Raw genomic sequence first — 60,948 nt, forward strand, 5'->3', positions numbered from 1 at the left:
AATTAAAAGGACTTTCCTATGAGATAGATCGCACACACAAAAGAGTGGATAAAACATATGTGTAGAGTATAAACTATACTAATAACATGTGTAATGTTTAAACTATGCTAATAATATGAATGCTCAAGAATTTATCATCCAGCTTAAGAGACAGATCATTATCAATCCCTTGGAATTTCTCTTTTTGACAAGTTCCACAAAACAACATTGGCCCAGTGACAGGGCAAGAATAAAGATGCAGATGTAGAGAATGGACTTGAGGACACGGGGTGGGGGGCGAAGGGGAAGCTGGGATGAAGTGAGAGTGTAGTATTGACATATATATGCTGCCAAATGGGAAATCGATAGCTAGTGGGAAGCTGCTGTATAACACAAGGAGATCAACTGATGATGGGTGATGACTTAGAGAGGTGGGATAGGGAGGGTGGGAAGGAGTCACGGGAGGGAGGGGATATGGGGATATATGTGTAAATACAGCTGACTCACTTTGTTATACAGCAGAAACTGGCACAACAGTGTAAAGCAATTATACACCAATAAAGAGCTTAAAAAAAACTGGAATTTTTGTTGAAATTTCATTGATTCGATATCTATTTATCTTTTTATTATTAAATAAAATAGAGATAGAGAAAACCTCACTAGTGTATAGCCTAATGAATACTTATAATGTAAAGAAACAGAACTTTGCCAGCCTTTCTAAAATTTCCTCCTTGTTCCCTATCCTGAAAAAAGTCAACCACTGTCTTAAATTTTATAATAACCACTCTCATGAGATCTTTATACTTGATCCAAGTATAGCCTTGTCAATCTTTTCAGTGTTTATATACTGTAAAATTAACTTTTTGGCTGTATAGTTCATTGAGTTTTAACACATGCATAAATTTATGTAACCACCACCACAAATAGGGCACAGAACAGTTCCATTGGCCTCCAAATTCCTTCATGCTATGCCTTTGTAGTCAAATCTTCCTCCACCCCTAACCTCTATCAACCACTGATCTCTATCTCTAGATTTTTGCCTTTTCTAGCAATATAAATGGAACGATATGTCACGTAACCCTGAGACTGGCTTCTCTTACTTAGCATAATGCATTTGAGATTCGTCTATGCAATTGCTATCTTTTTATTGCTAAGCAGTATTCCCTGAATGGGCCACCACATTTTTGTTAAGCCATTCATCCACTGAAGGACATTTGGGTTGTTTCCTGGTTTGAGCGATTATGAAGAATGCTTCCAGCACCATTAATGTACAGGTTTTTGTATGAACTTAGGTTTTCATTTATCTAGGTTAAATACTTAAGAGTGGGATTGTTGGATCAAACTGTAAGGGTGTGTTTTACTTTGTAAGAAACTGTCAAACTCTTTCCTAGAATGACTACACCATTTCACATTCCCACCAGTGATGCAGGCAAGTTCTAGTTGCCTTGTTTCCTTGTCATCACTTGGAATTGCAAGTTTTATGTTTTTATTCTTGTCTTAGCCATTCTAACAGACATGCAGTAGCATAGCATTGTTGTTTTAATTTGCATTTCCTTAATGAGTGATGATATTGAGTATCTTTTATGCACTTATTTGACATCCCCATATACTACTTAGAGGAGTGTCTACTCAGGTCCTGATCCCATTTTTAAATTGAGTTATTTATTGAGTTTTGAGAGTTCTTTATATACTCCAGATACAAGTCCCTTGATGCATAGGAGAATTGCAGATGGTTTGTTTATGTTTGTCTGTGGCTTGTTTTCATTCTCTTAATGAGAATGAAAGCAAATGTTTTAATTTTTAAATTCTGATGATGTGCACTTTATCATTTTTTCTTTTAAGGATCATGGTTTTGGTGTCATATCAAAGAACTCTGCCTGGGACTTTCCTGGTGGTGCAGTGGTTAAGAATCCACCTGCAGGGGAAATGGGTTCAAGCCCTGGTCCAGGAAGATCCCACATACCAAGGAGCAACTAAGCCCATGTGCCACAACTACTGAGCCTGGGTGCTGCAACTACTGAAGCTCACGTGCCTAGAGCCTGTGCTCTGCAATAACAGAAGCCACTGCACTGAGAAGCCCGTGCCCCGCAATGAAGAGTAGCCCCCATTCACCACAACTAGAGAAAGCCTGTGGGCAGCAATGAAGACCCAGCACAGCCAAAAACCAAAAAACAAACAAGCAAAAAAAAAAAAACAAAACCAAAGAACTCCGCCTAACCTAAATAAGATTATAAAGATTTTTCTCCTATATTCTTCTAAAAGGTTTATAATTTTAAAAAGTTAGACTTAAGTATAAACTTGGTGTGAGGTATATAGATGTCCAATTGTTCCAGGACCATTTGTTGAAAAGACTGTCTTTTCTTCTTTGAATTACCTTTGTTCTTTTGTCAAAAAATAAATTCACCATATTTGTGTTGGTCTATTTCTAAATTTGTTTTCTGCGTGTATCTCCTTATGCAAAAATCACACACCCTTGATAACTGTAAGTCATAAAAATCCAGTAATGTGAGTTCAATAACTATTCTTTTATGAAATTGTTTTGTTTATTGTAATTCCTTTGATGTCCATGCAAATTTTACAATCAGTTTGTCTATTTCTACAAAAAAATTCTGTTGAGATTTTCTTATTAAAATCACATTGAATCTACACTAATTTGGGAGACACTGACATCTTAACTATAGAGTATTGACTCTTTCTAAACATTAGCAAAGCATGTCCATTTATTTGCATCTTTGATTTGTTTAAATGATATTTTGTGCTTTTTAGCATATAGACTCTACAAGTCTTTTGCCATATTTATATCTAAATATTTAATTTTGGAGCTATTATAAATGGTACTTTTTAAAAAATTATAGTTTCCAATTGTTTACTGCTAATATCTAGGAAAAAGATTATTTTTTTGTATGATGACCTTGTATCCTGCAAACTTGCTAAATTGATATATTAGTTCTAGGAACTTGTTTTGTAAACTCCTTGGTATTTCTACACAGATAATTATATTGTCTCTGAAAGGAGATAGTTTTATTTCTTCCACTCCCATATGTATGCCTATTATTTATTTTTCTTGCCTAATTGCACAAGCTATGGCTTCCAGTATGATGTGGAATAGAAGTGATAAAAATTGATATCCTTGTCTTGCTCCTAATCTCAAGGGGGAAGCATTCAGTCCTTTTCCATTAAGTCTGATGTTAGCTGCAGGTTTTTGATGTCCTTTATCAAGATGAGGAAGTTCCTAGAGTTTGCTGAGTGTTTTTATCATGAAGGTGTTTTGTATTTTGTCAAATGCTTTTTTTTTTTTTCTTCTATTGAGATAACCATCTGTTTTTTGTTCTTTACTCTGCTAATATGGTGGAATACATTGATTCTCAAATGTTGAACAAAGCTTACATCCTGAGATAAAACCCATGTAGATGTGATATATATTTTGGAACCAGAAATCCCTTGTACATTAGCCATAGTCCTTAGAAACCTGAAGTAAAGTAGAGTCTTCATGAGTACAATGCATTGCCTTGTTACCCCTATAGGACCGGTCTTATTTTTATATAGTTGGATGTTGGGATCGTTTGTCTATACGAAGTGCTGAACATTTTGTCTGCCCCATTAAATCTCTCTCACTAGACTGATCCAAGGTCTGAAATCTCCCCCATGACCTTGCCAAGGATAGCTCAGGTAGCAAACACACGGCAGGGCTTTGAATCTTTCTCGTTCTGATGACGAAATCCTCAGCATTCCATCTACTTGCTTTCACATAGTTTAAGGCACACATCAGAATTGTGGTATCTTGATGGGACATGTTCTCCCAGCCTATCTTGGAGAAGAACCATATATTTGTTCTGAGCATTTTGCCTGCAGGTCCCCATTGCCAGTCTTAATAGTCAGTCCTATTGATGCTTGACTTCACAACCACATGTGCTCTATTAACTGGAGCTATATTAAACCTGTAGGAATCAATCCCACAGATGCCAGCAAGCTCTGGCCTGTGTTACCTCTTTTGCCCTTAGTCCTATCCTGCTGCTTTGCTCCAACACAAAGAGCATTTTTGAATGGTTTCCCTGCCAGGCTGGCTGGGCTGCAAGTTGCTACCCACATTCCATAGTCAGGCTGCATTGTGTGGCATTATGCTCCAGTGTTTACTTAGAACAAGGGTGGGGACATTTTTATGTAGAAGGTCACTGACCATGAGAGAAAGTTTTTCAGAGGCTGCAAAAGTAAAAAGCAGATAAAGATCAAATATAAGGCTCAACCACTTTGTGTATTTAAAATTGTTAACCAGAAAACAATTTAGAAGAAAAATAATAAAAATTATTGTTTCATATCTTGGCTCTTTTTAAAGGGGAGATTGGGAGACAAATAGAAGGAAGAAGGAAAATAGTGTTGGAAATTTTTTAAATAAATACTGATGGATGGAGTGAGATGCAAAGATTTGAAGGAAACAACTGAATACATATATACATACACATATATGGATTTTATACACACACACACATATTATATACATATATTTTCAATTTAATACTGTGATGGTCGATTTTTTCTATTTATGTGCTGTTTGTAAGAAACACATTCAAAACATAAGGATCCAGAAAGGTTGAAATTTAAGGATAGAACAAGGTACTCTGTAGAAATACCAATTGTATTGTTTTCTATGGTGTATAACGGATTACCACACACTGTACTGCTTAAAGAATTTCAAGGTTTTCTTTGGGTCAGGAATCCAGACACAGCTTAGCTGAGTCCACTACAAGGCTGCAATCAAGCTGTTGGTCAAGGCTGATTTCTCATCCGGAGACTTGAGCTGGGGAGGACCTCCTTCCAAACTCCCTCAGATTGTTAGAAGAATTTATTTCTTTGCAACTGTAGGATTCGTGGCAACCTGCTTCTTCAAAGCTAGCAAAAGGGACTTCCCTGGTGGCACAGAGGTTAAGAATCCACCTGCCAATCGATCCGTGGTCCGGGAAGATCCCACATGCTGCAGAGCAATAAAGCTTGTGCACCACAACTACTGAGAATGCACTCTGGAGCCTGAGAGCCACAACTACTGAAGCCCCCATGCCTAGAGCCCATGCTCCAAAACAAGAGAAGTCACTGCACAGAGAAGCCTGTGCACCGCAACAAAGAGTAGCCCATGCTCACCACAGCTAGAGAAAGCCCATGCAGAGCAATGAAGACCCAATGCAGCCAAAATAATAATAATAATAATGATAATAAATAAGTAAAAAATTTTTTTTAAAAAAGCAAATAGTGTGATATGTACAGCATAATACCATTTTTAAAAAAAAAGCTAGCAGGAGAGAAAGAGACAGGGAGAAAGAGGGATGGAGAGGCTAGAGCAGCCAGCTAGGAAGATGGAATCTTGTACAAGGTACCATAACCACATGAGTGACATCACATGTGATGGTTAATTTTTGTGTGTTGCGTTGGTTAAGGAATGCCCGAATAGCTGGTAAAACATTATTTCTGGGTGTGTCTCCAGAAGAGATCAGCATTTGAATCAGTAGACTGAAAAAAGAAGGGGAACACTACCAATGCAGGTGGGCATCATCCAATTGATTGAGGGCCTGACTAGAGCAAAAAATGGGAAAGGGTGCATTCATTCTCTCTGAGTCTCTCTGAGACATCCAACTTCTCCTGCTCTCAGACACTGGTTCTCTTGATTCCCAGGTGTTTGGACTTATATCAGGACTTGTACCATAGTCCCCCTGATTCCCAGTCCTTCAGACTCAGACTGAATTACAGCATCGCCTTTGCTGGTCCTCCAGCTAGCAGACAGCAGATCGTGGCACTCCTTGGCCTCTTTAACCATGTGAGCCAATTTCTACAATAAATCTCCTCTTATATACGAGGGTGAGTCAAAAATTATCCGCACTTGGGCTGTAGAATTTATTTTAATTAACTTTTGGAAAAGACAAATACATCATTTTTTGACACAATCCCCTTGCTTGTCAATACACTTTGTCCATCTGTCAACAGGCTTCCTTCCTTATTCCCTCATTAAAAAATATTTTAGGCTGAGCTCCAAGCCATGAATGCACGGCTGTCTTCACTTCTTTATTAGAAGTGAATCTTCGTCCTCGTAGGGCTGCCTTCAGGGGACCAAACTGATGAAAGTCCGAGGGATCAAGATCAGGACTATAGGGAGGATGCTTTAACCCCTCAAAAGGAGGTTTTTAACAGAGTGTCGACAGTGTGGCCAGAAGTATGTGGACATGCACACCCTCCGACCACAAAAAATGAATCACTGCACACTGCTCTTCTTTCATGCAACTCACAAGTGGGGCATCCATTTTTGCTTGCACCGCAGTTACAAGCGAACTGATTTAACACATTCACACCTGCACAGCACTGACTGGGGAGACAGTAGCTTTGAATGGAAAGTGCTGATAAGACAGTGTAGGCAACAGAAGTTTGAATATAAATGGAGTGCGGATAATTTTTGACTCACTGTGTGTGTGTGTGTGTGTGTGTGTGTGTGTGTGTGTGTGTGTGTGTATTTATATACCCTATTGGCTCTGTTTCTCTGGAGAACTCAAACACAAATATTCAATTGTATATATTCAATACATATATTCAAATATATATTCAATTGACTACATATTCATACTTGTGTGGCTATAATCTCTCAGATGTCTTGTCCTCTCATATTGCGATCCTATCACATTTGAATGGAAAACAAATGAAGAGAAACTAAAATCATCCGGGTCCCCATTAAAGAAGCTGTCAACGGTCACTTGTATGATTCCACTGTGCTTGGGTAACCATGGGATAAGGGAAAACACAGGCTCTTGTTATCTGTTTTGGGCAGAGGATTAAATTGAAACTGAAGAATCAATTTAGCTCCAAGTCCAAAATTTCCCCAATCTGGTCCAAACTCATTTCCTCCCTTAATTCCGTGTGTAGACACCTGGCCTCAGTGTCACCTGAGCAATGACTATCTTGCACTAGTTTGTTCCTTCACTTATTTGTCTTCTGAACCGTCACCATGACTCTTCCACAGTTCATATCAGTTACTGAAAGAAATTAATATGCCACACAGGCTTCCTTCGACAGCAAAGAACATATTACGGTCACATTTGAGTACCAGGAAGCCACTAATTCAGACACAAGATGTCTAAACAGCCATTAAAGATGGACCTTGAAGTGCTTCTCTTTGAGAAGAAACCGTAACAGAAAAATATAGGTTTTAAAGTGTATTCAGGTAAGACTCAATACATATCATTATTTTCTCATATGTGAACCTGTTCATTTTATATTCATTTCTGAATCGTTCATGTCACCTTGATTTGCAATAATTTCTTGAGATTTTAGCAGATATACCACTTTACAGAACTTATATTTGCCATAAGGGTAAGGGTATTTAACTGTATTAAAACTGTGACAATATTTTACATGTATCAAGCAGCTTTCGAACAAGAAGAAAAGCACTCCAACCACCTGGACTGCAGCCCTATTCCCTGCATCTGGAGCAGAATATCATCTGGTCATTTGCCTTTGAGTGGTGGATTATTTTGAGGTTTAAATTCGTGTAGTGTTTGTGCGGCTATAATCTCTCAGATGTCTTGCCCTCTCATATTGTGATCCTGTCACATTTAAATGGAAAATAAATCAAGGGAAACTAAAATTGTCCGGGTCCCCATTACTAGGACATCTATTAGTGCCTCGTCTGGATGTTATATGGAGTGATGCAAATATCCTCTCTGTTTAGGAGGTCTTTGTTTAGCACTGGCCATTTGGATGTTGACTAACACAAAAATGGCCTTTATGCCACAAGAACAAACTTAAAATAGTTTCTTAAACTGGCGCATAGGAATTTTCCACCTGAAACCATATTCCCATGGAGAAAGTCTCCCTTGGTTACAGTTTTATTGGTTGGTTTGTTTATATCCGCCCTGTCCCAAAAAGAATTTCAGACAGCTAGTAACTGCTGTCAGTCTGATATGTTGTCCCATGTATTATTAATAAAAATCCTTCCAGTGCCCACTCTGGTGACTTGGGATGGGGATAAAGCAAACATTTTGGAGTTTTCTTAGGGCACCATTAAGATATCACCGAAACCTCATTCTGACCCTAGCTGTCACTTCTAATACTTTAACCGATGATATGAATTTTTACATATAGATGCTATTGTTTTCGTTTAAAAGGCTAAAAAAAATTTTATGTTCACAAGCAATACAAAGCAAAGTGATAAAGCCTGATCATAATCTGAAAATGGGAAAGTATTGATGGAGGCATTCTAGGTAATTCCATCTTCTGGGCAGAGTCACCCTAGGGGAACCTCGGGAAGCTGAGAAATAAGAAAGACTTATTTACCCAATTAATCAAGACCAGGAAGTGATGACTTAAGTTATATACACTTTTGTGATAATAGCAGCAGTTTCCATTGATCAAATACATTAGTTCATACCAGGCACTGTAATAGGCAGGGGCTTTACAAACATGTGTGCTTTACCACGATCCTACTATTATCACCAACCTACAGAAGAGGAAATGGGGGCGACGGAAGGTTTGGATGCTGCCCAAAGTGACTCAGCAATAGCAGGCTTCAAAGCCACATTGGTCTGGCTCCTGGCCTTACCTTTCAGCACGGTGACTCTGACTCCCATGTGATGCTACGCTCACACACACGTGGTATCATGAAATCCTTGTCTGCTCTCGAGATGGCTGAAAGAAGCTTGGTAGATTTCACGTGCACCCAAATCAGAGCTAATTTTGGCCTTTCTTTGGGACAAGCCCAGGGTGACTGTAAGCCTCTGCACAACCATGGTTCTAATTTGGGTTATCAAGTGTTTCGAGCCTCTTGGGCAAAGAGACTAGATCACAGACGCTGTCGTGCAGGACAGAGATGGCAATCATTTCCTTTGCAGTCGTCATTCGTTAGCAGAATTAGCAGGATTAGGATGGAAGAGACCAACGCGTGGAGGATTTGGTAGGGAAGAGATTTCAGGAACAGCAGGAATGAGTGCTCTGCCACGGTGCACCCCTTTGGCTCACCGATATTTTTATGTACTCATAGTGAGCACTTCTCCCATCTCCATAAAGATGATCCCAAAGTCCACTCAGTTATGGCAACAAGCTCAAAGGTCCATTTCTGAAGCAAAGTGAAACCTTAGTTCTGCCTGTCCTGATGCAACGAAGGGAGATATGTCGGGGCAGCCATGAAATTCCCTTGGAAAGTAAAACTGCAGGGAAAAGATGAGAGAAGAGTTGTAGTAAACTTATGCAATTTTAGCAGAGTGAAGAGAGAAAAGAGAGGGGATGGAGAGTGGATGGAAGAAGAGACCTGGAGCAGAATGTGCTGAAGAGGAGTCTTCAGGCACCACAGACCCTCATTGGGAAGAACTCTACATTCACAGACAAAATTGGAAAATAAGGGACATTGTTGTTCTGGAAAAAGTGTTTTGATATATTAACCTAGGAATAGTAACTCCCTATTCTATACTTTAGGTTCTTAGACTTCTTCCTATGCAAATGAGAATCTCCTTAGCATTAAAGGATAAACCAGCATGGAAGGAAAAAACAGCACGGAAGGATAAATCATAGCAACTGCTGGTTCCGTCCAAACTTCTCCCTTATTGGCAGGACCCTTACTTTTGTTTGGGTGTCCACCCCTCCTCCTTGTGACCCATGAGTAAATCTCTACGAGCCTCAGACAGCCTTGGTGGTCCATTCCCCCTCACCAATGATTAAGGCGTGTGTGTCACTCAGTTCTGGCTAAATGAGACATGGGATAAAACTGCTAGGAGGGGCCTCTGGAAAAATGTTTCCTTAAATAGGAAGAAAAAGTCCCTCTTCTGTTCCATTTTGTAGTAGTACCTGGATGTAATGCCTTGAACAGAAGCAATGATCTTTTGACCCAGAAGAGGCCAGCCAAAGTCAAGGCTGATGCTCTGAGGAAGACAGAGCAGAAAGGCAGAAAGAATGACATAATCTAACCACTGAGTTAACTGGGCCTTAGATCATCCCTATCCAAGAACTCCTTGTTATGTGAACTACTGTATCTCATTAATGTTTAAGCCATTTGCGTTGGCATTCAGTTGGTAGGTGGCATCTTATGTGGTTTAATCCAGAAGGGTCACCCATCACCTTGCTGCACTTCACTGATTAGAGGCTGGTTACTAGACCAGCTCACACTCGAGAAGAGAAGATAACACAAAAGCAAGTGTAGTGGAAGGTGGCGACTTGAGGCGGGAGCATCTTAAGCGTTTCCCTGGCCACAGAGAGGCCATTCCATGTCTGGAAGGAGACTGGTAACTTTCTATCCATATGCCCTGCAATGTAAAACACCCTCCCAATGGAAAAACATGATGGAAAATTCTGGCTGGATTTATAACAGCCTCCTAATTTGCTTTTTTCCCCCCTATCTTCTCAGTCACTGCAGGGAATTGGTACACCTCTCTTGTACCCCTGAAAGCAAGCCCCTTGCTGGGATGACAATGGCGCTGGCTCTTAGTCTCCTATCTCCCAAATTTGTCCATAATCTGATTACTACTATATTATTAGACTCCGTTATCATATTACCCTTTTTAGCATATAGATAGAATTTTGGGTTTTCTTAAATGCTTAAAATAATTTTTACCCCTTTAAACATTCTTTAAATGCTTTTTCAATGAATGTTACTCATTACCGGTGAGATTTATTCACCTCTGGCTCTTTTCAAAGGGCATAGCGTTAAGGAGATAACAGGTTTTGACAAGTTATTAAAGAAGGGTTAAGTCCACAGATTTCATTGTCATTCCTGGCACAGTGTTTGAGGGAATATTTTCTTTTTATTTTGTTACATGGGCTTTAACACATAATCCCCCACCTGCCACCATCACCCATCACCATACTATGTGAGAGTTTCAGTGACAATACACAGCTTGTGAGTTGCCTGAAAGAGATCAGAGAGTATCTTAGAAACAAAGTAGAATTTGTCTCTCTCTGATCACCATAACCAGAAATGGAAAAGAACACCAGACCAAAAATAGTAGCATCATTTACTCTGACAGAATAGGAAACTAGCAGCTTCTGCTTGTGAATTTTAGGATTTCAAGCAAGCAACACCTCCGTGACTCCTTCTACTCATCTGTCAAACAGCAAGCATGATATAGATGCAAATGTATTTCCCTAAACAGAGTCCAGAATTAGCACAATGTTGAGCCCAGTTTGTACAGCTCTGAATTTTACCAAAAGAAAGCCCCAAATTAGCTGAGTAGTTCACCAGCCAAATGGCAGGCAGGGGTTGCCACGAGTTTTAATAAAATTCTATTTATAGCCACCATCCGGAGCCACAATCACAATTGTCTGTTAAATAAAAGAAATGCAGGATTATTGTAAGCATTGCTTAGAACACAGCTTAACAGAACATTCTAACACAGAAATGAACAATCTTGAAGAATAATCTTTAGATGTATGTGGGAAGGTAGAAACATCACATGCGTTGGAGTCCAAAAACATGGTTGCTAATCTCTACTTGGCTTCTGTGGGACTCCCACAGTCACTATAGCCTCAGTCATTAGTTCTCAAAGGGGAGCAAGCAAGGCACTTACTCAGGAAGTTGAGGGAGAGTCTGGAGCAACTTCTTGTAATCACAATATCCTGTTGAAAATACTCTGATTTACACAGACAGAGAACCGACTGGTGGTTGCCAAGGAGGAGGGGGTTGGGGAAGGGGTAGAGTGGGAGGTTGGGATTAGCAGATGTATGCTTTTATACATAAAGCGGATAAACACCAAGGTCCTACTGTATAGCACAGAGAACTATATTCAATATCCTATGTCAAACCATAATGGAAAAGAATATTTTAAAAAGGATGTATATACACATATAACTGAATCACTTTGCTGTACAGCAGAAATTAACACAATATTGTAAATCAACTATACTTCAATTAAAAAAATTTTTAGAGTGAAGTAAGTCAGAAAGAGAAAATCAAATTTCTTTTATTAACACATATATGCGGAATCTAGAAAAAATGGTACAGATCAACCAGTTTGCAAGACAGAAATAGAGACATAGATGTAGAGAACAAACATATGGACACCGGGGGGGAAAGCGGGGAAGCGGGGGGGGGGGGGATTGGGGTGGGATGAACTGGGAGATTGGGATTACCATATATACATTACTAATAAGAAAAAAATATCAAATTGTACAATTTAAATATATGCAGTTTATTGTATGTCAATAAAAGTTCTTAAAATAAAAAATAAAAAAATTTTAAATGCTCTGATTTACTATAAAAACCTATCTGAACTTTGTGTTCTAATCCATTTTCTATGTGTTCTTGGTTTTAAATAAAAATGTTTTAAGTCAGTTATTGTCATGGAAATTTACCTTCCCAAAGTTGCGCCACATATTGCTCTGTATCTTGGGGAAGAGGGGAGGGGGTATGTACTCCCTGATTTTGAAAGTTTCGGCCAAAGTGATTATACAAATGAGAGAATTGATATCACTATAAACTCATGATTCCCAGCCTCAAGTGGACACCTGACAGGCCCAACTCTACAGTGACTAATTCATTATGTCCCTACTCTCAAAGCTCTGTTCCCCTTCTTTAACCATCCTCCTCCAATTCTCCTGTCAGGCTTCATCTTCATAATCACTCAGAATCATTTGACACAGTAGATTACTCCTTCCTCCTTGAAAGACCCTCTTTTCTTGGCTCCCATGATACCACATTCTGCTAGTTCTGCTTAAACGCATCTGGCATCTCCTTCCGACTCACTTTTGCATGAATCCGTTTCCTGCCTGACTTCTGAATATTGGGGTCCTCCTGGGATCCCCTTTCAGACCTCTTCTTTTTCAGCCCTGTTTTGCTAGGCAATCTCATCTACCCTTGGGGTTTGTGCAGATGATTCCCCCAAATTGAATCTCTAGGCTACAACTTCCGTCTGAGCTCCAACCTCATATCCCCTTTGGATGGCTTCCTGACCTCCCAAATTATCATGTCTAAAACTGAACACTTGATCTCTGTCCCTCTTTCTGTCTCCCCCAACTCAGTAAATGTCACCCATCCACCCTGTCATGTGCCCAATATTTGGGGGGGGGGGCGATCTTCCTTGGTACCTCATTCTTCCTTAACACTAACATCCAAGACAACAACAGGTCTAGTCTCACTCAAACTACAGAGGGAATCTGTTTACTTCTCTCCATCTTCACTACTAGGCATTCATTGTTTATCACCTGGGAACCATAACAGCCTCCTAATAATTCACCCTGCTTTAACTCTTGTTCCCTTTCAATTCTTTCTCCAAATAGAAACCAGGCTGATCTTACAAAAATATAATTGGATTTATGTCAATCCTCTGTACAAAACCCTTCAACACATTATTGCACTTAGGATGAAATCCCAAACACTTGACATGGCCTAGAGGGCACTCTGCACTAGATGGAACCAGCCTCTCTCTCTCTCTAGTCCAGTACACCTTGATGTCAGCCTGGAATACTCTTCTCCAGGTTTGTTTGTTTGTTTGTTTGTCTGTCTCTCCCCTCATGCCTCAGGTTAAGTGTCTAAGCCTCATTCACATCCCATTATATGATCTCATGCTAACTTGTACTTTCCTTTATATCACTGAATACAGTTTGTGATTAGATGTTTGTCTGATCATTAACTCATTATCTGTATCCCCACCAGACCCTGAGTTCCTGAGGGCAGCGGTCATGTTTGTATTATTGATGCTGTTGTTGTTATTATTATTCCCTTCAGTACACCTTGGTGCCTTAACTCACTAAGCCTGTGTTAAATACTAAGAGCAGAGATTTCCCTGGTGGCGCAGTGGTTGGGAGTCCGCCTGCCAATGCAGAGGACACTGGTTTGATCCCACATGCCACAGAGCAACTAAGCCCGTTCTCCACAACTACTGAGCCTGTAAGCCACAACTACTGAAGCCCGTGCACCTAGAGCCCACGCTCCGCAACAAGAGAAGCCACCGCAATGAGAATTCCACACACCACAAGGAAGAGCAGCCTCCACTCACCACAACCAGAGAAAACTTGCGCACAGCAACGAAGACCCAATGCAGCGAAAAAAAAATTTTTTTTTAATTTTAAAAAGTTTTAAAAATGAATAAATACTGAGAGCACACGAAGGAGATGACTGATACCCATTCCTCATTAAGAAGGCTGCACAGTCTTGTGGAGTTCCTAGTAAATGGGACACAGGACCTCTGGGCTCTGATCCTTTTTCTAGGAGGATGATGCTGGGCCATCCACTTTTCATGTCTCTGGGCCTCATTTTCCTTATCTAGAAGCTTCCCTGCTCCTGTCTATGCCCACCCCCTATCCCATGATTCCCACCATAATCCCTTTTAAGGCTAAGATTTCTTTCTGTGGGGGAAGGCAGCAGAGGGGAATAAAAGCTTTCCCCACAGAGCCTGTCCAACTATACTGCCCAGCTGCATAGGCTGATTATTATTGTTAAAGTAGAAATGTAATTAGTGTATTCGTTCTTAATTGCATCGTTGACTATGAGTAGCACAAAATCCATTCACCTAAGATTATCTTTGGAGATGATTTGGTTACAATCAAGGCAAGCTTATTACTATTCCAGCATCGCTGTGGTTTTATTGCCCCCTGGTGGCGACGTTAATTACTTAGCCGTGCACGTGTGAAGACGCTGCTGTTTAAACAGGGGTCCGCAGATTTTCCCCTGGAGACCGTGGTATTCACGTCTCTCTGAGTAAAACTTGAAACAAAAGGCGTGAAAGCATTTTCTTGATGAAAACTTCTGTGTCGACTCCACCTGTATTTTTTCCTTAAGGGCTCTTGCTCCCTCCCTTTCATTTCCCTCCCCGCAGGAGATGTTTCTGTTTCCTCTGCGACTCTGCCCAGGGAGGCAACCACCAGAGCGTTTAGCCATTTGGTCTCAGAGAACAACTGGTTGGCCATCCCCATTCTAGAGAACAATATTCAATTCAATAGGACCTAGCTTTCCCTTAGATGGGACTTAGATGTTCAGGCGGCAAATGTTTTCAAATAGGTAAAATAATAGAAGCACTACCAACCAACAATCAGACATATGAAGTCATGGGTAATAATTGCATTCTAGGGAGGTGTCACCTGTACACACGTTTTCATGTTTCCAAATGTATTTTCACTCTTCAAATCAGAAACTTACCCATGAGGCACAATTCAGCTGCTCAGAATTGTACATCCTTGTTTTAGCCTTTGAGATGAGGTAGGGAAAATGTGCCTATGGGGAATGACGTTTCTACTGATAGAAAATGCTTTAACAGAGTTGAAATAATATACATGTTAGTCTTCGCTATATCTTCTTCCCAACAGATGGAGCATTTCCCAAAAGCTAGAGATGGCTGCGTTTATCGTTAATGGAAGCAATTCAACACGAAGCGACTGACCGTTCAAAAAGGAAAACTAGCAGTGGAAACGCAGCGGCATTCCCATTCTTCCTCTGTAGCACTGGACTTAAAATCAGACAGCTCTGGGTTTGAATCTCGACTCCTTCCTTACTAATTGTGTTACTTTACGCAAGTGACTTAAGATGTCTAAGCCTCAGGACTTCTTCATCATCTGCAGGATGGGTATAATACCTACCTCATACACTTGTTGTGAAGCTTGAATGTGATATTATATGTAAAATACTATGCAAAACGCCAGGCACATATTAGGCATCCAAGAAACAGTAGCTGTTGTCCTTACCGTAATTATTCTTAAGCTTATTCAGAAGGTTATGCATGATCTTGGGGGAAAAAATAACATAAAGCCAATCATAGCTAATTGTTTGAATTCAGGAGCAATATTTAATCTCTTTTAAGAAGAGAATCTCTTTTAGGAGAGATTATGAATAACCAATAATTGACAAATAATACTCATTTCCTACGCTCATTTCTTCCTGTCTCCATGCGGCAGGCAGAAATCTAAGATGGCCCCAAATACCCCAGGACCCTAGTGTATACCCGCTGTATAATCCTGTCTCCTTGAATGTGGATGAGCCCTGTGATTATGATTGGGGGTCACAATCATGGTTAGATTATATTTTATGGCAAAGATGAAGTCACTTGCAGATATATTTAAGGTTCCACATTAGTTGGTTTTGAGTTAATCAAAAAGAGATTATCCTGGGTGGGCCTGACCAAATCGGATGAGCCATTTTTTTGAAAAGTGATTGGTTTTCATTTATTTTTTAAATTTATTTTTTATTGAAGTGTCACTGAATGACAATGTTGCATTCATTACTGCTGTACAGCAAAGTGACTCTGTTATACATATATATACACATTCTTTTTCATGTTCTTTTCCATTATGGTTTATCCCAGGATATTGAATATAATTCCCTGTGCTATACAGCAGGACCTTGCTGTTTATCCATCCTATATATACCAGTTTGCACAGGCTAATCCCAAACTCCCAATCCATCCCTCTCCCACACCCCTCCCCCTTGACAACCAGATGAGCCCTTTAAAGGAGGGTCTACAGGTCAAACAAAAAGAAGCAGCAGAGAGTCTCTCCTTTCGGTCTTGAAGAAGCAAGCCTCAATGAGTTCCACCGCTGCAGAAAAATGAATTCTGCCAATAACTACATGAGCTTAGAAAAAGATCCTGCGTCTCAGCTGAGACCCCAGCCAAACCTTTACTGCAGCGTGTGAGATCCTGAACAGAAGACCCCAGCTAAGTCATGCCTGGGCTTCTGACCCATGGAAACTGTGAGATAATAAATGTGTGTTATTTTAAGCCCCTAAATTTGTGATTTGTTACACAGCTATAGAAAACGAATGCACTCCCCAATTACTATTACAAGTAATGACTATTACTTATTACTCTCCCCCAGATCCTACCATGATACTCACTGAAAGAGACTGATGGAGCCGTTAGGGACAAACCCTGTCAGGGGAGAAGCATGCTCTCCGCTGCAGTGCTTCTGGAGCGCATCACTGTCTGGGTACCATCTCGGGTTCCCCATCACTGCTAACACTGCCTGTTTGTAAAAATCCATGGAGGATTTTTGTCATGAAATACAGTATGATCCTCTGCCGAGTGCTAGAGAAACTCTGCTGAGGGAAGAAGAAACAGCAGGTTTCACGCAGGTGACGTGGACTTGGGATCATTGGGTGTAACCATATGCAGGGTTGATAAAGGAGCCCCTTTCTGACCCTCAGGCACCTTATACAATGCGTATAATAATACACGACCTCTCCAAGAACAAGAAGGAAAGAAGGAGATGGTACTACTTCCCTTGGGGTTCCACCCAGTTCTACGAGCAATGATGCTGACATTAGCTTCCTCACTGACCTGGACCCTACATTCTCCTAACTCCTGGTCAGCCACACTGGCCTCCATGCTCTTCCTTGCACGGTCTAAGGGTGCTCTGAAGCAGGGCATTCTTGTTCACTGTTCTTTTTGCTTAGAACATGCCGCCTCCCTTCATCCACAAGGGTCATTTCCTCTCTACCTCTCCTGACCCCCTAATCTAAAACTGCACCTCCCCCCCACCCCACCGCCAGTTACTTTCTATCTTTTTCTGAGCTTTATTTTCCTACACAGGACTTTTCAGCTCCCCGGGTATCTGTCTACTCTTTTGTTTATTCCGTTTCCACTCTAAACTATAAGCTCTGAGAAGGCAGGGACTTTGTTTTTGTCTCTCCTGTACCCTCAGCACCTGGGACAGTGCCTGGCACACAGTAGGAGCTCAGTAAAATATTTGCTGAGTGAATAAACAAGCAAACATGTAGAACAAATGGCAGGCTACGTAAGTGTGTGTGGACGACAAGAAAATTGGCTTGGTTAGGTGGAAGTTATAAATGATGCTTGGCTATAAATTAAAATTCAATACATCAGACAATTGGAGATTTCATAGAAGCCTATAGGGATGGGGGCAGCTGCAGTGCCTGAGGAGCAATCTAGGCAGGTGATGAGGGATTCATGAGAAAAATGAGGCAGGTTGGGTCTGAGGCACTTCCCCAAGAATTGACAAGAAGAGCCTCTGGAAGGACAGGGCCTCAGACAAAGATTCTGCAAACCAGCCCGAAGTTGGCTGATGTACACTCCATGGAGAGTGGAACAGCACAGGCTTTTTTAACCCACACCATTACTTAATATTAGCACCTAAGAGTGTGGTGGCAGGTACCTAACCACATACCAAAAGTGACCATCACCTGCCACACAGGACCATTCACAAAACTGAGATGGAGTTTTGCGTTAGCCCTTGAGCTGGCATTCTGAACATGAACATTTGTTTTTTATTTTTAAGAATTTTTTCATTCTAGGTCCACAGTCTCTCTCTGACACTTCTACTCTTTTTTAAAAAGTTTTTATTGGAGTATAGTTGCTTTGCAATATTGTGTTAATTCATACTGTACAGCAAAGTGAATCAACTCTACGTATACATATATCCCCTCTTTTTTGGATTTCCTTCTCATTTAGGTCACCACAGAGCATTCAGTAGAGTTCCCAGTGCTATACAGTAGGTTCTCATTAGTTGTCTATTTTATATGTAGTATCAATAGTGTATATATGTCAATCCCAATCTCCCAATTCATCCCACTCCCCTCCCTCTGCACTGGTATCCATATTTTGTTCTCTACTTCTGTGTCCCTATTTCTGCTCTGTAAATAAGATCGTCTATACCAATTTTTTCAGATTCTACATGTATGCTTTAACATACAACATTTGTTTTTCTCTTTCTGACTTACTTCACTCTGTACGACAGTCTCTAGGTCCGTCCACATCTCTACAAATGACCCAATTTCATTCCTTTTTATGGCTGAGTAATATTCCATTATATATATGTACCACATCTTCTTTATCCATTCCTCTGTTGATGGACATTCAGGTTGCTTCCATGTCCTGGCTATTATAAATAGTGCTGCAATGAACATTGGGGTGCGTGTGTCTTTTTGAATTATGGTTTTCTCTGGGTATATGCCCAGTAGTGGGATTGATGGGTCACATGGTAATTCTATTTTTAGTGTTTAATCTCCATACTGTTCTCCATAGTGGTTGTATCAATTTACATTCCCACAAACAATGCCTGAAGTTTCCTTTTTCTCCACACCTTCTTCAGCATTTATTGTTTCTAGATTTTTTGATGGTGGCCATTCTGACAGGTGTGAGGTGATACCACCTCATTGTAGTTTTGATTTGCATTTCTCTAATGATTAATAATGTTGAGCGTATTTTCATGTGTTTGTTGGCCATCTTCTTTGGAGAAATATCTATTTAGGTCTTCTGCCCATTTTTGGATTGGGTTGTTTGTTTTTTTGATATTGAGCTGAGTGAGCTCTTTGTATATTTTGGAGATTAATTCTTTGTCTGTTGATTCATTTGCAAGTATTTTCTCCCATTCTGAGGGTTGTCTTTTCATCTTGTTTATGGTTTTCTTTGCTGTGCAAAAGCTTGTAAGTTTAATTAGGTCCATTTGTTTATTTTTGTTTTTATCTCATTATGCTAGGAGGTGAGTCAAAAAAAAAAAAGATCCTGCTGAGATTTATGTCAGAGTGTTCTGGCTATGTTTTCCTCTAAGAGTTTTATAGTGTCTCATCTTACATTTAGGTCTTTAATTCATTTTGGTCTCATTCATTCTTATGTATGGTGTTAGGGAGTGTTCTAATTTCCTTCTTTTACACATAGCTGTCCAATTTTCCCAGCACCATTTATTGGAGAGGCTGTCTTTGCTCCATTGTATATTCTGGCCTCCTTTGTCATAGATTAGGTGACCATAGGTGCATGGGTTTATCTCTGGGCTTTTTATCCTGTTCCATTGATCTATATTTCTGTTTTTGTGCCAGTACCATACTGTCTTGATTACTGTTGCTTCGTAGTATAGCCTGAAACTGACCCTTCTACTCTTACTGGTTGTCCCTACAAGAATTCCAACCACCAACACATGGCTGAAAAGTAGGGCTGATGCAGATGTTATCATAGACCAACTATGGGCTCCGCAGAGCATCTGACACTTAGTAGGTGCCCAATCCATGTTTAGGGAATTAAATGGAGGGGAGCCATTTCTGCAAGCAATGACTCTGGTGCCACCCGGTATGTGGATGAAGCCCATTCAGGCACAAGGAATTGAAGAACTGAGTTCCTCTTTCCCAACAGAGGCTGGTCCAGAGCACACTCAAGACTCACACACACTTTTCTGTTTGGAAAAGTTGTCCCAACCTTTCCCCTTTATAAACAATCTCCATCTCTCTCTCTCTCTCTCTCTCTCTCTCTCTCTCTCATTTCCTTTTTGTGTCTCTCTCTGTCTCTCTCTCTCTGCCTCCCTCCCCCATCCCTAAGTCTCAACAACAGTACTTGTACCTAAATTTCACTCTTCATAAACAGAGAGAAATCAGTAGCAGCCTCCCCGTGATGAATCTCCTGGCGAGACTCAACAGACTTTCGTGGGGAGAACAGCTATAATTTCCCTCCAAGTAATTCTGACTATCATGCCCTCACTGCAGCTTGTTCTGAAAAAGAACAGGAAGCAGGCTGCTCACTGGAGCAGCTATAATTGTAGAGCGTGATCAAAGACAAGACAGAGGGAAGGAGAGTGAAGCAGGGAATCATGGGGCTTGTATGAACCCCTCCCGCTCAGAAGGGGGCTTCTCCAGAAGAAAGAAAATTGGCAGCATCCACTGTGAAAAGGGCAAGCTTGTTTTCTGTTGGTGGTAAATGACAAGTGATACTTGCACTCTTTTTTTACCTAGAGCTCTGGGGCCTGATGCATGAGGGCTAGAGGGCAATTGAACTGTCCTTGTGGGTCTAAAAATGAGATGTAAACAAGCTTATGGCTAAAAAACAAAAAACTAATCTTGTTCAAAAGCCAGATTACCCAACAAAAATTGTTTGCTTTGCTTGCAGTGATGTTAATTTGATAAAGTTGTGGACTTTCAGTCAAAATCTAGAATTTTATCCACTTTAAAATAAAAAAAAAGGTCAACCCTAAATGTCAAAATATAGTCTAAATCATCTTAGCTGCCATGAATTTTATAATTACTGTGGGTGAGTGAAGCATTTGTCGTGCCTATATATATAGTTAGTTATTAAATATATATGTATATATATTTAATTCTCCCAATAACCCTAGGAGGTAGGTATCATTGCTATCTCCAATTTTATTTATTTATTTATTTTGGTATCTCCTATTTTAGAGATGAATAAACTGAGACTTAGGAAGGTGAAATAATTTCCCAAGGTCAAAGGTCAATCTTCTCTGAAGCCCAGATTCTTCTCCTCTCTGCTCTCTGCAATGTGGCAAGCATTTCTATGCATATGAATAATTCCAAATGCTTCTTAAAAATGCAGATTCTGGGACACCCATGTAGGAGATTCTGATCCAATGCATTGGCTTGTGTTACTAGGAATCTGCATTTATGACAACCCACAGCGGTTATTCTGAAACAGATGCTACAGTACCTCACTTTGAGAATCGGTGCTCCAGGGGCTATTTAATATTCAGCATCCTCCTAGTCAAGTCCTTTTATTACTAGAGCGAAGAGCTGGCCTCTAGAGGTTAAACAAGTTCTTGAAGGCCAGTCCGCTACCAAGCCAGCTGGCCCAGCATTCTTTCCACCACATTCCAGTGGAGAAAAAATTCAAGTCTCTTAGAGAGCTTTGTTCTCCCGCTAGTCTTTCAGTTCTGCAAGCAGCCAAACTCCCCTGGAGCGTCAAACAATATGTTCAAGGCCAGCGCGGAAAAATCACACCACTCATTCGTAAAGTCTCAGTGCTGTGTGCCCACGTACTGCCAAAATTGGAAGCAGCGAAAATCATTTAAATATTACTTTTCTTTAATTGTGAGAATATCAGTGTGTGAAAATTGCCATGTGTAACCTTAAGAGTTGTTACAGCTTTCTAAAAAGCGAGCTTGCCTTTCCAACTGCCATTCAGCAAGGACTGGCTCCCCTCTTACACATCCCCATTAAGCCCTCAGCGCGGTCTTAGACCCACATAAGACCTAAAGGTGGTTCAGAACTGGTTCTTAAGGGTAGATGTAAATAGAAGGCTTATAATCCTATAAGTTTATTATGGCTACATTTCCTTTGAAGCTGCCATTCTCTGGGCTATTCCTCTGAGATTGGCGTTTTCTCTCTGTATTTACCCAGTTTGTGTTGAATGAGCCAACATCGAGATTGGTGGCTTAAAGCCAAAGTTTGGCAAACAATTGTTCCCCTGTTTGTGGGCTTATTCATTTATTTCTGAGTGTTCTCTGCCAGAATCTGTCCTATCAAGTCTCTTAGAGGGAGGCCCAAAATACGCTTGCACTCTGCATTTTAGGCAACTCCATTAATTCATCAGTGGGTGACATGGCAAGCTTTCACACAGGGATTGCAAAAATCTCGATTATGCAAATGTGTTGTTGTGTATTTCTTAACAATATGCTGGTACAACTTGCCTTGACTAATAGTAAGTTTTCTTTATCACACCACCGTTTACAGACAGATTTGTGAGGTTTCTAAATGTGCTTGGTTCTGTTACTGAGGCAACCTGCCCCGGTGGATTCCGCAGATAGAAACTTCACATCTGAGCGACACAATGTGTGCGTGAAGGGGAGGACTGTTTTCCAGAAATACAATGTTTGGGTTGAAGCCTCTGACAAAGGGACATGAAGAACCAGAACAACGTGGGGTTTTAAAATTAGGTCTTTAAATTCAAGATGACACGCGAAATACCACCCTGTTTCGTACAACCTGGTGCTCTCTTTTCTTTTTGCAGAAGCTACAAGGCTCCCTGCGCTACGTCTCAGGATGCAAAACAGCAGAGCAACCCAGGGAAGTTTTGTTCCCTACTCCACAGCTATCCTGTGGAAGTGGGCGCTCCATCGAAACAGGGAAGGGTTTTAGCAGTTGAATGATGCCACTTAAAATGTTTTATGGGCCTGGGAGTTGTTAGTTACTGAGATAAATTCCCCTCGGATGGTAGCTATTTCCTGGGACTTTTTGGCCCTTCTGGAAGCAGTACAAACTCTTTCAGGCCATTAGGGTTCCACAGAATTATTTCATACCCTTGTAGGAATTACTTTATCATTTTAAGTCGGAGATCAGCAAACATTTTCCATAAAAGGACAGATAATAAATATCTTCAGCTTTGTAAGCCATATGGTCTCTGTCACAACTATTCAACTCTGCCGTTGTAGCAGAAAAACAGCCAGAGATAATATGTAAACGAATGGGAGTGTCTGTGTTCCAATAAAACTTTATTGGAACTTGGATGCCATGTAATTTTCATGAATCACTAATTAATGTTCTTTTTTTCCTGTATTTTTTCAACCATTTAAAATCTATTCTTAGCTCATGTGTCAGATAAAGACAGGCAGTGGGCCATAGTTTTCCCATCCTTACTTTAAGCCAATTGACTGATAAAACAGAAATACCAACATAGTCATCAGCCTCTCTCATTTACCTCAGCAAGAACTCAAAAATGTCAGCTATTACTGAAATAATTAGTCAGTTGGGATATGTTTGGAATGAAAGCACATAATTTTTCTATGCCTAGAAAGAATGCTGGTAAACCCAGTAGATTTTGTGCTGGGATCAGAATTGCTTTCTCTGACGTCCCACTTCCTAGAAAAGCTTAGGGTCTGAACTGCAATTGGAGAGCCTTCAATGTGAAATCTGAAACCCTTCGGCTGCATGGTGCCGACCCCCGCCCTGATATACTAACATTCTCAGTGCTGCGGGGAGACCTGTCTGCTCTCTGGTTTACCCCTCATCCCTGAAAGTAACTTACAGAAGAGGAAACACTAACTCCAGAGTTTGGGGGATGGTAAGTAAGGCTCTTCTTTTCATCTTCACTGTGACCCACTAACTCGCAAAGATTTTTCTCTACCAGGGAAAAAGGTGAGAAGCTGGTGTGGCACTGGGGCTCCTAGTTGTAATTTTATGTAATAAACGTGCTTCCTAGATGGAGAAAACCTTGATAAAATGAGGCCAGGGTTTCTTTTCCTCTGTGCTTGATTGTCTAATGAATTTCATTTTATCCTTCCCTGTCATTTTCCTCCTCAATTCTTTCTCCTTCCTTCCATTGTTCCTTTCTCCTATCTGTCTTTTGAAGTAACGACTTGCTATTTGGATGTGGCCTATTCCCTTCCAACTCCAACTGTGATCCTTTGCCAACAGCGACAGAACCACTGGGAGCTTTTCAGAACCGTGGGATTTGGGACCCCACCCAAAACGACTGAATCATAATCTTCATTTTAACAAGATCTCCCGGGCGTGCACCATACAGTTTGACTGGCACCAGTCCTTACAATACCTTCATCACTCCAGAGAAAAAGGCTTAAGACAAACCTCAGGTTTAAATAGACTCTGGAAGGTAGTGAAGACTTGACCTTCCCGAGATTATTCATATCTGAGGAGAAAAACCCCGGATAGTAATCAAACTTTAAAGTGAGCAAGTGACAGCCCTGCTCTGGTGAGCCTTGAAGGATTTTTCACTTTAGCAGTCTTCAAGGTGGAAACAGGTTACCCAAGACCAGAACAGGATAGTTAAGGACACAGAGCCTGGAGCCTTAGAATAGCACCCAACTCCAGTGAAGGGAGATGTGGAAATGATACCAGCACACATTCCGTGGTTCAGGCTGGGGGTGAGAGGCCACTTCACTGCAGAGAGAGATCAGAGGAGGGTGAGCAGGGCAGAGCTGTTCCTTGGTATTCTGGAATACAAGGGAACAGGCAGTGGTGTGCTCTCTGGGGGCGGGGGTGGGGGGTGGTAAGGAGAAAGCCTTGATTTGTAGCATTTATCAGTTTTCATGGTGTACATAGTCCCACCCTGGCTGATTTTAAACTATCAATGTGATATCACTGAAAGTGGAGTCGGGAAGACACGCAGTTAGCATACCATACAGATACAAGAGAAGTAAATAAACTCAGAAACATAGTAAGTTGTAATAAAATAATTAGGAACGGATGCATTGTACTTAATACCTTTGTTTTTAATATAACTAATTTAATTGTGAGTTTATATAATTTAATTTTTAGTAATTGCTGTGTTGAACAACTAGGTCCAAATATTCCTGAGAATGGGCTCTCCTGAGACATCACCGCCAACCTCCAACACATACCTTTAAAAGGGGCGTTTTTCACAACGCTTGACTGTAAATCATAAGTTACCTCAAAAGATACCTGCACAACACATCTGGGTACCATTCATTCACACTGATGTCCTAGCAAGCCTCTGTTCACAAATTGCCTTTGAAGAAAAAAAAAAAATGATCTGCAGTATTTCCCTTACAGTTCATCCTACAAACTTTCATTAAACTTCCTCAAGAACATTTTATAAGCGTGCTCTGTGTTGAGTTTTTCTAGTTGAGAATTTTCCAGTTTCCAGTTGGAACATTTCATGTGACTTATTACACCCATGAGTTAATACTTTCAGAGATGTTCCCCAAACACCATTTTAGCCCTGTTTCAATGCTTCATTCACAACTTTTTAATGCTTGTTGCTCAATAATCATTATGCCTTAGCTTGAGTTTCATCTCATCTTCCCTCTTCTTCAATTTTAGTCAAAGGAAAATTGACAGGCTGCATCATCACAGCAGGAAGGAGAGAGAGAGAAATGAGCTTAAATGCTGTAAAGTGAATAATCAGCTTCCTGTAACAGAGCTGACCATTAATTTCCTTAGCAGGATCCAGAACTTTTACTACATTTCCAAGAATCCTTACTAGTATTTTCCTGGTGTTATGAATACATGGGACTGAGTATGGTCACCTGATTTCTCAACCCAGGTCCCTCATTAGCCCGGCCCCCCACCCCCGTAAGTCACTAAAGCTCACTGAGCCTAAGTTTGCAGCCTGTAAAATAAGGGGCTGGTAGATAATGTCGAGATCCCTTTCAGCTCTTTTTTAAAAAAAATCTACTCTGGAAAATAAAAATTAATTGCAAACAGGATAAAGAGAAAAAAAAAAATCCAGGAAAGAACAACTTGTTGCTCATTTGGGCAGTCTGCCTGGTCTGCCTTTCTTTGATGGATGACACCGTTTTAATTCTCGGAGAGAAATATGTACCCCCACCCACCCTCTTTCCTTACAAGGTAACAGCTCATAACATAAAATGCATCTTCCATAAAAATGATTTGCATGACCCATTTCGCGTCTGCTGAGCTGTTTATGATCCTAAGAGTCTGGTTTTTTCACTGAGTGGGTTTCTGTTTGCGTGACCGTCCTCTCCGGGGTCTCCCTGCGACACTGCCATCTGGTACCGTCCGGGCCGCCTCCACCGCCCACCTGTCCTCAAGCGCTGCTTCCGCCGACTGGACTCCTGCCGTCGCCGTCGCCTTCCTCGCAACCTTCTACACAGTCCCCACGGGGTCTGCAGCCCCAGAGCCAACAGCTTGAGCGCCTGGCTCAGGCAGCAGGGGTGGGGACGTGTCCCACGGTGCCTAGGAAAGAGAAAAATAGGTCCCTGCAGAATGCTGGCGCCTAGGGTACTTTTAAAACGAGCTTGGCCAGGCAGCGCGCTCTCTCCTCACTTCGCTCTGGAGAGGGCATCCCAGGGGTGCCTTAAACGCCTCCGATCTTCCAGTTTCCGGTTACAAAAGTCCCATCGCCGCCCAGGTCCCAGGTCCGCGTGATGAGGTTTACTGTGGCAACAGTTCCCGGCAGCTGCCCTGGTGCCCAGCGCCTCCTGCCGAGCCTTTCAGCGCGGGGCAAAGGGCGCAGCGCGCGCGGCAGGGGCGCAGGGGCGCGCTCGCGGGGGCGCACGGGCAGCGGGGCCCGAGGCGCCGCGCGCGGCGCGCACCATGGGCTGCGGACCATCCCGGGCCGCCGAAGAACAGAGACGCGTGCCCGCGCCCAAGAAGGGCTGGGAAGAGGGATACAAGGTAAAAACAAACAAACCCAGACAGACAAAGGCGTATAACGTCTTTTCCCCGGCAGGCCTGGCGCTTCCCACGCGTGGAGGCAGCTGGAGTTGGCTGGAGCGGGGTCTGGCGGGGGCTCACAGCCCGCCTGCTGGATGGGCAGTAGGTGGGAGGGGAAGGAGAAGCTTTCTTTCCCGCTGGCGTTTAATTGCCGTCTTAACCAGGACTCATGCTGCCACAGGACCAGCTTTTGTGTTTCAAGAGCCCGCGAAAGTGGTCACACCCCAAGGCAGAGGCAGGAATAACGGGATAAGCAGTGCGTTCTGGACAGAGCTGGGTTGATCGTGGTTCTCAGGGGAAGGCGAGAGTTCCTGGGAGCCGCCATATATTATTGGCTTCCGGAAAGTGGGCCCTTTGGGAGCTGCTTAGAGCTGGAAGAGATCTTAGCAGCCGTCTGGCTGAGCCCTCTCGCTTCTCACAGGAGGATCCTGAAGCCCAGAGAGGTGGACGACTTGCCCGAGGCTGCACAGCTTGTTTGGGGGCAGAGCTGGAGATAGAACCTAATTTTCAAGAGTCTCATTCCAGTACTCTACCCACTTCGCCTCCAAGATTGCATCTCCTGTAATTTCTGGAGAAACGAAATGGCATTTTTTTCCCCCTAGGGTAGGATATGGAGGGATGGGCTGGTGGAGGCAGAAATGAGGTCCATGATTCTTTACATCCTCTCCACCATCGCGAGATTCCACAAACAGATCTAGACCTTTGTGGGTCCCTTCCAGAGGGGTTATCCAAAGATAATGTTACCATGTAATTTATCATCAAAAGCAGGATACTCTTAAGAATGAAAGGGAACCCTATTGATAACTTTGCCCAGACAATCTGATATAAGCCCATACTGTCTGCCGCAAATCAAGATTTAAGGTCACCCTTCCTAAAGGGCATTTTTGGAACTTCAGTTTAAAGAGCACACACCTGCTCTCAGCAGGCGATGGGCAAGATATTCTTCAGCATTGGTTACAGCACCTACTGTGTGTGAGTCCATCAAAAAACAAGTCAGAGGCTACTAAAGGCTGGGACTCAGGCTTAGTCCCTGGTGCCCTGGGGGACGCCTCTGTGCCCAAATGCCCACCCATCTCAACACTTTTCTGCTTTCCATCCCAACTGCCACTGTTTGCCCCATTACCCATGACTGGGTCTTTCTGCCTCTCCCATCACCACTGTAACCAGTCTACCTCCCACACTGCCACCTGTCTTCCTAAGAAAGAAATTCCCTGCAGCGTGTAAAAGTTTACATTTGGTCCCACCAAGCTCTCTAATGTCATCCTCTCCTTGCCAGTCGCTCTCATTCGTGGACCCTCAGGTCTGCCAAACCAAGAACCTGCAGTGCTCAGTTCCTCCAGGCTTCATCATGCTCTGTGCCTTTCCCCATGCCATTCCCTCTTCCTGGAATGCCCTTCCTGGACCCCATGTCCAGTCTGCCTGATGCACTCCTACTTATCCTGTTGGCACTGAGCCCAAGCACCACTGCACAAATACTCTGATGTTCCCTTATCACGTGGTAAATGTTTGTTTAAAGCTCCTTCTCCCTAACAGATTTATGGGCTTCTTGGGAGCAATTTGGTCATCTTTGTTATTATTCATCTCTCCTTTTCCAAAAAATAATGTGATTTTAAAGTACTAATCTATTTTGCTCTTCCTTTTTTGTGCAAAAATCTTTTAAAATTTATTTTACTGGCATGATTACATCGAAGACTTCAGTAGAAGAAAATTTTCACTGTTTGAGTTTGTTTTCTGGCCACTGTCATTTGTCCCATTTCATGGTTATTACTGAAAATAATTTTCTTGTATGGAGAGGGATTGCTAAAAAGCAGTCCTCTCCAAGTGTCAAATGCACCAGGCCCTGGTGAGCCAAGCATCCTCAAGGCCAGGGAGGGGTTCTGGGTTTCTCCCTGAATTTCCTTGTCACTGCCCCTTGCTTGGATTTTGGTACAAGACTCCTAACTAGTCTCCCTGGGTGCTTCTTTTATGACCAGCCTCCAGCTGCCCTGCAGCTCCAATCCTCCACATGACCTCCAGAGGGATGGTTCTAAAATAAAGTCTGATTATGTCAGTTCTCTGCTGAGAAAAAGTCACTGACCCACTAGGTAGGCACACCAACCTAGAATGTGACGACCTAGGTTTGATTTCTGGATTCACCATTTGTTCGTTGCGTGACTTTGGTCAAGTCATTTGACCTCTCTGTAAAATGAGGAGAATAATAGTTATTTTGTAGAGCTGTTGTGAGGATTAAATGAATTGAGTTCACATTAAGTGTTCGCAACAAAGCTTGGCAGGGAATAAGCACTTCATATTAGTTATTACAGTCACTATTAGTACCATTATTTATGTGGGATAAAATCCTAAGTGCTTAGCAGGCCTTACTAGCCACCCTCAAGCTGATGCCTGTCAAATTCTCCAGTTTCTTCTCTCCCTACCCTCCTATTCTAGTCTAACCTCACCACCTGTTCCACAACCCCATTCTGTTCCTACCTCTGCGCCTTTGCACCTGCTCTCCTCTTTCCTTCGGGCCTTTCCTTCTGTGGTCTTCCTGGACCACAGGCAAATATGCCTTCAGGTTTCAGGATGACTCAGACCACTCTTCCCGGTCCCCTGCCTCTGCCCCCATGCTGGCGGAGTGGACCTTACGCCTTCTCCTATCATATTTCAAAACATTTTATTGTACTTTCTTGTTTCCATGCGTGCCTCCCATCCAAAGCTATTTCTAAGGAAAAGAACTGTTTTTTTTTTTTTTTTTTTGTCTCTGTGTCTCTAGTGCTCACGACAGTGCTTGGTGCAGAGCAGACATTAACAAATGTTTCTTGGGTGACTGCCTGTCCCTCCCAGCTCCTCTGGTTCTTCAGCGTCTTCTTGTCTCCTAGTAGCATAACCAGACTAATTGACAGTCAGCAAAGAGGAAATTCAATATTAAAAGAACCTGAAAATAGACTCAGGGTTGACTTGCATCTGTACCTCTCTCTCCCTACCCCAAGCGTCTGACTTTGGAACTCTGATCTGGGAAAAGTCTGATTATTAATTAAACACTCTCTGGCTATCAAAACAGCACTTTTTGCTACCTTCATAAATGCATAGGGCTGAGAGGTCACTAGTTCAGCAGTGTCTTTTAAATGAGATGAACGTGTTTGCTTGCATGAAATATTTGTTTCTTAGCAGTACAACTTTAAAATATTCTGAACTAAACTTCTTGAGATCTGCCTACAGACTTTCTGTTCACTCTGCCTTACAGTGGAAAGAAGACATGGTGATAAAATAACGCATAATAAGGAAAGCATGGGAAACTTTTCTTAGTTGGAGAAATGTGATTAACTCAAAGTTTCTTGCTTAATATAAAAGGGGAGAGAATAGATTGGAATAGATGATCTCTAAGTATCCTTCACTGTTTTCCCCTAAACTTTGACAAGAAAATTCTTGCCGTCAGTAAAAGAGGCTACCTTTTTAAAGTACAATTTTTTAAAAAAATATACATTTCTGTTTGTTTTTTGGAGGGTTGCTATTTATTATTACATTTATTCAAAGTAAACTAGAAAAAAATTCTTCCTTTATGTCCACAGACAAGTATATTTATAAAATGCATCTGCCAATAATTTGGTTTAGGAAGATTTCAGCTCCAGGGAGCCTTGACAAATGACTCCCTCCCTCCAAGACGTTTGGCAAATTTGTTTCCCCAAAGCTTTAAAACACAACATATAATACTGCCAGACCAACCAACCAACCAACCAACCAACCAAACACCTTTCTATAGTTAAAAGTAATACTTTTCTGAAAAGCTGATAATTCCCGTGCATAGCTGTTACTTTGGAATTCAAAGCTTTTCAATCCTGTCTAAAATTTATCACTCTTTATGAAGACAATGAAGCTTAAAATGAAATTGATAAAAAATGTGGAAACATTGAATTTGTACTTCTGCTGCAACTTCATCTCAAGGGAAAAAAATAAAACCTTCCACCCACCTCTCCATCCCCTCCCGCAGTACCATTGCAGATAGGCTTCTTATTGGTGTGAAAATATAAACTCTGCATGCATAGATAGACCAGGAAAACTGTCTATGCTGTATCCCCATGAGGCATAGATCTAATTAATTTGTAGAATCTCTCATCTTTGAACTATGTCTATTCTCAAGTCTAGATTATGAAATTGGGTGTTAAAATTTCCAGAATGTGTTGCCCATAGATACGATGTTTGAAAGACTTCTTAGTTTGCAAAAGAAAAAAACCTTAAATTTCTGCTCTGGAAACTGAAGGCTGGTATATGTTCTTTTATGCTGGAAGCTTGTGTTTCATTGCCTACAATTTAAGTTTAGGTCACTGACAAAGCTTGAAGGCAGACTATCTAAATAAGCATAAATGGGAAAGATCCCTTTCTTGGGATGAGTTTTAATTGGGAAGTTGTTCAGGGTTGTGGCATTTAAATCTATTCTGACTTATAGTTAACAGAGTATCTTTGTGAAAAGCCACGTGTTAGACTGAAAACATTCAAATTTGCTCTCAGTTCTAATGTGGGCATTTTGTTTGTTTGTTGTTGTTGTTAAATCAGTTACCTGTTTCAGGATCTCCACTGGGAAATCTTAAACGGCAAAATGAGTCCCTGTGTGTAACTCAGTGCTTTACTAGGTTCAAAAAGCGATGGATCTGCGAAACAAAATGAACTTGTAAAAACAACTGTCTTACTACACTGCAGATATTGGTTTTTAATAGTTCTTTTGAAAAGGAGGGCAAGAATGCCTAATATAATCTTTACCTTCCGTGTGAACTGTGAGCCTCTAAAAGGTAAACATCCGACAGGGCCTCCTTTTCCTTTGTTACATGAATTAGAAATATAATATGAAATATATATACATGTAACAACAATATGTATATGTATATTTCATATAACAAAGGAAAAGGAGGCCCTGTCTGATATAATTGTTATTATATATAACATAACATGTAATATGTTATATGTAAAGACTTTTCCTAGATCAGCTTACTATTCAGGGGCTGTGTGGGCAGTAACTGAGTCTGTGAAGAAAGAGATGGAGAGAGAAAGAGAAAAGCATGTAGATCCTCTCACGCCCTCTCCTTGTGCCGACTCGTATTTCAGATCCGTTGAGTTTTTGTTTGCTTACTTGTTTGTTTGTTCAGTTGGTTGGTTTTTCATATTTTCCCATGTAGTTCAGAGCCACAGAACTAATTAACCCTCAACACAGGGAACTGATGTTGGTTTACCTGGAGCGATCATGTTCTGTAAACAGGGTGTTAAGGAATGTGAGTCTCCCGACGAACGTGGGAGAACTGCTGATTGAATTCTGAGAACCTGACGGTAGCAGGGGCCCACAGCCTAGCCATGGTGATTTCTCCTTAGCCTCTGAGGGAGCTTTGGAATGCTTCCAGAACGTGGTCAGTTGTGCTTCGATTTTTTTAATTGGTATGATTTTTATTGTGAAAGTCCCAAGAGTTTCATGCCAGTGTCCTGGCTTTTTATTGTTTTCCTGAAGGGAACGTTTTCTGTTTAGTTCCTAGAGTCATAATTTAGAGTGAGAAGGGGCCTGCCTCCTTTAAACTGAAGCTCTGAGAGGTCCGTCATCTACCTTTGCAAAATTTCAGGTCCCACCTCTTTTCCTCGTTTTCGCTGCCATGGTCCTCGTTCATGTTTAATCCAGCCTCTCCTGGACAGTTGCAGCCATCATAACGGGTCACCCTGTTCTGTCACCCTTCCTGCCTTCTACTCCTGCCATCTGCACTAACCCAAGAGCGATCTTCCTAAAAATCGCACCTGATCATTTTATTTTATGTCCACGTATAAAAAATCCTACAAAGGCCTCCTGTTGCCTTCAAAATAAAATGACATGTCTTTACTTGTCACAAAAGACTCTCCCACCTCAGCACCTACCACTTCCTACCTCGGTCTACTTCTACTAAACTGGAATAATTCAAGCTCCTGGGCACACCATGTTGTTTCACACCCCATACTTTTTCCTGTGTCTAGAATGACCTTTTCTTCTTCCCCACTGGAAGCTCGTTCATCGAGACCTGATTCAAGCATCTTCTCGTTGACACCGTTTGTGACCCCCAACAAGACACAAACGTGTATCCGTGTGACGGGGCTGTGCTGTAAAGGGCGGGAGTTGGAGGGTGGAATCTTGAGGCCCTTTGAAGATTCAGGGGAGGAGAAGATCACCCCTCGGGCCAAAATAGTAAAATCAATAGACATTTAAAAGACCAAACTCTGTAAAAGATGCTTATGTTCTTGCCTCTTCCAGGGACACTGTGTAGGCTTCCTCTGGTGTGTGTGTCTCAGATGGAGAAGAAGCTGACTGATAACATCTACTAGAGGCCTGGGCTTCCATTGAATGAGGAGTGGGAGATAAAAGTTATTCTGAATATATTAAGTTACGTCCTTTCAACATAAATGACCGTTCTTTAAGTCTAATCAGTTTAGCTTTACGAAAGACTCCTTGTATTTTCCATCTTGTGCTGCGGAATTATGAAAAATTTGACATGGACCAGCATTTTGAAGTTGGTGGTTTACTGAATCACCTATAGGCCCTTTTTATGCTGTTTCAACCTATTTACAAGCAGTGAAACCATGGTATGAAGAAACAGACATCCTTAAAAGGAGAAGGTGGGATTTTAAGTCAGTGCAGGATTTATAGAGGGCCCTCTGGAAACACATGTTAATATAAAATGTGTATATCCTCTGACTCAGCAGGTCCACATCTAGGAATTCATTCTCATGGAAGGACTGGGTGAGTTCACACTGATGTATATGCACAGATATTATGCCAGTACTGTTTATCATATTGAGAAGCTAGAAACCTAGATGTCCTTCAGTAGGAATTAGTTAAATAAATTGTGGTATATTTACATAATGGACTACAATGAAATCGTCAAATAAACAACTACTCTCACCATTAAATACAATGAGATAGACCTATATGTATTGACATAGATAGATGTCTTTGATATATTGTTAATAGAAAAAACAGGTTACAGAAATATATCACTTAATCTGATTTCTTTTGTTTTTTAAACAGCTTTATTGAAATATAAGCCACATATATTGATACAATTCATCCATTTAAAATGCACAATTCACCACCATTTACTCTTTGTTGTGGTGCATGGAATTCTCAGTGTGGTGGCTTCTCTTTTTGCAGAGCACAGGGTCTAGGCACGAGGGCTTCAGTAGTTGCAGCACTCGGGCTCAGTAGTTGTGGCTCATGGGCTTAGTTGCTCTACAGCATGTGGGATCTTCCTGGACCAGGGATCGAACCTGTGTGCCCTGCATTGGCAGGCGGATTCTTAACCACTGTGCTACCAGGGAAGTCCCTAAATCCACCTTCTGTTTCTATTAATCTGCCTCTTCTGAACATGTCATATAAATGGAATGATCTACTGGCTTCTTTCACTTAGTTTAATGTTGTCAGATGTCATCTATATTGTAACGTGTATCAGTACTTCATTTCATTTTATTGCCAAATACTATTCCTTGATATGGATAGGTCACATTTAATTTATCTGGTCATTTGGGTTGCTTCCACTTTTTGGATGTTTGAATAATAACTATGAACATTTGTGTGCAAGTTTTTGTATGAACAGACATTTTAATTTTGCTTGGGTATATACTTAGGAGTGGAATTTCTGGGTCATCTGGTAACTGTATGTTAAGAGGAAATTTTTGAGGAACTCTCAAGTCATTTTCCAAAGTGGCTGCACCATTTTACATTCCCACGGCACTGTGTGAGGGTTCCAGTTTCTCCACATCCTTGGCAACACTTCTTATTGTGTATCTGTTTCATGTCAGTCATCCTAGTGGGTATGAAGTGCTATCTCATTGTGGTTTTGATTTGTGTCTCCCTGATGACCAGGGATATTGAACATCTTTTCATGTGCTTACTGGCCAATTCCAAGTTATTTTGAAAGATTATAGTTATATGATCAAACACATTTGGGAAGTTGTATACTAAGATGTCAATAGTGCTTCTGTCTTTCTTATTTTCTACTGTGTTTCTGTATCCGTCAGGGTTTTACCAAAAGATCAGAACCAGTGGGATGGATGAACAGAAGATAAACAGAGGTATTATAAGAAATTGGCTTATGCAATTATAAGGGCTGGCAAAGCAAGTCCAAAATCCATACAATAGAATAGATGGTCAGGAAGGCTAGGCTGGAGCTGAAGCTGCATCTACAGAATTCCTTCTCCCTGGAAAAAACTTCATTTCTACTCTTAAGGCCTTCAACTGATTGGATGAGGCCCACCTAGATTATTGCGGATCATTTCCTTTACTTAAAGTCAACTAATTGTAGATGTTACCTACATCTACCAAATACCTTCACAGCAAAGCCTAGATTAGTGTTTGATAGAATAACTGGCTACAATAGCCTAGCTCAGTTGACCCCTGAAACTGATCATCACAGCTACCTTCTGTTTTATTTAATTATTTGTAGGAGTCCATATTACTTATTTCATCTGCAAAAACAATAATGGTAGTTTCATTTAAAAAACCTTTTATATACAGCAGTATCTTTGTTTTTCACACTTGGTGATTAAACTTGTTCATCTTGGTATCCTCCAGAATGCTCAGCATAATAGCTTGTACCTGGTAGATACCCTATTAGTCACCATGTTAGTTTCCTACTGCTGCTATAACACATTAATGTAAGTTTAGTGGCTGAAAACAACACAGTTCTATTCTTTCATAGTTCTGGAGGTCAGAAGTCCAAAATCAGTTCCACTGGGGTCAAGTCAAGATGTTTGCTGGGCTGGTTCCTTTCAGAGGCTCTGAGGAGAGAATCTTTTTCCTCAATTTTTCCAGCTTCTAGAGCTGCATTCCTTACATTCCTCAGCCTTGGCCCTTCCTGCATCTTCATTGCTGGTACTGCAGTATCTTCAACTATGTCTCTGCTTCCGATGTCACGTCACCATCTCCTTCTCTGTGGTCAAATCTTCCTCTGCCTCCCTCTTCTAAGGACACCTGTAATTACATTCAGAGCCCACCTAGATAGTCCGGGATACTCGTGCTATCACCAGGTCCTTAATTTAATCACACCTGCTAAGTCCCTTTTGCCATGTAAGGTCACATCAGCTGGTTGCTGGGCACTATTCAGCCTGCCACAGATACTAGTTGGCTAAATATTCACAAAGCAGACCTTGTGACATTTTCATTTTCCAAGAAACCATTTTCTAAGATATCTTGACTCTCACAAAGCCATTCCCTTTTCACAGGCTGATGTTGCTGTGGCTCATTCTGGGGAGAATTGCAGACCCCAGATTGAAACTGCATTGCCCAAGGACACTCTGGGTGGCCCTGGAGGCCTGGACAAGCAGGACCAGTTGGGAAGCTTACCTGGAACCATTCCAGAAAGTTCCCCATCTCCTAGTGAAAGAAACAGAAGAATAAATTCAGGTAACGGCCCCCGTTCATGTCGATCTCTGTAAAGTACTATTTCTCTGAATATATTTTATAATGTGTGTTTGGTGACTCTTATCACAGCTTTGTGAGCCAGGCAATGCTTCAAATGGCAAGGTCCCATCTCTAAGACATTAGGAATTAGCCTTAGGCCATCATTATGTGAATAAGTAATACTAACCATTCATCTTCTTGTCAATGACATAATTAAAACTTTTTTTTTTTAAACTAAGAGCCTTTATTGGTGGTTGGGATAAGGCCTTGGGTATAGGAGTTGCACAGGGCTTTAGTTAAATTCCTCAAAACTCCCACTATGTTAACATCTTTCCAAAGCAGAGTTCTGCATTTGAAAAAATAACTATTTCTCCTGTCTCTCCCAATTCAAAGTTATCAGCAAACATACAATAAAAATATCTTTCAAAAACATAAATGACATGATTTTGACCTGGTGTGTTGAAACTGTTTGTGGTTTTTCCTATGGTATGTTTTCACTTCACATGAGTTACCCTTCTGGTGTTAAGAGCTCTTGTTTCTGTTTCATCAGGCTTTGAAACAAATTGAACTTAACAGACTTCAAGGAAGACTTATTTGGGTGGGAAGTTTCATTTCATTCCTTCCTGTTGTAGCTTCTTCCCTAGGGTCTGGTTAGAGTTAGACAATAGATTGGGTAGTAAGTGAGATTCTCTTTCCTGGACTTGCGTGGCAGCTCGGGTTATGACAGATTTTCTTTTTTAATGCCCATTTTATTTATTTTTCAATTGAAGTATAGTTGATTTCCAATATTATATTAGTTCCAGGAGTACAGCATAGGGATTCAGTATTTTTACAGACTGTACTCCATTAAAAGTTATTACAAAGTAATGGCTATAATTCCCTGGGCTATAAAATCTATCCTTGTTGCTTATCTATTTTATAGGTAGCAGTTTGTATCTCTACATCACCTACCCCTGTCTCACCCCTCCCCCTCCATCTCCCCTTCCGTAACCACTAGTGTGTTTTCTGTATCTGTGAGTCTGTTTCTGTTTTGCATATATATTCATTTGTGTTATTTTTTAGATCCCACATATAAGTGATATCATACAGTATGTTTCTTTCTCTGTCTGACTTATTCCACTAAGTATAATATTCTCACGAATTTCACATTCACCCTTGTCCTGTGTTTCTGATAGGGTGTAGGCATGACCTCTGAGGATGAGGGAGGAGGTATGGGGTGCAGGACAGGGATGGCCGCTCCCTTTCCCTCTGTGTTGGGCCAGCACATGTGTTTTTTCTCTCTGATAATTCTGTTGCTGAGAATCCCTCCTAGACTGCAATGCGATGCTCCATATGCATGTGTTAACAGACTAGACTGTCAGGACAGGCACCAGGGTGCCCTCAGACAGGCATCCTGCCATCTGTACACTGTTGCGAGCAGTGTGGGGAGGGAGGGCCCCAAGTAAGCAGGATGGTGCTAAGAGAGACCAGCAGGGGAGGGACTGAACCACCAAAGCAGGTGTTTTCAAAACATAGTGTAAATGCGTTTTCAGGAAAGATCGTCCCACAGGATGAATAAGAACCAGTGCCCTGGGCTTTCTATTTGTTCTCTGCCCCGTTTCCTCTCTGTCTCCTCTCTGCCTCCCTGCTCTTCACAGCTACAGAGTATATTTGTTGAAAATTTCAAGTTTCACGCAACATTGTAAGTCAACTATACTTCAATAATTTTATTTTAAATTTTGAGTTCCACACTAACATTTCCCAAGTATTTCCTTTTATTAAAGCAAAAACCAAAAAACAAAAAAAAATTTTCTGCGAAATTCCCTGGAGGTCCAGTGGTGAGGATCCTGCACTCTCGTTGCTGGGGGTGGGGGTGGGGTGGTCCCAGGTTCAATCCCTGGTCCGGGAACTAAGATCCTACAAGCTGCGTGGTACAACTGAAAAAACAACCAAAAAACCAAACCAAAACCAAAAAACAAACAACAACTTCTGATTTTGAGTAGTTTCAGATTAAGAAAAGTTGCCCAAAAGAAAGAATGCGTATATTCTTTCACCCAGATTCCCCCAAAGTTAACGTTGTTCCACACCTGTGTTATCATTTTCCCTTCTCTTCCCTCCCTCACTCTTCTCTCTCCCCCCTTCTCCCATATACAGCTATATTTTTTTTGAGAGTAAGTCACAGACATAATGATACTTTACTCCGAAATATAAGTGTGCATTTCCTAGAAACAAGGACATTCTTTGCAAAATCACAGTACAAGGATCCAAATCAGGCCATTACCACTCATGCAGTACTGTTATCTCACCTGTTCAACTTGTGTCACAAGTGTTCTTTAGAAATAAATTTCTGGTTCAAGATCTAATGCAGAATCTATGTTTATTGTAGTTGTCATGTGGCTTTAGTTTCCTTTAATCTGAAACAATCCCTTGGCTTTTTTTGTCTTTTAAAACCTTGATATATTTGGAGATTTGGGCCATTTATTTTGTAGAATGTTCCTCATTTGGGGTTTGTTTCATATTTCCTCATGATTAGGAAATCATGATTATGCATTTTTAGTGAGAATACCAAAAATGATATTGTATCCTGCTTGGTACATCAAATCAGGAGGTATGCGATATCCATTTTTGACTTTTATTGTGGGTTTGGGGTTTTTTGGGTTTGTTTTGTTTTGTTTTTGGCCTTTCTAAAGTTTTTTTTTTTAATGCAGTAAAATGTATCAATCTTTTCTTTCATTGAATCTGGATTTTGAGACATAGCTAGAAAGCCTTTCCCTACACTAAGGTTAAAGATGAGTCCACCCGTGTTTCCTTGTATGATTTCGCTTTTTGCACTTAAATGCTTATGAAATTTCTAACGGCATGAGCTGATGCTAATGTAAATATTAACTACATAGGAAATAAAACTGGATTTTCAGTATGATGTCAAATTTATAAAAATTAAATTTCATATGTCAACAATGGCAACCTCTGAGTGTTAAGAGTGTGGACCTTTTTATTTTCCTCTCTATTCTTTTCTGTATATTCCAAGTTTACTCTGATAACCACATATTACTTTTATAATCAGAAAGAAGCAGTGTTATTTGTAAACATTCCCCCGATGGTCTTCAGCGTCCCAAGAAATCATGAATATTAGTTGAAAAGACTGACACAATCCAGGGATTTCTGTATAAGTGGGGTACTGAAAATGTCAAGCCAAGTACTTTGATGGACTCAGAAAAGAATGGGTCAAAATGGTTAAAATAACTTTATTATGCAAGTGACAGACGTCAACGATGACATTCTTTTTAGGAACATCCTGAAAGTAAAGTGGACCGTGACCGGTTGGGGCTGTTTACATAACATATTTGGGAAGGAGTACAGTGAGGGGGTGAAGAACATGGATGCTGACGTCAAGTAGACTTGGATTCAAATCCTAGTTAATTCACTTACTACCTATGTCACCTCGAGCAAGTTAATTAGCCTCTCTAATTTCATTTATTTATAAAATAGAGACACTAACATCTCTACCATAGAATTTACGTTTGAATTAGATGTTAAAAAGAACATAAAGTACCAGGACATACTGCCAAGCACATGAGTGCTCAATCAATAGTCATTATTATTATTTTGACCCTTGCAGATAAGCCCACCTTCTAACAAAAAATCATTCTAATTCCTTGAGGAGGACTCACCTCTTCTTAATTGATTTTTTTCTCTGTTCTTTTAATTTCTAGTTTACCTCCTTAAAACCCATGCTTTACTACTCTGTACCAAAATCTGCACAGAGCACTTTAAAATGAGAACTGACTCTATTTATTGGCTGCATGGGCAGAAGACATAGCACTGGAAAGGTGATAAGATTATAGGAAATTTGTTGGATTTAACTGCAGTGGTCAATTAGGGAAATCTCTAATACCAGGAAGGTTAATATTCTGAACTGAGAGACATTGGTGTGTGTGTGTGTCTGTGTGTGTGTGTGTGTGTGTGTGTGTTTCCTATCTTCCCATTACAGATTCATGAAAACTGTCTTTGTTAACTAGTGAGGTTAGAAATTTTCATAAAAATACTCCATCCACTGGATGGAATGGACTTAAAATAGAAGAGAGCTCATTTCTGAGAGCCCCTCAATGTACCTTTATTTTATGAGGCTGTGAAAACGGATGCTTGCTTGCTTATTTATATAATTGGGGTGATTTGTAATGGGTGTGGTCTCTCTCATTAGTGGTCCCCTATAAACTGTTTCAGTGCCATTTTTAGAATAAAAATTTAGCTACCGCTTGACTCTAATTCTGATTTGGTTCAAAGACTCTTTTCAAAAAGGCATGCTTTTACTTATGTAGATTTAGCAGATGGCGTAATTGTAAACTCAGGGTTGCAGAACTAGAAGTCTCTTGGCAACATCACGCTGTTTATCCTTTGTATACAAAGCATAGAAACCAAACTGCAACTCATAGGAGTCACGGAAAGACTCTCTCATTCGTGGCTGTGGTTTAGCTTCATAATTATTGCACGGAATGCATGTAATCGTACCCAAGTGTATAAGTGTTGTTACAACACAAAAGCAGTACATAGCAGCACATGAAAGACTTTTTCTTATGTTCATATTCGACCTGCTAAGTAAACAGTATATTATGTTGATATGTATCCTCTGTAAGAACATGAAGGATTTGAACTTCAAAGGATTATAAAGATTTGTAATAGAAACAGATATTTAGGTACAAGTGTTGAGACTAAGAATTAATTAGCATAATTTTATAAGGCATGTATTTAGCACTTGGTTGATAAAATGTTCATGCTTAAATGTCATTTTCTTTTTTCTTTTCCTTTGGAAGACCTAGTGATTGGTGGGTTAATCCATAAACCCGAACCCTTAGAGAATCGAGAGCGACAAAAATCATCAGACATCCTGGAGGAGTTAATTGTTCAAGGAATAATACAAAGCCACAGCAAAGTGTTTAGAAATGGAGAATCATACGATGTCACGGCAAGTAATTTTGTAATTAACACTAGCTTATAGTTAAAAATAGTAACAGAAGATGACTGATCATTTTTTCCACCAATATGTGTCTTAGTGTCACAATACGGATTACAGCGTTTATCTAAGCCAGTTTTTTCCCCCATAAACTCCCTCACCCCTCTGCCCACCATCCTTCTCTACGGATTCAGGAATTGCCTGTAATGATTAATGAATCCAATAAAACACATCTTGCATTTTACCAAATTTGAGACATGATAAGCCCCATTGAATAAAATGCCTTCATTCTTTCAGCAATTTTTTTTTTAAATTTATTTATTTTATTTTTTATTTATTGGCTGCATTGGGTCTTTGTTTCTGCGCTTGGGCTTTCTGTAGTTGCGGACAGTGGGAGCGAATCTTCATTGCAGTGGCGAATCTTCATTGCAGTGGGCGGGCTCCTTATTGCAGTGGTTCCTCTTGCTGCGGAGCACAGGCTCTAGGTGCATGGCCTTCAGTGGTTACGGCACTCGGGCTCAGTAGTTGTGGCGCACAGGCTTAGTTGCTCTGTGGCGTGTGGCATCTTCCCAGCCCAGGACTCGAACCCATGTCCCCTCAATTGACAGGTGGATTCTTAACCACTGTGCCACCAGGGAAGCCATCAGCAATTTTTATCAAACGTTGTCTGTGTACTAGATATGTGAATATAAAACTGAATGCTGACTTATCCAATAAGAAGATAGGCCTAAATGTCAAAGCTAAAATAAATACATGTAAACATTTATATACACACCCTGAGGTCAACCATGAGGAAATAAATACAATGATAAAAATTGTTATACCCTTAATTTTCTTTGTCCATACATCTTGTCTAATCTCTCATTGTTTTTCTGTAGTGTGAGCAATATTTGTAGCCTGATTTTAACTGCTTGTGGCCAAAGTCTTGAGTTCTTAACTTTTCAAAAAGTTCTTCGTAAACCTATGAAGAGGATAGCAGGTTTGCTGTTTTGTTTAGCTCTCTTATTTGTTTGGGTTTCTTTTTAAGCCACTGTTCCTGGCAGCACCCATAACCCTAAAGCATAGACAAAGGAAAGAAGATAAAAAGAAGAAATAACACCAAAAAGAAGCTTAAGGGAAAATGAATAGGAAAGAAAAGAAAGAAACAGAAATGATGGAAATGGAGACCAGAAATTATGTCAAAGACGCCTCATTGGTGGCCAGTCCCCTGTGTTGTAGGGAAAACAATCAACAGGGAATAAAAAGGTTCATTAGTAAAATCACGTTTGCCACCAAGAGACCAAGTCTCTTAGTGTTTCAATAAAGGTAATTTCCTTCTGTGTGTGTGGAACTTGCTGAGAACTCATGAATAAAAGCCAAAGTGGCATTCTCTTTTTGGAGAAGGAAAAATAAGTCCTGCAGAAAGTATTTGGCCAAAGAAAGGAGATTGTTAAGACTTATGAATGATATTATCAGGCTACCAATAAGAAGAAGAAGTGGGGGGAAGTGGAAGGTAAAAATGGACCATATAATGGAAAAGATGATGCCAAGAAAATGACAGTTTACATTGGCACAAGGCTAGCTATCAGATACAAGGCATTTTGGAGTACCTTATCTTACTTCAAAGTACTAAAAAAAAATGCTGCATCTTTAATATGGAAAGAGCAAGGAGAGTTTTTTTTTTCTCACTGTAGGTGTATCTCTGGGGGTCAGAAAATAATAGGTGGGTCAAAAAGAAAAGACAGGAGAGCCGTCTGGAGGAGGATAGATTGTGGGAACATTCAGTAGCTAAGCAGTGCCTTCTGAAGAGCAATGCTGTGGACCCTTGACGCTCAGGCCAGTGGGAGTAGCATTAAAACATTTTTCAGTGATTCCAACGCCAGAGATGAATGAGTTCAGACTCAGACCTCACAAGGGCACCAGCAAGGTTAATTAATATAAGCTACATTGTGAAAGAAACATATCTATTAAAAAATGAAAACTACAGGCTTGACTTTCAATAACATCATTAAGAAAGCCAAGGATAAAGACTGTGTTTGTATTCCTATTATGTAGAAATGGAATGGTTGTCAGGATCATAGTTGGAGTGGTCTCAAAAGGATTTAAATGTGACAGGACTGCAGAGGTAGGCAAGAATAACAGTTTTTTGGTTTTGGGGGTTTTTTTTTTTGCTTTGGAATTGGGCCAAGATGTCCAACAAAAACCAGAGTTGCAACAGGCTGGAGCTGTAATGCATAGCTGTGCATCTTACTGCCTAGTGCAGTCCTTAACCTGCACATTTGCATCACTCAGGAAGCTTTCAAAACTCCTGAGACCAGTGGCTGGGGGTGGGCCCAGAACGTGGTGCTTTTGAAAGCTCCCAGGTGGTTCCAGTGGGCAGCCCAGACTGAGAACCACTGCCTTGAAGTTTCAGTAAAAATGTACACCAAGCCCTCAAGTTTGCTCTCAAGCTGGGAAGGGTTAAAGTTTTTGAAATTGAAATCCCCCATTCACTGTGAAGGAGTGAATATTCCTGAAAATAGAACATATGTTCACTGTAGGACTAAAGTGGTACCCACGAAGCCTGTGGAAATGAAGAGATATGATTGTTCAGTGTCACAGGTAAAGTCTCTTTGAATTCAGGTGTAGCTGAGAACATGTGTGTCAGACACCAGATGTCTTGAATATTTGGGAGAAAGTTATGGGGCCAATACAAAAAGATGAGAATGAATATTGAAGGACAGAAAGGGGAACCATATTAAGAATGAAAATATTATGAGGCAGTTCATACTTTTAACTAAGAAACAAAGAGTCAAAGGAAACAAAAAGGGGATACTCAAAAAAAAGGGATGTTTATGTCAGCAGGCACTACAATACGATGAATCCAATCAGACATGTAGACACCATTTCTTCATTGCTTTAAAAAAACTTTAAATGAAATATTACAGGAAAAAAAACAGCACAATAAGTGTGAGAATATTTTAAAAACAAGGCTTCTTATATAGACCAACAGTGTACATAAATACAAGGGAATTTTGGTCATAGATCTGTGCCCATCTTAGCCAGTTCATTATCTTTAATTCAGTTATCATTTAGAGTGAAATATAATAAAGATGCTGACAAGGGGACTCCCCTATAAGCTAGTCTCGTCCTAGAAATCCACAGCAGTATCTGCGTCCACAGGGCCCCCATCATCTTTTTTCTTAATTTTTTTCATCACTTGCTTGTTAGCCATTCCATAGCCCCTCCGATAATCTGCCAGCAAGCATATTCATGCTAATAGATGTTACGCTCACTCAGAATGCATTATAATGATATGTAGGAAATACAATGTTGAGAAGCTGAATTATCAGACTAGGTGAATCTTCCAGTATATTTTAAAACATTCTACTGAGACCCCAGTGACTGTATTATAAACATATGTTGGTTTTCTGTACACATATAAATATGTGTATGAATTGGTACAGATCTCTTTAAAGAGATGGGATTGGCTCTCATTTATCCACATAGGCATTATCCACTTTGAAGGTCTTTTACCCCAAATTCATTTCTCCCGTCCTGGGTTTCCCTGCTTAAGACTCTCAATCCTCTATTGATACCTTCTGTCTCTAGTCCAAGTTGATTCCCTTTGCCAGGCAACTTCTGTCCTTGATCACCTTCAGTGCAGTTAGGGAGTTTGTTGACAATGTATCAGGGTCTCTAACATTATTTGCTGAAACTCATGGGGAGTTTTTTACGGAGGAGGAAGTTGACCGGGTAAAGGCAAAATAATGGCAGTTAACGCTCAGAGTGAATGCTCAGAGTGACCGTCTTAGGAGGTTTTAACAGTGACAGAGCAGGAGTGAAAGATCTCTTGTGAGAAACTTTAGCTTCTTCTATGCAAAAGACTCCCATTAAGGGAACATAGCCAAGGTGGATTTATCTGTCGGTCAATCGTTAACTAGGAAAGCTCTGAGGAAGACACAGTGGATGCAGGAAGTAATGTATACAAGTTAGGTTGGCGAGAAATGAGACCCCCATCTTATCACAGCATCTTTGGGCATGCCATCCCTGCTGGTGTTCATAAAGAAAATAAATGAACTAGTAACTTCTCTAGGTTTTAAGGTCATTTTTTTTTTTTTTTAGAGTTTCTGTAGGTAGCACCTCTCTACGTATAATGCTATCATTTTTTAAGTGCCATCAGTTGGTAACTCCTGACTTTATAAGATCCAGTGGTAAAGAATACAGATAGCCTTCCTCCAGTCTTTTGATGCTTTTCTTTAAAATGTCAAACTCAAGAAAGGACAAGGCCTCACAGGTAGGATAACTTCCACAAGGGGGAGGAAGTACATGATTTCTTAAGCATCATTTTGGGATAGTGACAGGAAGAGGCCACCCAAACCAAAAAGCCCAAGTTCTCTGGAAACTATTGATCTCATCATTTAAATCAAGGTTCAAACTCCTACGTAAGCCTGAAGGAGCCTTTCTTTATTGGATCTTAGATGACTATTTCATTCTCTCTTAGTTTGCTTTGAGTGAACGTCCCCCCAAAATTATTTCATCGTAATTTCACAGTATCTCTAGTTGAGCCCCCCATAGCAAGTATGTCTGTCTTTTCAGCAGATGGCTTTTGCCAGCAGGGAGCCTAAAAGCCAGTTGTCATAAAAATAATACAAGGATGGGGGAGAGGAAACTTGCTTTGACAAACATCTCCCAGTTTTCCTGTAGTGAACAATTTCTCACCACATAAAACTGTCTGAAGGCTGCAACTGAGCCAAAACTTTAATAAATGTTTTCCCTTTAAAAGGCTTTCCAAGAATCATAGATTTTTAAAGCTGGAAGGAATCTTAGTCGTCCTCAGCAAGTTGCAGAGCAGCATATATGGTATAATTTTGAGAAAAGTGAGTCCAAAGAGAGGAAGTGTTTTGTGTCAGGTCACACAGCGGGTATTAGGAGTAGACCTGGGGTTAAACAGAGCCCGGGCCTCCTGCCTGCTGGCCCCTGTGATCCTGAGTCTCATTTCTCTCCTTTGTGACAAATACTGTATTTGGTCATGATTCTGTGTGCTGTCATTGAAAAAAATCACTGTTTTCACTGGATGAAAAGTAATTACCATTTATTAAGTGCCTAGTGTATACTTTCCTTTAAAAAAAAATTCCTGTGAAGTAAATATTATTAAACCTATTTTACAAATGAGGAAGGGAAGGCTTACAGAGTTTAAGAATTTGTGCGAAATCACACTGTGACGGAGCCAGCATTCACATCCAGGGCTGGTGTGTGTCTGATCTGCTGCCTTTTCCTGCTATGCTGCACTGTCTCTCTTGTGTGATTTATTTTCTCAGTAGCTACCGTGTTGCAATCTGAAGAGACAGTCTTTTTGATATGACAATGGATTTCAATATCTCGTTTGTCTTTAAAAGTCTTTAGAGAAATTATCTAGAACAACATAGGAGTACCTAGTCGGAGATGTTGCAGGTTCGGTTCTAGGCCACTGCAATGAAGCAAATATCACAATAAATCGAGTTACACGAATTTTTTGGTCTCCCAGGGCATATGAAAGTTATGTTTACTCTATAGTGTAGTCTAATAAGTGTGTGACAACATTATGTCTAATAAAACAATGTTCAGATCTTAATTTAAAAATACTTATATTGCTAAAAAATGCTAACCATCATCTGGCCTTCATTGAGTCGTAATCTTTTTGCAATAGAGCATCAAAGATTACTGATCACAGATCACCATAATAAATGTAATAATAATGAAAAAGTTTGAACCCTTGCGAGAATTACCAAAATGTGAAACAGACATATAAAGCAAGCAAAGGCTTTTGGAAAAATGGCGCCAATAGACTTGGTCGATACAGGGTTGCCACCAATCTTCAATTTGTAAAAAAAACCAAAATATCTTTGAAGCACAATTAAGCGAAGCACAATAAAATGAGGTCTGCCTGTATTTGGTTCATTTTATAATGAAGGCTTGGTGTTCATTAAGACAGTTTAATAACTCTTTATACACTGACCTAGAAAGATGTCCATATGGAATCTAGAAAAATGGTGCTGATGAACCTAGTGGCAGGGCAGGAATAGAGATGCAAAAGTACAGAACTGACTTGAAGACACCGGTGGGGGCATGGGGGTGAGGAGCTGGGAAGTAGTGAGACAGTAGCACTGACATATACACACTACCAAATGTAAACTAGATAGCTAGTGGGAAGCTGCTACAGAGCACAGGGAGATCAGCTCAATGCTTGGTGAAGACCTAAAGGGATGGGATAAGGAGGGTGGGAGGGAGGCTCAAGAGGGAGGGGACACGGGGATTTATGTATACGTATAGCTGATTCACTCTGTTGTACAGCAGAAACTAGCACAATACTGTAAAGCAATTATACTCCAATAAAGAAAAAAAATAAAGTGAAAAAAAGCAAATTGCAGAACAGTGTATATAGTATAATTCCATTGATTGGCTGAACATGACAGATGCACTGTGAATATGTATGGATATAGATATAAGTGCACAGAGAATGTCTGGAAAGACACACACCAAACTCTTTAAATGCTGATGAGTGGGGCTGGGGGCCAGCTTGTTAAACAGAGGATTAGGGCACTATTTATGTATCATTTTAATTTTCCAAAACCAAGGTATATTATTTAAAAAACCAGTTTTTAAAAATTAAACTTTCTTTATAAACCTTTACAACAATTTAACCTTTTTTAATAACTAAAAATTATAATCGGTCATCATCACTGCTTTAAACTATATAAAAGGTAGTCAGTCATAGCAAATAGTCTGGTTTTTTTTCTTTTATCCTGAAAACATTTGTAAAGAACCAACAGTAAAGCCTGGTGCAGAGTTGCTACATCAGTAATTATTAATTCTCTCCTCCACAAGACCAAAAGTCCTAAAATGAATCCCAATCCCAAATGAAAGTCATTTGTGGCTTATAGAATATTATAAAATCATGGGGTTTAACTTTTTACCTTGAATTACAAATTCATCGTTCATTTGCCTCCTTTTCCCATCTTGTATTTGTTCTCCAGATTTTTTCCCCCTTCTCATGAGCCCTCTTCCACCTCTGCATTCTTTCATGTTTTTTTTTTTTTATAATAGTTTGTTTTTTCCTAGACATCAAATAGATATCTTTCTCTTAGGAATTAGTTCTGTTGTTACCAGGAATTAAGTCTTTAGGGATGAGTTCAGTTGTTACCAGTTTTCACATCATTGTTTTAAAAAATCTATCCAAAAATCTGTTTAGACTTTTAGAACACCTTAAACAATGTTTATTCTTATTGTCTTTCTCCTCTGCCAGTAAATACGTTTGTTTCTCCATTTTAAAAAGTGTCTTCCTCCAGGTGAACACGACTGAGAAGCCTCTAAGAAAGCCACCAGCCAAGCTGAAAAAACTTAAGATCAAAAAGGAAGTAAAAGATTTCACGATGAAGGACATAGAAGAGAAGATGCCGGCGGAGGAGGAGCTTAGGAAGGTACCCCAGCTCTCGTGTGAAGGGCGCTGCCTCTGAAATGCGCACATCCTCTCCCGTCAGCTGCTTTAGGACTGATTGCATGGATTGCATTAATTCTCTTAGTGATCTCTATGCTCCCTATGCTGTACGTTTAATTTTTTAAAGTTCTCTTAGTATGGTGAAGAAATGAAGCACTCTCCTGAAGTTGGTTGAATTACAGTTTCATCCATATAGTCTAAGGAAGCAATATCCACTTCTGAGAATTAAGTATAGCGTTTTTTCCTATTTAAAAAAAGAGAAACTTCAGTCGGGCCCAGGGATGGCAAGAGGTCCTGGGTTGGAGAATGGGAGCTGAGAGGGGGCCATGCAGACCCTCAGACAACTCCTGCAGCATTACACACACGTGGTCCCCATAACCCTCTGTCCACCATTCTGCGAGGAACCAGCCTTCACAGCTTTGGTCTGACAGCCTTTACTTCATGTCTCTAGTTGGCCTCTCAGAAAGCATGGACTAGACCGTAGCTTCATGAGAGTATGTCTGGAGGGTGTCTGGAGGGCATGGGTGGGGGGCGGTTCTGTCTTCTTCAACAGTAATTCCTCAACCTCTGCTTGTTGAATGAGTGAGTAATGAAAAAGAGAAGCCAGGAATGTTCATCACAGGCAGTAGCAATGAGAATTTGGAGAAAGTTGCTTGGACTCTTTTTCACTCTTTAATACTGCTTTTCAGACTAAAGAAGAAGAGATTAAAAAAAGGCTATGGAGTGACCAACTTCTGACCCTGGCCCATCATTCAGATTCAGCTGAATGGGGTGGGGAGGAGGCTCCGTTTGCCAAAGGACTTAAAACCGTGAGTTGTGCCGCGTTTGAACCATCTGAACTGCAAGAAGGAAAGCTGTTGAAAAGGAAGAAGAGTAAAAGTGATACAACTTCAATCGACAGAAATTACAGTTACGAAGGTATTGGGGGCGTGGAGTCAGACATGTCCTACAACCAGGCAGATGACGTATTCTAATAAGCCATTTTATGTGAGTTTCGTGAAAAGGCTTCCTTTCCCTCAGGTGTGACATTCTTAGTATGTGTCACATTTTCCTTGACAACCTGACCCCTCGCCCACTGGAATGTGCCTCTGGTTTAGGAATGGCGGTGTGAGCTGCCTGGGCTGGAGCTTAACTGAGTAAACTAAACGGCTATGCTAGCTTTTTTTTTTTTTTTTTTTTTAAAAGGGAGATTTGAATAGTTTTGGTTTTATAAAATTGTCATTCTCCTTCAGTGTGGCTTCAAACATTGTGAAAATGTCTTTCATTTATGAGCACCTTTCAGCTTCCATTCATGTATTTGTGCCAAAGGAAATCCTTCTTTTTGGTTCCTGCCCCTTGGCTGTGTCTGCCCTCTGAGGGTCCCTTAAGATAAATTGTATGGATTTATGTTAAGTATTTTCATGATCTGTGTGCTTCATATGTTGTATGTTTATGTGGTTTTTTTTTTCCGATTCTCTTCATGTTGTGTTGTGATTAAAGCAATATCCTGAAGTTGGCTGAATTACAGTTTTCATCCATATAGCTTAAGGAAGCAATAACCACTTCTCAGAATTAAATGAAGTATAGAGTTTTCTTCGTATGAAAAATGAAAAACTTTAATTGGGGCTGGGGTGGGAGGAGATCCAAAGCCTTATTTCCTTGCGGGATTTATTGGCCCTCATCTTACTGGAATTATACTGTGGCTCTTCCGTCTCCCTCACTACCCACATCCAGTCAGTTATCGGGTCTTATGAGTCTACATATGAAGATCTCTTGCATCCCTTTTCGTACTTTCCCCTGTCATTACCTAGTTCAGAGCCCCCAACCATCATTCGGCTAGATTACTACAACAGTCTTCTTAGTATTTATTCAATGGTCTTCTGCTGCAACCCTTTGTTGGCACCCTTTTACGGTCAAGGTAAAGTCCAGACTTCTTTTTCTGACTGGTAAGGCTCTCAGCTTTCACAATTCACTCCTGCTGAACTTCCAGTTCCTCAAACTCAGCACACCCCCTAGCCCCTGCATCTTTGCACGTGCTGTTCCAGCCTTCCCCTCTCCCCATCTCACTGCTTCACTTGACTGATGCCTTCTTGTTTTTCACGTCTCCACTCAGACACCACGTCCTCTGAAGCCCGTGGTCTGGGTTGGTGGCCCTCTCTCATAGTTGCCTTTTGGCAGCCCGGGTTGCTCGGTGTCACACTTGGCACCCTTTGTAGGAATTACCGGATGCGTGTCCATCTTCACCACTAGATGTATCAGTTCCGGCAGGGCAGAGGAGGGGTGTCTTGATCACAGTTGCAGTTTTGTACCTTGGAAAGTGAGTGGCACATGATACATGCCGTGTAAATGTTTCGCCATGGGTGTAAATCAATACACCATACATCCTCCAAAGCTAGAGGGCAGCCCCAGGAGATGGCTTGTTTCCCTGGGAACCCATGGCGGGTGACAGTGCTGATTTGAGCAGAAGGCCACCAGGCACCTCCTGTTTGTACAGTCCCTTTGGGATGTTGCCAGTGAACACCTCATCTTCCTGTAGCCTGTAGGATGGAGGACTCCTGCAGCAATGAGGTATGATGGTGGTAGTGGAGGCGGCTTCTTTCAAAACACATTCCAGAACCAAAACCTTTAAGAATCAGTCTTCTTACAGCGGTACCTTGAAAAGTCCTGTAGACTCCCTGTGCCCCTTTTACCTTACAGTAAGTCCCCTATGTACGAACTTTCAAGTTGGAAGCTTTCAAAGATGTGAATGTGCGTTCCATCAACATCAGGCATGGGTGAAACTGCAGCTTGCCCTCTTGTCTCCTATTGCCTACGGTCCTTCAGCTCTACCATATCCCACCTCCTCTCTCTCCTCCGGTCAGTAACTAACTCTTCTTGCCTGTTCACTGGATGCCAGCCCCTGTATGCCTGCTGTTGTACTGTACTACTGTACTTTTCAAGGTAGGCCAGCTATTGTACTGGACTGTGAGATTTAAAATGTTTTCTTTATTTTGTGTTTGTTTTTTTTATGTATTATTTGTGTGAAAAGTATTCTAAACCTATTGTAGTACAGTACTATAGAGCCAATTGTGTTAGTTGGGTACCTAGGCTAACTTTGTTGGACTTAGGAACAAATTGAACTTACGAACGTGCTCTCCAAACAGAACTCGTTCATATGTAGGAGACTTACCTTATATGTTAATTGGGGATCGCCATTTTCCCAGAGGTGTACTGAAATAATGTGTTTAAAAGTACTGTGCAAACTAGAATATGCTGCAATATGTATAGCATATTATTTATAAAAATTCCTGTGGGCAACATTATGGTTTTCATCTGTCCATAGGTTTTTCTGTGGAGATGACCTCGTGGTGGCATGTGGCAATCGTATGCAATATTAGATCGGCTGATGATTTACTAGTACAAAATGATTGTATTGGGATACTTAGGAAAAGTTTGACTATCATTCATATCTCTGCAAATAATAACATTTAAATGACCAAAAATATATCCAGTACAAATTTATAGTAATTCTTCTAAGTTAAATCAACCCTCAAATTTACTAAATACCCAAATATTATAATACTTTCTCTTGAAATCTTATGCTTTCACTTATGCTAATTATAGTGGCTTGGAAGTCATGTTTATTGATTTAAAATATATATAATATAGATGTGAACATTATTACTGATACCCGGGCTTGAAAACCTCTTTCTCTATATAAAGTGAAACATGCCAAGTAGTAACACACCCTAAATTATAAGCCATATATATTCTTAACAAGGCTGTCCATTTTAACAGGATGGAAAGAGAGATGATGAGTTACCTGGATTCTGGGAACTTCCCTAAAACTCTGGGCGTGTTACTACTCATAAAACCATCTGAGGGTTTAGGGATGAAGAGGAGGCTCAGAGACTGTAAGCCCTCCCCACCCTCCTAGAGCCACTAGCATCAACTGGGAGCAAGGCTTGTGTTTGAAACTGCTCTGCCGCCAATGAGCCAGCAACCCCGTCTCTGCAAAATTTAAAAAACAAACAAAACAAAACCAACAACTTCAAATGTAAATATGACTGTTTTCCCCATGATTAACTTTCTTTTTTTTTTAAAGATGATTCACACTGAACATTAAGGATTGAGATTTCTAGAATATTGCCTCTGGGAATAATGTTAATTTTATCTATTGAAATAACATAATTGGTTTTCTCATTCTTAAAACATAAAGTTTTGAACATCACCAGCGTACTTCAATTAAAACCAAACCACAACCTTCAGGAAGTTATGAGTCAGAAGATGAGATAAGATAAATATCTTTATAATCATTTTAATTGAGGGCAGCTGAAAAAATGCCTGTATTGATTTCCTTGTGAAAGATGGCCTTGCTGTATCTAATAGAAGGTACTTTGATTTCTAGTAAAAATCCTCCAGTTTTTCTGGGAAATTAAAAAAAAAAACTTATGGATAACATATTTATTTAAAATGATATTTAAAAGGTGCATTTAAAAATATTTCACATATATTTAAAATATACGTAATGTAAGAGTCATGTTAGCAAAAGTAATTTTGCAATCACAAGGACAAAAATAGAATTTATCATAGGGTGTTGCTATAGTGACTACCGGTAATTTAAGACTGTGCCTATTTCTGTGTTTGTTATTTCATTATCAGTAAATAGCTTGTATTCGAAGGGGTAATTATACAGTAAAAACTGCATTCTAAAGATGTAGAATGCTACGGTATGTCAGCAGATAGATCACCTTTGCACCCTCGTAACCTGTGTGTACAGCGCCTTCCTGTAGATGGTGGAATTTATGTCTCAGGAGATCAATAAAGGGCATTATTTTAAAATAAACTGTGGGAGATGACCATTACGGTCTCTCTGTGTCACTCGTATTTGCTTCTTAAAAATAATAGACATCTCTGTTTTTATTTTCCTAAATTCCATAAGTAATATGTTATAGGAAATATGCACTGAAAAAAATATAAGAATCAAAAAAACACCAGGAATCCAACATTTTCCCCTCCTACCAAGAAAACTACTGGAAACATTTAGCTGTACTGTAGGTACAACTTCTTTCCTCGCATAAATGCACTCATACAACATAAACTGTTTCGTAACTTGCTTTTGTCACTCAAAAGTACAGTATCTTTTCATGTAAATAAATCTGCTCCCACAGTATCATTCTTTTTTTTTTTTTTAATTACTTTTTGGGGATACACCAAGTTCAATCATCTGTTTTTATACACATATCCCCATATTCCCTCCCTTCCTTGACTCCCCCACCCTCGAGTCCCCCCCACCCTCCCTGCCCCAGTCCTCTAAGGCATCTTCCATCCTCGAGTTGGACTCCCTTTGTTATACAACTTCCCACTGACTATCTGTTTTACAGTTGGTAGTATATATATGTCTGTGCTACTCTCTCGCTTCTTCTCAGTTTCCCCTTCACCCCCTGCCCCCTCCCATACCTCGAGTTCTCCAGTCCATTCTCTGTATCTGCCTCCTTGTTCTTGTCACTGAGTTCATCAGTACCATTTTTAGATTCCGTATATGTGAGTTAGCATACAATGTCCTTCTTTTTCTGACTTACTTCACTCTGTATGACAGATTGTAGTTCTATCCACCTCATTACATATAGCTCCATCTCATCCCTTTTTATAGCTGAGTAATATTCCATTGTGTATATATGCCACATCTTCTTTATCCATTCCTTTGTTGATGGGCATTTAGGTTGCTTCCATGTCCTGGCTATTGTAAATAGTGCTGCAATAAACATTATGGTACAAGTTTCTTTTGGGATTATGGTTTTCTTTGGGTATATGCCCAGTAGTGGGATTACTGGATCATAGGGTAGTTCTATTTGTAGTTTTTTAAGGAACCTCCAAATTGTTTTCCATAATGGCTGTACCAACTTACAGTCCCAACAGTGCAGGAGAGTTCCCTTCACAGTATCATTCTTAATGATGTACCGTTGTTTACTTTCCCTGTTATGTGTTTAGGGATTCTCATCCTTAAAGACAGTCATAACACATTTCTGATTCTGTTTTTTATAAGCTTGTAGGTAAAATGACTTGAACATTTGACCGTTAACCACAGACTGAACCCCTGGGAAGGCAGACAGTCGCCATCCTTTTTGCCCGGGACCCTGCTTTCCATTGCTCTGATTCTTGGTCACTGCCCCTCAGAGGGCAAATGACCAGTCTTGCAAATTCACCTTCAGACTCTTCTGTTCAGGAAGCTACATTCGCCTCATGACAGTTGTATTCAGCACATTGAGATGGCAGGTATGCTTCAAAAAAGCCCACGTGATACAATGTTTTAAAAAAGAGATGATTATATCCTAGTGAGCTTTTCACTGATCGGGAGTAAAGGCTACCTGCATTTGTGAACTGTTACTGACAGAGAAGTGTTTACTGTTAAGGATCTATTATTGACAGAGAAGTGTTTACAGTTAAGGATCTATCACCTTTTCTCTTGCCGTTTAGAAACAAGAAATCGCTGTCAGGAAAATTAAGTGATCATCTATTTTAAGTGTGAAATGCGGCCATTCTAAACATCAGGGTCATGAAAGCAGTAGTTCAATTCCTAGTCATTTCTAGTAATTAAAACTTACATTTCCTCTCTATGTAATACAGTTCAATCCCTGAACCAAACATATTGCTTAAGAAGGGATATGACAGTTCATGCTTTTTCCTCCTTCACCTAAATAGCAGTGCTCACTTGTTTAATGGGAGAAAGACTGTACAGAGGATGAGCCCTTAACCAACCTTGTGGGATTGGCCTGTGCCAATGGTTCGCAGCGTGTGGCCCCCTACCAGCAGCGTCAGATTCACTTGGGAACTTGTGATAAATACAAGTTCTCAGCCCTGCCCCTGAACCTTCTGTATCAAATCATGGGGCTGAGCAATCTGAGGTTAACAGGCCCTCCAGGTGATGCACACTCAGGTTTGCCCTATATGTTCGTTCACTCCAAAAGCCTACCCAGCCATGCCCACAGTAAGCTGCCCATTTATGACTAGAAGGCCACTTTCCAGCAGGTTCAATTACCCATGCACCTAAGGGTCAAGTTGAATATTTACAAAGAGTCAGTTATATCTCTTCTAAAACCCATTAATGCCATTTGTACTGATGTATGTTCAGGCCATTCAATATGGCTGTTCCCTTGCTCTCTGTACATATCCTGCTCAACCAGTCCCCACTTCACTCAGGTGACTATCCAATCTTCTTAATTATGAGGCTTAATTAACTGTCTACCTGCTTACCCCTTGCCCTACTTGCTGGTTTCCCTGGTAACTGATGAGTCAACCTGACGTCAATTCCCCATGTAAATGGTAGCCTCCTTCTCTTGCAAGTACCGAAGACTGTGCCTGTATCCTGCCTGCTGTCTGCTGTACATGGTGGGATGTTTCTCCAGGACCTTTTGCTTCAGACACGTGAGATCCCCCATCCGATAGCCGTTGATGTCTCTGTCACTGTCACTGGGCTGTTTCTTTGGTCTAGAGTCTGGGCAACTACAAAGCTTGCAAGTCTGCGGGGTGCAGCCCAACAACTGGCTATTACATTTAATTTCGAAATGCTTTTTGGAAAAATGTGATCTGTAAAGGAATAGACAAGACTGTAAAAAAAAAAAAAATCTTTGAAGCTTCTAGACGCCCATGGTTTCATAAAATGTACAAATTTCACCCTCTGGTTCAAGGAAACTAAACCTGCAATTGTAGATAATGCATTATGAATGTGGTTTTTCCTGACTATGCCTTGGTTTTACATCACAGTATTTTCAGGTGAAAGTACATATAAATGTTTTAAATTAAAACAAAATATTTAGGGTATATACGCACAGGTTTTAAGACTCCCTGTCTTACTATTTTTATTAACTAATAATCTCCCACACGATTCATCTATTGTATTTTTAAGAAAATTTCTAACACAATCTTTAATATGCTGACCCCCAAATGTTTAATATTTTAAATTTAAAATGAGTTGTTTCCTCACATGCCATTCAAAAGTGCAGGAAATATTTTTTTAACCACTTAAGGGTTTGGAATTTTAAAAAAGTTGGAAGATGCTATTATTTCCTTAAGCGTGGTCATTGGAGGTTTTGGTTATTTTCAACTTATAAGTAAGTAATTATAAACAATTCTACAGTCAACACCAAAATGCCAGCTTATTAGCCTTAAGTTTCATCTCATAAATTCTGTAAAATGGACATTTTAATTTTGGATCTTTAATTTTAATTAATTAATTAATTTTATTGGCTGTGTTGGTTCTTTTTTGCTGTGCGCAAGCTTTCTTTTTAGTTGCGGTGAGTGGGGGCTACTCTTCATTGTGGTGCACGGGCTCGTTACCATGGCTTCTCTTGTTGCAGAGCATGGGCTCTAGGAGCGTGGGCTTCAGTAGTTGCAGCACATGGGCTCAATAGTTGTGGCTCACGGGCTCTAAAGTGCAGGCTCAATAGTTGTGGCGCACGGTGTTAGTTGCACCGCAGCATGTGGGATCTTCCTGGGGCAGGGATCAAACCCGTGTCCCCTGCATTGGCAGGCGGATTCTCAACCACTGCGCCACCTAGGAAGCCCCATTTTGAATCTTGCATCTGCCATTGCAGAGAAGTTGACAATGCAGAGAATTGCTATTTCCATAGGAGTATGGTGACAGTCAGCGATTGCTGGATTAGCCCAGAATACTTGGAACCATTTATTTAATTCTTCAAGGAGGGACTGTTTATCCCTTTGTCCTTCCAGACTTGTTGAAATCTGTGCAGCTTGAATGTGGGAAACCCACACCAGAAAAAACAAGCAAACAAGTAATTATGAGCTGCAGCTGAGATAGAGAAATTCATTTGGACCTCAGTCCTCAGTCCAGGGCGAACAACTGCTGGCCTGCCAATCAGATGCTAGAACGACTTACTTCTCCAGCACAATACTCTCTACGGCAAAGGAACAGAGTGATGTCCTTGGCAGACGGCCTTGGAGTCTTGGCTTGGACAAAATAGTACATTACACTCGCAGCAATATAGCAATTGTAGGTTAAATGTGGTCGAGTCATTGGCAATTTCATGTCACTCAGTCTAATAAAAGCCTGCTCTTTCATATGATCAAGGAGTACTTCAGGGCCTGCCTAGGCAGACTTCCCCAGGCTGGGGTGAGGACAGCCTCTGGGGGACTTGGGACCCTCACAGTGACCAACCTCCCAACAGCCAGGCAGCTCGAGCCCTCCCAGGGGCGGCTGCTTCATGAATATTTCTCCCCATCCCCCACATCACCTCAACAAGATCAGTGAACATTCTTCAATTTGTTTTTTTTTTTTCTCCTTCCTTTGGTCTTTTTTTAAAATTTGTTTTATTGAACTGTAGTTGATTTACAATATTGTGTTAATTTCTGCTGTACAGCAAAGTGATTCATTATACATATATATGCATTGTTTTTTATACTTTCCCGTTACGGTTTATCACAGTGTATTGAATATAATTCCCTGTGCTATACAGTATCACCTTGTTTTTTTTTTTTTAAGCTCTTTATTGGAATATAATTGCTTTACACTCTTGTTTCAGTTTTTGAGGTACACCAAAGTGAATCAGCTGTATTTATACATATATCCCCATATCCCCTCCCTCCCGTGACTCCCTCCCACCCTCCCTGTCCTGGCCCTCTAAAGCATCACCTATCATCAAGTTGATCTCCCTGTGTTATACAGCAACTTCCCACTAGCTATTTTACATTTGGTCATGTATCTATGCCTATGCTACTCTCTCACTTCATCCCAGCTTCCCCTTTGCCCCCCCACCAAACCCCGTGTCCTCAAGTCCATTCTCTACATCTGCATCTTTATTCTTGCCCTGTCACTGGATTTATCAGTACCATTTTTTTAGATTCCATGTATATGTGTTAGCATACGGTATTTTTCTCTTTCTGGCTTACTTTGCTGTATATCACAGTCTCTAAGTCTATCCATCTCATTACCTATAGTTCAATTTCATTCCTTTTTATGGCTGAGTAATATTCCATTGTATATATATGCCACATCTTCTTTATCCATTCATCTGTTGATGGGCATTTAGGTTGCTTCCATGTCCTGGCTATTGTAAACAGTGCTGCAATGAACACTGTGGTACATGTTTCTTTTTGGATTATGGTTTTCTCTGGGTATATGCCCAGGAGTGGGATTACTGGGTCATATGATAATTCCATTTTTAGTTTTTTAAGGAACCTCCAAACTGTTTTCCATAGTGGCTGTACCAGCTTACATTCCCACCAACAGTGCAGGAGAGTTCCCTTCTCTCCATACCGTCTCCAACATTTATTGTTTCTAGATTTTTTTTTTAAGCTCTTCATTGGAATATAATTGCTTTACACTCTTGTACCAGCTTATGAGGTACACCAAAGTGAATCAGCTGTATTTATATACATATCCCCATATCCCCTCCCTCCCGCAACTCCCCCCATCCTCCCCATCCTGGCCCTCTGAGGCATCACCCATCATCGAGTTGATCTCCCTTTGTTATACAGCAACTTCCCACTGGCTATCTATTTTACAGTTGGTAGTATATATAGGTCTATGCTACTCTCTCACTTTGTCCCAGCTTCCCCTTCGCCCCCCACCCCCCAACACCATGTCCTCCAGTCCATTCTCTGCATCTGCATCCTTTTTCTTGTCACTGGGTTCATCAGTACCATTTTTTTTTTTTTAGATTCCGTATATATGAGTTAGCATACAATATTTGTTTTTCTCCTTCTGGCTTAGTTCACTCTGTATGACAGACTCAAGATCTATCCACCTCATTACATATAGCTCCATTTCATTCCTTTTTATAGCTGAGTAATATTCCGTTGTATATATATGCCACATCTTCTTTATCCATTCATTTGTTGATGGGCATTTAGGTTGCTTCCATGTCCTGGCTATTGTAAATAGTGCTGCAATGAACATTATGGTACATGTTTCTTTTTGGCTTATGGTTTTCCCTGGGTATATACCCAGTAGTGGGATTACTGGATCATATGGTAGTTCTATTTTTAGTTTTTTAAGGAACCTCCAAACTGTTTTCCATAGTGGCTGTACCAACTTACATTCCCACCAACAGTGCAGGAGAGTTCCCTTTTCTCCACACCCTCTCCAACATTTATTGTTTCTAGATGTTTTGATGATGGCCATTCTGACCAGTGTGAGGTGGTACCTCATTGTGGCTTTGACTTGCATTTCTCTGATGATTAGTGATGTTGAGCATCTTTTCATGTGTTTGTTGGCCATCTGTATGTCTTCTTTTGAGAAATGTCTGTTTAGGTCTTCTGCCCATTTGTGGATTGGGTTATTTGCTTTTTTGGTATTAAGCTGCATGAGCTGCTTGTATATGTAGTGTCCTTCCTTGTCTCTTTTAATAGTCATTACTTTAAAGTCTAATTTGTCTGATATGAGTATTGCTACTTCAGCTTTCTTTTGACTTCCATTTGCATGGAATATCTCTTTCCATCCCCTTACTTTCAGTCTATATGTGTCCCTAGATCTGAAGTGGATTTCTTGTAGACAGCATATGTAAGGGTCTTGTTTTTGTATCCATTCAGCCAGTCTGTGTGTTTTGGTTGCAGCATTTAATCCATTTACATATAAAGTGATTATTGACATGTATGTTCCTATTAGCATTTTCTTAATTGTTTTGGGTTTGTTTTTGTAGGTCTTTTCCTTCTCTTATGTTTCCTGCTTACAAAAGTTCCTTTAGCCTAGTTGTTTATCTATCCTATGTATAATAGTTTGTATCTGCTAATCTCAAATCCTTCCCTTGGTCTTAAATTGAAAGTTTTGGAATGATTTTAGTTAAATGAGTTTAGTTACTACCCCTTTGCTCCAATTCCCAGTTTTTCTGAGATTTTCTGTATATATATGTATATATATATGGTCTGAAAATGGTTATGGTGTTTTCCTACTCTGACTTATTGATGGGTTGAATGTACAGCATCTTTGCCAATACTGAGCAACACTGTCACTCCCAGGATAAACCCTCAACCAAGTCATTTTATCAGTTAGGATGCTTTCACCTAAAAATAATAAAAAGCCCAACTTGCACCAATTTAAACATAAAGAAATATACATAATCAGGACATAAAAGGCATAGTGAGTCCGTGGTATGTGGAGCCGTTGCTCAGCAGTCATCCTAGATCCAGGTTTTTCTCTTCCTCGTTGTCGACCCACAACATCAGCTTCGTTCTGAGGCAGGTATTCCTCATGGTCATGGGATGGTTTTAAGTAGCTGTTGGGGCTACACGCTCACTGAAGAGAGTCATTTCAGGAAGCGCTCCCATATAAGCAAGGGGGAAGTTTCCTAAAGACCCTGAAAGCATCCCTTTGCATTCCATATGCCTGGCTCGTGCCCATGCCAGTTCCTGAGCCAGCAGCTGTCAAGGGAACGGGAGTTACCTTTGGAACAATCAGATCCCCCCTTGGTGTTGGGGACAGACTTGTTTACTTGGAGGCAAGTTGGAAAGGGGTGGATACCTGAATAAAACTGGTTCCA

At 40.6% G+C, this 60,948-nt stretch overlaps 1 protein-coding gene across 1 annotated transcript; it reads left to right on the top strand.

The window, feature by feature from the left end:
* Positions 1-32,714: 32,714 nt before the first annotated feature.
* STMND1 (stathmin domain containing 1) lies at positions 32,715-49,648 on the top strand. Its single transcript, XM_057698133.1, has 5 exons — positions 32,715-32,921; positions 35,954-36,134; positions 40,922-41,073; positions 48,348-48,479; positions 49,186-49,648. The coding sequence occupies exons 1-5, from the start codon at positions 32,715-32,717 to the stop codon at positions 49,468-49,470; spliced, it is 957 nt and encodes a 318-aa protein (XP_057554116.1). The 3' UTR covers positions 49,471-49,648.
* Positions 49,649-60,948: the final 11,300 nt, after the last annotated feature.

This window comes from Hippopotamus amphibius, chromosome 11, assembly GCF_030028045.1.
Source record: "Hippopotamus amphibius kiboko isolate mHipAmp2 chromosome 11, mHipAmp2.hap2, whole genome shotgun sequence".
Lineage (NCBI taxonomy): Eukaryota > Metazoa > Chordata > Mammalia > Artiodactyla > Hippopotamidae > Hippopotamus > Hippopotamus amphibius.

Bases quoted from the DNA above. Each gene is read 5' to 3' on its own strand.
- STMND1 (XM_057698133.1), top strand. From the start codon at position 32,715: ATGACCTTTTCTTCTTCCCCACTGGAAGCTCGTTCATCGAGACCTGAT. The intron at 32,922-35,953 runs GTAAAATCAATA...CCCTTTTCACAG, and splicing joins TCACCCCTCGGGCCAAAATA to GCTGATGTTGCTGTGGCTCA. The intron at 48,480-49,185 runs GTACCCCAGCTC...ACTGCTTTTCAG, and splicing joins CGGAGGAGGAGCTTAGGAAG to ACTAAAGAAGAAGAGATTAA.